The sequence below is a fragment of the Denticeps clupeoides genome, unplaced genomic scaffold (assembly GCF_900700375.1).
Source record: "Denticeps clupeoides unplaced genomic scaffold, fDenClu1.1, whole genome shotgun sequence".
Lineage (NCBI taxonomy): Eukaryota > Metazoa > Chordata > Actinopteri > Clupeiformes > Denticipitidae > Denticeps > Denticeps clupeoides.
In genome coordinates this window covers 211,274-283,194 of record NW_021630095.1, presented here as the reverse complement: position 1 = coordinate 283,194, position 71,921 = coordinate 211,274, and the positions used below count along the sequence as shown (strand labels likewise).

General features: G+C 41.0%; 5 protein-coding genes across 5 annotated transcripts; all 5 read right to left on the bottom strand.

Moving 5' to 3' along the window:
• Positions 1 to 129: 129 nt before the first annotated feature.
• LOC114783395 (putative zinc finger protein 833) lies at positions 130 to 2,928 on the bottom strand (the record flags this gene model as incomplete). Its single annotated transcript, XM_028968868.1, has 3 exons — positions 130 to 634; positions 891 to 1,487; positions 2,880 to 2,928. Coding segments are annotated over 3 exons (726 nt in total), but the record flags the coding sequence as incomplete, so codon positions are not given.
• A 9-nt stretch (positions 2,929 to 2,937) lies between these two features.
• On the bottom strand, positions 2,938 to 10,256 carry LOC114783401 (zinc finger protein 135-like; the record flags this gene model as incomplete). Its single annotated transcript, XM_028968873.1, has 3 exons — positions 10,061 to 10,256; positions 7,917 to 7,973; positions 2,938 to 3,548 (listed from the first exon to the last, which is right to left on the bottom strand). Coding segments are annotated over exons 1-3 (864 nt in total), but the record flags the coding sequence as incomplete, so codon positions are not given.
• Positions 10,257 to 13,111: 2,855 nt separating this feature from the next.
• On the bottom strand, positions 13,112 to 33,311 carry LOC114783399 (zinc finger protein 91-like). Its single transcript, XM_028968872.1, has 5 exons — positions 31,201 to 33,311; positions 25,630 to 26,624; positions 19,618 to 19,792; positions 15,860 to 16,930; positions 13,112 to 14,643 (listed from the first exon to the last, which is right to left on the bottom strand). The coding sequence occupies exons 1-5, from the start codon at positions 32,525 to 32,527 to the stop codon at positions 13,871 to 13,873; spliced, it is 4,341 nt and encodes a 1,446-aa protein (XP_028824705.1). The 5' UTR covers positions 32,528 to 33,311; the 3' UTR covers positions 13,112 to 13,870.
• A 10,870-nt stretch (positions 33,312 to 44,181) lies between these two features.
• Positions 44,182 to 62,552, bottom strand: LOC114783398 (zinc finger protein 883-like). The gene is made up of 5 exons (XM_028968871.1): positions 62,527 to 62,552; positions 60,718 to 61,488; positions 51,627 to 53,060; positions 48,324 to 48,559; positions 44,182 to 44,343 (listed from the first exon to the last, which is right to left on the bottom strand). The coding sequence occupies exons 2-5, from the start codon at positions 60,866 to 60,868 to the stop codon at positions 44,182 to 44,184; spliced, it is 1,983 nt and encodes a 660-aa protein (XP_028824704.1). The 5' UTR covers positions 60,869 to 61,488; positions 62,527 to 62,552.
• Positions 62,553 to 66,854: 4,302 nt separating this feature from the next.
• Positions 66,855 to 71,587, bottom strand: LOC114783397 (zinc finger protein 501-like). Its single transcript, XM_028968870.1, has 4 exons — positions 71,580 to 71,587; positions 71,380 to 71,426; positions 70,598 to 71,020; positions 66,855 to 69,196 (listed from the first exon to the last, which is right to left on the bottom strand). Exons 1-4 carry the CDS (start codon positions 71,585 to 71,587, stop codon positions 68,310 to 68,312), a joined length of 1,365 nt encoding a protein of 454 aa, XP_028824703.1. The 3' UTR covers positions 66,855 to 68,309.
• Between the last annotated feature and the right edge of the window lie 334 nt (positions 71,588 to 71,921).

The window sequence follows — 71,921 nt, the reverse complement described above, 5'->3', positions numbered from 1 at the left end:
GGGACAGAGACACAACAAAATGGAGAGGAGCCACGCCAAAGACGAAGAGTGTTTTAAAGATTTTATTATATATTAAACAATAAAAAAACACAGTCCCTGAAAAAAGGAAACAAGTGTCCACTCTGGATTCAAGACACTAAAATGCAGCGGTTCCTGCTATGCGCCAACTTATACGGCTACGGCACACTGGCCGACAAAGAATCAAGCAAATCGGCATCAAATATGAGTAAAACCGGCTGGCATATGCTTCTCCCAGATGAAGTTCCACTTTACTTCAACCCCAGAGCTGTCATAAAATATGTAAATGAGCTCTGTTGGGAAACTGCACTCCATTGGTTTTTTCAAGGACCCAGATTGTGCATCTCAATAAACCGAAATTGAATCATAGAAGCAAATTTTTAGGAAAGTAAAATTCATTTAATTGTCATTGTGATATACAGCAAGCACCACACACGGTGTACACAACCCTTCACCTTGGTGAGCGGTGGGTATCCATGGAAGGCGCCCAGGGAGCAGTCTGTGTGGATGATGCTTTGTGGCTGCTACCTTGCCCGCTAGGTCACCACTGCCCCATTTGTGTCGCTGAGGCTTGTGAGCCTTGAATTCTTGGGGACATTCAGGATGGTGAGAAGCACTTTGGAGTCAGACAATTGGTGCACAGTCACAGTCTAGTTGTGGTTATTCAACAACTAAAAAGTTGTGGTTATTCAACAAAAGTGAGAACGCATCATAAATTCCTGGAGGGACTGAGAATTTTTTTTTTGAGAACAGTAGAATGTGTGACGTTATGATAAATATGCTGTTATCTCCTACAGAATATGTTCACCTCTACAATTCCGACTGATATCCATATCACAACAAGCCCCTACAATCGTTTGTACTCAACTCACCTGAATACATTTCATCCAACTCTTTCTTCACAACAATTCTTGTTGGTTCCAGTATGTTACCACAATGTATAGGTGTGGTTATATCTAATTTCTTCAGTTCAACGACTGCTATACACGTATAGATCTTATCATCAGTGTGTAAACTTTGATTACATTTGAATGACGCTAGTGTAAATCTCTTCCCATGTTGTACAAACGTATTGGAATTTCCTACAGTATGCATCCTCTTGTGTCTGTTAAAGGTTGATGCAAATGGATATCTCTTCCCACATTGTACACACTGGTAGGGCTTCTCTCCAGTATGTGTTCTCTTATGTCTTTTAAGGGTTGATGCACATGAAAACCTTTTCCCACATTGTTCACACTGGTAAGGCCTCTCTCCAGTATGTGTCCTCTTGTGTCTTTTAAGGTTTGATGCATGTGTAAAACGTTTCCCACATTCTTCACACTGGTAAGGCTTCTCTTTTGAATAGTTTCTCTGTTGTGTTTCAAGGACCTTCACTTGTCTTAAACTGTTGTTATAATTGTTGAACTGGTGCAGCTTTTCTTCAGTTTTCTCTTGACACCGAAGTTGCTCAGCGAATTTCCTTTCCTGATCTGTAAAAACAAACAACCATAAGCCACTATAGACATGTTCAAGCCTGAAAGTGAAACATTTGTTCACGGTGAGTGTGCTGTGCTTACTGTGTGTCACAAAGACAAACAAAATGTGTCCTCTGCCCTTAGTAATCAGTGGGCAGCCATGACAGACACTCGTGGGGGAGAGTCTGGGGACAGTCCCTTGTAAAAGGGGATGTCATAGGTACCTTGGCGGTTAGGGATTTAAATTCACAACTAGGACTGTTCATAATCATATTGCAATATAAATTTAATCAAAGACTGCAGACTGTATATATTGCGGTATATAATTTTTGAAAGGGTAACATGTCCAAACGCAAAAAAGCACTGCTGCAGGAAGTTGTACAATAAACCTTTTACAGATACATCAACATATAGCATAACTTTATACTGACAGATTAAAGGCTTGTTTTGTTTTATTTATTGGGTCTACAAGTAAGACATTTAAACTCTAGATTCAAGAATTACTAATAATTTTTATGATATATATATTTTTGTACATTTGAATTTAAAACCTGCGTTCTCGCACAAAACTAATGATTTGAACTTGATGTGTACATATGATTTCTCAGTTTTTATTTTTAATGATTTACCCAAAACCACAAGTAAACCTTTTGTCATGTTAACATTATGGGGTGTTGTGAGTAGAATTCTGAGGGAAAAAAATGTAATCCATTTTGGAATAAGGCTGTTACATAAAGTGTACAAAACAAGGATGCGCCATGAATACTTTCCCGATGCAATGTAACATACTGGTAGCAACAATATAAAGACAAACACAGCTGATCATTTTCATATGAAACTCAAAGTGAAACATTTAGAGGTCAGTCAAATATATTAATTATTAAAATCTTATTATATTAAAGCTGCAGATAATAAAAGATTATAAGGCCTCATCCACTCAGATGTTCAAAATGAATGCCTTCTGAACACCATCCGCCTATCTGCAGTGTTTTGTTGCCGCCTTCGATTGGCATTTCACTGGTGTTTGATTGATGCTGTTTAACACTTGATGTATGCAGTGTTTATTTGACGCCATCCAAACGTGCAGCTAACTGAACGCTGGTGCTGAACACCCATGTGGATGAATATATTTGTTTCAACGAGCAGACAAATGGTCCCATTACAGTCACCTAACGCCACAAACACTGGAAAAATGTCTGGTTCAGACGTTCGTGTGAACAAGGCCTTAATAAAAACCAAAACTTAGACTGGGGAACACGAGGGCTGCATATACAGGACATTTCCTGAATAATATTTCTAAATGTATAAAATGCTCCATCACACTATTACAGTCTGGGAAAATACGTTTGTGTGTATGAAATACATATTCACCCTCTACTTGAAATACAAAAATGTTATTTCACTCACCTGAATGAATCACACCATCCAAGTCCTGCTTCTCATCCTTCACTGTTACTTCCACTGTTTCAACCAAATTCACAGGTGTGATGATATCTGATTTCTTCTCTGTACGCTTGTTGGCCTTTTCTTCAGTATGAAAACGTTGATGATGTTTGAGTTGAGCTAATGATCTAAAGCATTTAGAGCAAAGAGCGCACTGGTAGATATTTGCAAGATGTATCCTGTTATGTCTTTTAAAGTATGATGCATCTGAAAAACTCCTCCCACATTCTTCACACTTGTAGGGCTTTTCTCCAGTATGTGTCCTCTTGTGTCTTTTAAGGTGTGATGTTTTTGCAAAACTCTTCCCACAATGAACACACTGGTAGGGCTTCTCTCCAGTATGCGTCCTCTTGTGTGACTGAAGGTATGATGATCGTGTAAAACTCTTCACACATTGTGGACACTGGTACAGCTTCTTTCCAGTATGTGTCGTCTTGTGTTTTTTAAGGACTCCTGCTTTTGCGAAAATCTTCCCACATTCTTCACACTGGTAAGGCTTCTCTTTAGAATATTTTTTTTTCCCTGTTTCAAGGATGTTAACTTGTCTTAAACTGTCGTCATACTGGTTGAACTGGTGTCCATTTTCTTCAGTTTCCTCTTTACACCTCTGTACAGCAAATTTACTTTCCTGACCTGTAAAAACGACACGGCATAAAATTCATATCGATATAAATTTAACCATAAATGATAAACGATATATATATATTGCAGCATCTAATTTGATAAGTAAATTTAAATGTAATTGTTTTTGAAAAGGTGACGTGTCCGTAGCAAAGGCACAGCAGCAGGAAGTTGTATAATAAACTCTTTACAAATTGTTACGTCCTGGTATTTTGGGTGTGTTTCTGTTCTATGTTTGTGTTGTTTGCAGGTGCCCGGTGATTGTAAATTGAGCCCACCTGTTCCGGCTGTGGGACAGACGGAATAAAAGGAGCCTCAGTCTCCTTTTTCGGGGCTGCGCTTGCCGTGCCATCCACCCTTCCCGCCTTCCTACCATTTCCCTTTGACATCACTTCCGGTTTCCCCTGCGCTTCCCCTAGGTGGCGACGCAACTTGTTGCCATAAGGGCCATTCAGTCTCTGTACCAGAGGAGCGTGAGCTTGGTCTGATAAATGCTGTAAATGTAAATGTCTGGAAAACAAAGAGCATCCTGAAGTACCCCAGCCATCCTGCACTGTTTACTTTCCTGCCATCAGGCAAGAGACTCAGGACAATTCACACACGCACATCACAATTCAGAAACAGTTTCTTCCCAAGTGCCATCAGGCTATACACACATAGTATGCACTGCACTGTCACTTAAATTATGCACAATCACTTTCTTATGCAACTTAGATATATTCACCCTTCTGTGACTTATTATTTATTGCTGCTGCACTTTGTCTTCTATGTATCATGTTCTATGTTCTGTCTACGTGGGAGAGGTTTTCAAGTAGGGCTGCACGATTTGGGGAAAAAGACATATTGCGATTATTGAGATCAATATTGCGATATGCGATTGCGATATGATAAACATACAAACTACTTATAACAACTTGAAATGCCCAGTGCTTTCAAAATACAATATTCTACAAAATTAAATAATCACAAATAACTCTTTACATTACTGTCGAACGACAAACCCTGGTAAGGCTAAACAACTGTTTTGATTATATTTGGCCATTATAAAATCCCATATTATAGTTCTTACGTTTAACCAAAACGTTGTTTGGAGGCTGACTTGAATACAGGAATGCATAGCTTCGCTAGCTTAGCCTATCTTAGCTAAGGTTAAGACTTATAAAACGGGATTTTATAATGGCCAAATATGTTAAAAACAATTGTCCAGCCTTACCTATGAAATGTAATCCCTGGTTTGGAGCGTACAGCGGTTTGTACAGCCCCAAGCAGCACAAGAGTGAGGCATTTTTATGCACTTCTCTCCATAGACATGTATATGCTTCACGCCACAGCAGAGCCTATCGCAATATGGCGGCGACGTTGACGTACGATGCAGCGCGTCATGCGGCGTCTAACCATATGTCTCTGAATCGAAAGTTATGTGACCAAATACGTCACATCCGACTGAAGTGAGACTCGCAAACTTTGAGAGAATGAGAGAATGGATCGGATATGTTGCCGATCCGATGCTACGGCTAGCGGCTCCAACAGCTGCAGACGGGAGGACACTGCCAGCACCGAGAACGCGTTCGTCATCACCGAGCATGATGTGAGGAGAGCCTTCAAGAGAGTGAACACCAGGAAGGCAGCAGGACCAGACGGCATCTCGGGAAGAATCCTCAGAGCCTGCGCGGACCAGCTAGCACCTGTGTTTACAGAGATATTCAACCTCTCTCTATCTCAGTCGGTGATCCCCACATGCTTCAAGGAGTCCATCATTGTTCCGGTCCCCAAGAAAACCCATCCTGCCTCCCTCAACGACTACCGCCCTGTAGCCCTCACCTCAGTAGTGATGAAGATCTTTGAACGGCTGATCAGAGACTTCATCATTTCTTCACTACCAGATACACTCGACCCACTACAGTTTGCATACCGTCCCAACGGTCCACGGATGACGCCATATCACATCTCCTCCATACTGCACTCACCCACCTGGACACTCGGAAGGGAAATTATGTTAAAATGCTCTTCATTGACTACAGTTCAGCATTTAACACAATAATCCCTTCCACACTCACCACCAAGCTGGAGCACCTGGGACTCAGCTCATCTCTCTGTCAGTGGATCTCCAACTTCTTAACCGGGAGACCACAGGCAGTAAGGATGGGTGGACATGTCTCAGCCTCCATCACTCTCAGCACTGGAGCCCCCCAGGGCTGTGTTTTGAGCCCCCTGCTGTACTCCCTGTACACCCATGACTGTACAGCCACTACTAACTCCACCACCATCATCAAGTTTGCTGACGACACTGTCGTGGTGGGCCTGATCTCTGACAACGACGAGACGGCCTACCTGGAGGAGGTTGGAAATCTGGCGAACTGGTGCCAGAGGAACAATCTCCACCTGAACGTCAGCAAGACAAAGGAGTTAATAGTGGACTTCAGTACAAAGCAGGAGAGGACCTACCAGACCCCTGTCATCAACAGGAGCCCAGTGGAGAGAGTGGACAGCTTCCGTTACCTCGGTGTTAACATCACGCAGGACCTGTCATGGTCCTGTCACATCAACACCGTGGTGAAAAAGGCCCGGCAGCGTCTCTACCACCTCAGACGCCTGAGAGACTTCAGACTGCCCTCCAAGGTGCTCAGGAAGTTCTACTCCTGCACCATAGAGAGCATCCTGACGGGAAATATCTCAACCTGGTTCGGGAACAGCACCATGAAGGACAGGCGAGCCCTACAGAGGGTGGTTCGATCAGCCGAACGAATCATCCGTACCAAGCTCCCTGACCTTCAATCTATCTACAGCAAACGGTGCTGCACCAGGGCCAGGAAGATAGTGAAGGACCTCAGCCACCCCAACAATGGACTCTTCTCTCTGCTGCGATCAGGGAAGCGCTTTCGCTCCCTGAAGTCCAACACAGAGAGAATGAGGAGGAGCTTCTTCCCGCAGGCTGTCCAAGCTCTCAACATCAAGAGTACATAGAACTCCAGCACTTTCACCTCCAATCACTCCGGACTCTTTTGCACAAAACCACTTTGCACATAATCACTTTGCCCTTACTGCTCTTTCTTTTATGGCTTTTATGGCTCTTTCTTCTTTCTTAAACATTGTAAAAACTGTAACTCATTTGCACACCTTCACCCTACCAGTTACACATATTTTATGTTAAAGACGTAAAAGTGTAATACTTGGTTATGTTTGCAATATTTGCATATTGGTTCACTGTTTACTTTCAACATTTGCAATACTGTGGTCTGTAGCAGTTGCAGAAAGCATTTCACTGCACATCATACCGTGTATGACTGTGTATGTGACAAATAAAATTTGAATTTGAATTTGATCCAATCCATGTACTAATCATTTAAATCGCAGCTTTTTGCGTTCATGTAATCGCACAGACTGACATCGTGATTACGATTGCGATTAGATTAATCATGCAGCACTATTTTCAAGTAAGAATTTCATTGTGCTCTGTACGCTGTACTTTGTACATATGACAAACTTCAACCTCATTCTAGTAGTTTAAACACCCACTCACTTTTTTAAACAGTAATAATAATGGGCAGAACTGGGATACATAATACAAGAGGATCATTTTTGTTTTTTTAAAGTGCTTTTACAAAAAATTGAAAACAAGGAAGAAAGGTAGGTGCAAAAAGACCTGGAAAGTCATGACACCGGCTGAAATATATCAGTAACTAGTAACAGTAATCAGAAGGTTGCCGGTTCGATCCGCCAAGGTGCCACTGAGCAAAGCACACTGCTCCCCGGGCGCTTGTCATGGCTGCCCACTGCTCACTCAGGGTGATGGGTTAAATGCAGAGGACAAATTTCACTGTGTGCACCGTGTGCTGTGCTGTTGTTTATCACATGTGACAATCACTTCACTTTTATGTTAAAGACGTAAAAGTGTAATATTTGGTTATGTTTGAAATATTTGCATATTGGTCTTCATTGTATACTTGCAACATTTGCAATACTGTGGTCTGTAGTAGTCGCAAAAAGCATTTCACTGCATATCATACCGTGTATGACTATGTATGTGACAAATAAAATTTGAATTAATATTCAGTCACAACTGATGCCAATTAAAAGACGTCTCATTACCAAGGTGACACACAATAAACATCTCGGGATGGGTTAAAAAAAAAAAAAAAGAAAAAGAAAAAAAAAAAAAAACTCTCAAGACCTTACAGATACTAGTGAATGTCCCGGTGAGCATTGGTGGGACCACAATCTGGAAGTGGAATAACCATCATTTCACCATAAACCAGCAACAGCCAGACACTGCCCACAAAATTACAGACAGAAAAGTGAAAAGAATTATCAGAGAGACACTAAATTGCTATTGATATACAGATCACTAAAAGCCCCTCCAATCTTTTTAACTCCCCTCACCTGAATATTCTTCATCATCCGACTCTTTCTTCACAACAATTCCTGTTGGTTCCAGTGTTTTACCGCAGTTCAGAGATGTGATGGTATCTGCTGATATTTCTGGTTTAACATGTGTGCTGCTGTGGTCTACACTCCTCAGATCAACAGGTAACAAAGACAGACTGGGATCCATCTTGGGACCTTGGAATGAAGCAGAAGGTTCTTTCAACAATGATCTTATCACCAATAATCATTCTAGAATTATTTTCTGCAGAACACCCAACATTCATGGTATTCCTAACAGTATTCCTATAAAATACAAATAAATAGACAAAGCAGATTTCTGATATTACATAAAGACACACAGTCACCTTTATAAATGATTCCCAGGAGATTCCTCAGTTACAGCTAATTTTACAGCGAGCACAACCAACTCCAGCTTCTCTCTATTCACATAAAAAGGCTTGTAGCTCATGTGAGCTGCTGCAGTCTCTTACATCAGCTCACAGCTCACATTATTTAAATATGATTGGTGATGTTGGAAATGTGTTGGATATTAAAGATTAAAAGTGTGAATGATCCCAGACATCACTCTAAAAGAGCATTTAGCTGCTAACGTGAAAATACTTTAGCATAACTGTATCTGTTGCTGGTTAACCTGTTCACCAGCCCGCTGGACACAAACTACTTACATTTAAGGTTTTTAAAAAACAATACAAATGTCAGAAGAACATTTTGAAGTCTGACCCGAGTCTGTGTGGAGAGCGAGTTTAAATCAGCCCGCTCCTCCCTCACCAGACCGCCACTTTAAACAGTCCAAATAACACGCGTTTCTACATTTTATTATATTTTATGTGGAATAAAATTACTTACCAAATCATACAAATCATAAAAACTCCAAAAAACGGATCATTTACGTCAGCAGGGTGACTCGCGCGTGCACTTGTTTGTGTTTTACTTGGTTTTCCTGCAGATGTAAACAGAAGCAGATTCGTCAAACGGCAGCAGATTCGTCAATTTCAGAAAGCGACTCCAAGTGAGACAGGAATCATCAAATAAAACGAAACATTAGTGTTAATTGTATCATCACTATTTGTACCTTGCTTGTTTCGACAGCTACTAGTTATGCTTTTCTTCTGTATTAGTTGTAGTTTTATTAGAATAATGAATGGGCCAGTGGTGGCCTAGTGGTTATGGAAGCGCCCCTTAACCACTGAGGTGTCACTGAGCAAAGCACCGTCCCCACACACTGCTCCTCGGGCACCTTTCAAGTAGGTGCCCGGGGAGTAGTTACAGGGACAGCCCCCCTGGAGCAACTTAGGGTTAAGTGTCTTGCTCAGGGTCACAATGGTAGTAAGTGGGATTTGAACCTGGGTCTTCTGGTTCATAGGTGAGTGTGTTACCAACTATGCTACTACCACCTATTTCATTGTGTGCACTGTGTCACTTTAACTTTAATTTTAAATACTTACAAATTATAATTATTTTCATAAATATTCACTTGATTAATCTGAGCCATGTTCTCAAATTTCTTTTAAATAATACAAAAAAGCTTTAAATGGTTTAACTATAGGGTGGTAGTGACCTAGTAGGTAACTCACTTGCCTATGAACCAGAAGACCCAGGTTCAAGTCCTGCTTACTACTGCTTAATCCTTCTCCAGGGGGACTGTCCCAGTAACTACTCATTGTAAGTCACACTGGAGGGGGTGTGCCGTAAATGTAAATGTAATGTAAAAAAAATAAAGTAGTCTAGTCACAAATGTTTTAGTTTAGTTGTGAGGTCAGGAAGACCTTCTATTCTCCACTTCTACCTTTGTCATGTACCCTTGTGTTCACAACTTTGATTTTGAATGTTTTTTTCTCTTTGTTTGGTGTTTGTCTGTCTAAAGCTGAAATGTTGCTCTACAGACTATCAGTTCACCGTCACCCAGCTCCATATCCATTCCCATCTGGGCTATTATTGTGATGTCACACACACAACTTATAAAATGTGTGGGGATGCTTTAAAGTTCCCCTATTACCAAGCATGGTTTGGTCATTCTGCTTCACCGTTCACAGAGTGGCAGCTCACATGGACGGATCTGGAATTTGTCCCCTTATGATGTCATAAGGTTACCTCTCATTTCTCATGCTTTTTCCTGAGAGGAAGTCTGACCTCTCTACCTCTTGATGTCACCTGCACCACCCTAGGCTGTGTTTTCCTTTGGTGAGGCACCTTTATTTGGTTAAACTGGCTGTCTCTAATCCTGTGGCATGTCTTTGGGAGTAGAGCCTGCTGCTGGTTGATCTTCAAACTGCTGTTGTGGTTTTGACTCTGGAACAGCTTGGGGAGTGATCTAGGGGTCTCCCTGTAGCACATCAGAGCGAGATGCGGGTCTGTACCGCACACTCAGCTGCACCATTCGCTTGAGGATAATGTGGACTGGTAGAAATGTATATGAAATGTAAATCAATACTTTTGACAGAAACCCTTGAATTCTGCAGATGTGAGGTATTCCCATCTGCGCACAGTGAAATTTGTCCTCTGCATTTAACCCAGTGAGCAGTGGGCAGCCATGACAGGCGCCCGGGGAGCAGTGTGTGGGGACGGTGCTTTGCTCAGTGGCACCTCAGTGGCACCTTGGCAGATCGGGATTCGAACCGGCAACCTTCTGATTACGAGGCCGCTTCCTTAACCACTAGGCCACCACTGCCCATTCTGAGTTGACCAGCTGACCAGTTGAGTTATGTCCTTACAGATACGTGGCCACGACGTGGACATCTTAGCTAGTGCGTGGCCCCTTGTCAAACCTTGGTGTCCTTCATGCAACTGTGTCAGCACCTTGGACTGTTGGGTGACAGGAATGACCAGCATATCCTGAAACAATACTAGCCCATCAGTTTCTGAGAGGTGTGCTCTAGCAGAGTAATACAGTTGTAAAGACAGTTTCACTTTTGACTTTAGTGGCCATCCTTTCCTGATGTGTCGTTTCGTGTGGCTACTCAGATCTCGTTGAGTCGCTGTGACGAGACCGGTGCATGAGAAGCCTTCGACACCTTGGGGGAGTTTTGTCCAGGTCATATATATTTATGAGTGGTACTAAAGGTTTGTGGTCTGTCTGCACTCGAGCACAGTCTAAACCTTGTACATACCGTGCAAATCTTTCACAGGCCCACACTCACACACGCTAAGCACGCTTTCTCTATCTGTGAGTTGATGATTTTTCCAGGGTGGTAGTAGCCTAATGGGTAACACACTCGCCAATGAACCAGAAGACCCGGGTTCGAATCCCGCTTACTACCATTGGGTCCCTGAGCAAGACACTTAAACCCGAGTTGCTCCAGGGAGACTGTCCCTGTAAATACTGATTGTAAGTCGCTCTGGATAAGTGCGTCTGATAAATGCTGTAAATGTAAAATGATATCCTTCCATGATATTCTGTTTGTCTTTGTTCACTTTCATGACCATTTACGTTGGTAGATTCTCACTGAAGGCAAAATGAACACATGTGGAGTTATGTACTTAACAAAAAGTGGAGATCTGGCCAGACCTGAACCCAATCCAGATGGTTTGGGGTGAGCTGGACCCCAACAAGTGCTAAACACCTCCTTCAAGACTGTTGGAAAAGCATTTCAGGTGACGACCTCTGAGGCTCATCAATAGAATGCCAAGAGTGTGCAAAGCAGTAATCAGAGCAAAGGGGGCTATTTTGAAGAAACTACAATATAAAACATTCAGTGAGAATCTACCAATGTAAATGGTCATGAAAATAAAGAAAAGACATTGAATGAGAAGGCGTGTCCAAACTTTTGGCCTGTACTGTATGTTGCTCTGTGTTTGGATAATTATTTGTCCCATGGTCTAGAGACAGAGACACAACAAAATGCCAAAGACAAAAAGTGTTTTAAAGATTCTATTATACATTAAACATAACCTAATAAAAAATGGTTTGGAAGGTACAAATTCTTTGCTGGCTGTAGGTGTAGACACTCTCCTGATCGCCCTCCTGAAAACTCTCATGAAAATGCAGTTTCAATTTCTTCAGAACTTTCATTAAAATCAATACATTCAGATTCAGCAGTTAAGGAAGCGGCCCCATAATTTGAAGGTTGCCGGTTCGAAACCAGATCCGCCAAGGTGCTACTAAGGTGCCACTGAGCAAAGCACCGTCCCCACACACTGCTCCCCGGGCACCTGTCATGGCTGCCCACTCCTCACTCAGGGTGATAGGTTAAATGCAGAGGACAAATTTCACTGTGTGCACTATGTGCTGTGCATCACAAGTGACAATCAGATATTGCTGTTACAACAATTTATTGTTACTTATTTATTAAGAAAATAAATGTATTTAAACTAGAGGTGGGCATAGATTAATATTCTTAATCTAGATTAATCTCACTGCAATCTTGGAATTAATCTAGATTAAAATGGCTCATTTGAATTCTGCCGAAGGCATTCAGAATATGTGTGCTACCCAAATAATAACTTAAAGTAAGTCTTTGAGAACGGGTTTCTCAAGCCAGGTGGCGCATTAGACCAGGGGCTCATCTCCTGTTCCCAAAATGCATCACAAACTGCTTGAGAAAGCTGTTCTACTATGATAATTGGTGATGAAAATAAATTATGTTCAATAAGATGTACTTGTGTTTACCAACTGTTTATTCAGTTAAATAGCTGCATCCATGTTACCACGTCACATTTGATGTGGTAATTTCACAGTTCAAAGACTCGTTCTCGCCCCTTACAGTGCAATTCGGCTAGGTATACATCCGTGCTAAAATATCAAGGTGAAAGTCATCATAGTGTAGCGGTTCTTCTTCTGCGTTGTGTAACTTTTTGATTTCGTTTCTTGAACCACAAATGATGAGCTGACACCCAAGAGATTTTCTGTGCAAAGTGTATTCTGTACTAAAAGCAAGGTCGCGTCACACATCGCGTCTTTCTGCACCTCTCTCTACAATATACAGTATTAAAAGAACATAAAAACGGGTGCAAAATTACACACATGCAAAAAATTCCTTATATGTACAGAAATTAAAATGAAAGAAATAACTTTTTGCACACAAACCCCACGCACCTCTCACAACTCACGCCATGAACCGGGTCTCAAAAACAAAAGTCTTTAGGAAATAAGAAAATAAAAGACACAAGAAAGAAGAAATATACTTATAAATCTAGTGTAACCATTTAACTCCGGCACAATAGCTTGCGTAGTATAGACCCAGCTCCCAACAAAACTTTGTGAATAGATTAATGCCGATATTTTTTTATCGCCCGATAAGAGTCTCACGTTAACGCAGATAACGGCCCACCACTAATTTAAACATGTTTGTGTGTGCGTGTATTTAACAAAAACTAAAGGAAAGCTTTAACTGCAGTCTATATTATATATATATATACACACACACACACACACACACACACATTTATATATATATATAAACTAAATACGACCTTACGTTGTATACATTTGCAGCCTTTGTAACATCCGTGAGTCATAAAAATTCATTTGGATGGTTTGATTTTCTGCATTGTTCGTATGCGCAGCAAATATTTTGAGGGTTTTTGACAATTGAGAGCCACCAAATGACGAATGTGAAAAAAAACGAATACGACAGCTTCGGTCAGGGTGCAAGGACCTTAACCTTTTGAGGTTTGCGCAGCTTCTCGAGGAGAAATCAAACGAATGAGCGCAGCACACACTAATGAACTAAATTGACATTCTGCAGTTAAATTTCAAAACGTGGTGTTTTTATATTTATAACAATTGAATACAGTTCAGCAACATTCATCACACGACCTGATGACCAAGAGAGCTGACAATTGACAATCACTTAATTTACCATCACCTCATGACTGAAAATGTGACACTGATTTCATATCACAGTTCAACAAACATGTTAACAATATTAAGTCACTTACATTTTTGATTAAATAATGACTGTTTTGGTCTATTTTAGCAGCGAAAATAAATCCGATGAATCCAAACAAAATCACAAATTTCCATCAATTCTTGTTGGTTCCAGTATGGTACCACAATGTATAGGTGTGGTTATATCTAATTTCTTCAGTTTAACGACTGCTATAAACTTATAGAGCTTATCATCGGTATGTAAACTTTGATTAAATTTGAGTGATGCTTGTGTAAATCTCTTCCCACATTGTACAACCTGATTTGGCTTTTCTCCAGTATGTATCCTCTTGTGTTTGTTAAGATTTGAGGCACATAGATATCTCTTCCCACATTGTACACACTGGTAGGGCTTCTCTCCAGTATGTGTCCTCTTGTGGGTTATAAGCTGTGATGCTCGTGTAAAACTCTTCCCACATTGTACACACTGGTAGGGCTTCTCTCCAGTATGTGTCCTTTTATGTATTTTAAGGGATCCTGCTTCTGCAAAACTCTTCCCACATTGTACACACTGGTAGGGCTTCTCTCCAGTATGTGTCTTTTCATGTCTTTTAAGGTTTCCTGCTTCTGCAAAACTTTTCCCACATTGTACACACTGGTAGGGCTTCTCTCCAGTATGTGTCCTTTTATGTATTTTAAGGGATCCTGCTTCTGCAAAACGATTCCCACATTGTACACAATGGTAGGGCTTCTCTCCAGTATGTGTCCTTTTGTGTCTTTTAAGTTGTGATATATATGAAAAACTATTCCCACATTCTTCACACTGGTAGGGCTTCTCTTTCGAATAGTTTCTCTGCAGCTTTTCTTCAGTTTTCTCTTTACACCGAAGTTGCTCAGCGAATTTCCTTTCATGATCTGTAAAAACAAACAACCATAAGCCACTATAGACATGTTCAAGCCTGAAAGTGAAACATTTGTTCACGGTAAGTGTCCTGTGCTTGCTATGCATCACAATGACAAACAAAATGTCACAACAAAATGTGTCCTCTGCCCTTAGTAAGCAGAGGGCAGCCATGAAAGTCACCCGAAGGGGGAGAGTCAGGGGACAGTCCCTTGTAAAAGGGGATGTCATAGGTACCTTGGTGGTTAGGGATTTGAACTAGCAACTAGGACTGTTCATATTTATATTGCAATAATTTCAAGTTAACATTATTGTCTTGGTAGGTTTACAGTTATGCCATATTCCTTCCATTTCTGAATGATCCCTTGAACAGGGCTCTGTGGGATTTTCAAAGCTTGGGAAATCTTTCTGTAGTATAAGCCTGCTTTAAATTTCTCAATAACTTTATCCCTGACCTGTCTGGTGTGTTCTTTGGACTTCATGGTGTTGTTGCACCCAATTGTTTAATCTCTTAAACAACCTCTGAGGCAATCACAGAGCAAAATGTGGAAACGTTCAAGGAGGCCAAATACTTTTGCAACCCACTGCACTTTCCGGATGCAATGTAAAATACAGGTATACAATATAAAGACAAACACTGCTACAAAACAATCATTTTCATATGAACTCATAAGTGAAACATTTGGGTTTTTTAGAGGTCCGTCAAATATATTAATTAATAAAATGAAAAATCTTATTATAATAAAGCTGCAGACAATAAAAGATTAAAAGGCCTCATCCACACAGATGTTCAAAATAAAGTCCCTCTATACACCATCCGCATCTGCTGTTTTGTAGCCGCCTTCAATTGGCGTTTCACTGGTGTTTGTTTGATGCTGTTTAATGTCAGTCAAGATTTAATCAGAAATAGACTAATAAAACATGGCATGCAGTGTTTATTTAACGCCAGCCGAACACACAGCTAACTGAACGCTGGTGCTGAATGCCCATGTGGATGAATTTATTTGATTCAATGAGCAGACAAACGATCAGATCACAGTCACCTAATGCGACGAACACCAGAAAAATGCCTGGTTCAGATGTTTGTGTGAACAAGGCCTTAATAAAATCCAAAACCTGAACTGGGGAACCAGAGGGCTGCATATACAGAACCTTTCCTGAATAATATTTCTAAATATATATAATGCTCCATTACACTGTTACAGTCTAATGGAGCAAATTTGATCCTACCTGAATGAATCACATCATCCAAGTCCTTTTCTTCAGTATGTAAATGTTGATGATGTTTCAGTTGATCTAATGTTCTAAAGCATTTAGAGCAAAAAGTGCATTGGTAAATTTTTGCAAGATGTGTCCTCTTATGTCTTTTAAGTTGTGATGCTCCTGTAAAACTCTTCCCACATTCTACACACTGGTAGGACTTTTCTACAGCATGTGTCCTCTCGTGTCTTTTAAGGTACAATGCACATGAAAAACTCTTCCCACATTGAACACACTGGTAAGGCTTCTCTCCAGTATGTATACTATTGTGTATTTTAAGGTTTCCTGCTTCTGCAAAACTCCTCCCACATTGTACACACTGGTAGGGCTTCTCTCCGGTATGTGTCCTCTTGTGTACTATAAGGTGTGATGATCGTGCAAAACTCCTCCCACATTGTACACACTGGTAGGGCTTCTCTCCAGTATGCATCCTCTTGTGTATTATAAGGTATGATGCTTGTGCAAAACTCCTCCCACAATGTACACACTGGTAAGGCTTCTCTCCGGTATGTGTCCTCTTGTGTATTACAAGGTGTGATGCTATTGCAAAACTCCTCCCACATTGTACACACTGGTAGGGCTTCTCTCCAGTATGTATCCTCTTGTGTCGTTTAAGGGTTCCTGCTTTAGCAAAACTCTTCCCACATTCTTCACACTGGTAGGGCTTCTCTCCAGTATGTATCCTCTTGTGTCGTTTAAGGGTTCCTGCTTTAGCAAAACTCTTCCCACATTCTTCACACTGGTAGGGCTTCTCTCCAGTATGCATCCTCTTGTGCATTATAAGGTGTGATGCTTGTGCAAAACTCCTCCCACAATGTACACACTGGTAAGGCTTCTCTCCGGTATGAGTCCTCTTGTGTATTACAAGGTCTGATGCTTTTGCAAAACTCTTTCCACATTCTTCACACTGGTATGTTTTCTTTTTGTGAAGATCCTCAGGGATCTTCACTTGTCTTAAACTGTCGTCATACTTGTTGAACTGGTGTAAATTTTCTTCAGTTTCCTCTTTATACCTCTGTACAACGAATTTGCTTTCCTGATCTGTAAAAATGATATGGCAAAAAAATTATATAGATATAAATATAACCATAAATGATAAACAATACATATTGCGGTATCTAATTTGATAAGTAAATTTAATTGTAACTATTTTTGAAAAGGTGACGTGTCTGTAGCAAAGGCATGGCAGCAGAAAGTTGTGTAATAAACTTTTTAACAATACATCAAAAAAATAGCATTACCGTATACTCGATAAAACATATCTGGGAAATTGTACTGAAAGCGGACTTTCTGTCACATCCATATAGCCAGTGAAATACCAGGTATTTGTTTGATGCACGTGATTATATAAAAATTTGTTCATATTTAAGAAACACTATGCAGGTTTCCAAGATTTAAAAATCATGATAATCATATTTTTTTTGCACCAAACACGCTAGAACCACCTCAGGTCATTTCCATGGGTGCTTTACTTTACTTGGCAGATGCTTTTATCCAAAGCGACTTACAAGAGGAAGACACCAGCAATTCTCATTTTCTAGAGATTTTGAGTTACAAAACTAAGAGCCCTGACAAAGCATAACTTGTCAAGAATAGAACATGCTAGGGAATTGTTAAGTGCTAGACATTTTTTGTGAGTGTGAGTGTGTGTATGTGTGTTTGACTCGTTTGAAATACTTTTTAAACAATTTGATTGGGAATGGAGACCCTGTGAAAAGGGAATTTTTAGTCTCATTTCATTTGCAGATCTGAGAGGGCATGCAGGAGTGTAGCTAGCCAGTAGCGTGTTGATATAAGACGGTGCACTTCCATTTAAAGCCCTATAGGCAAGGATTTGAACTCAAACTGATGTGCACTCTGTGCTCTTGCCAAAAACGAATGCCTTGTGCTGCATGTAGGCATGGTTTCTAGCAGGTGCAACTTTGTCATTTTCATGAGAAGCAGATATTTCTATAGTAGGACGGAATAATCAAAACCTCTCCTGTTGGCCAAATTTATATCGCATATCCTTTGTGCCTTCAATTTCGAGTCCTCTTCCTTACCTGCTATGCCACCACGTCTGGAAGCATAACACAGTACACTAGAGGTGTGAAACTTCACTGGTTTCACAATTCGATTATCAATGCCTTGATATTGATGAATCACGATGCAGCCCATTAATTTTACTTAGTCACATAATGTTTTCTAATACAACAGTTAAGTCCGCACTGCCCTGACGACACAAACGGCAGAAAAATATGGAATCAGATTTGTGCAAAAAATTTTGAAACAAATATTCAAACAAAAGGGGCAGCAACAACTATCAGCAATCACATATGGATCACACCATAATCAGCATATTTACAATTGGTGGCCCCGTAATCAGAAGGTTGCTGGTTCGAATCCCGATCCGCCAAGGTGCCACTGAGCAAAGCACCGTCCCCACACACTGCTCCCCGGGCGCCTGTCATGGCTGCCCACTGCTCACTCAGGGCGATGGGATAAATGCAGAGGGCAAATTTCACTGTGTGCACCATGTGCTGTGCTGCTGTATATCACATGTGACAATAACTTCACTTTAACTTTTAAATTAATCAAATGCCACTAGAGATTTTTTTTAATGACCTTTCCAAGGGCATTTGTGCAAAACAGGAATTTTCTGGGTGAGAAGAAAACTTCCGGTCCTACTCTTCCTTTCTTAGGCCCTGTCCACACGGAAACTTTCTCTCTAAAACGGTAAAATTTTGATCTGATCTGGCCTTATTGTGACAGTGGTGGCCTAGAGGTTAAGGAAGCGGCCCTGTAATCATAAGGTTGCTGGTTCAAATCCTGATCCGCCAAGGTGCTACTGAGCAAAGAACCGTCCCCACACACTTCTCCCCAGGTGCCTGTCATGGCTGCCCACTGCTCACTATTAGAAATGTCCCAGATGCTAAGTGAGCGCTAGGTGAAAGTGTTTTATTTGCCTTATTATCAGATTTCTGGGTCTTGAGCCTCCGAGGGTTAGTTTGGACCATGGGGACAGCCGCTGAAGAGCTGGACAGACGGGACGGTAGCTGGATCGAGGTACTGACCCACATAACCAGGTCCTGTGTGAGTTTCATTCAAATTTTATTTTTCACATACATAGTCATACACGGTATGATATGCTGTGAAATGCTTTGGCGACTGCTACAGACCACAGTATTATATAATATTGCAAGTGGGGCAGTGGTGGCCTTGCGGTTAAGGAAGCGGCCCCGTAATCAGAAGGTTGCCGGTTCGAATCCCGATCCGCCAAGGTACCACTGAGGTGCCACTGAGCAAAGCACCGACCCCACACACTGCTCCCCGGGCGCCTGTCATGGCTGCCCACTGCTCACTCAGGGTGATGGGTTAAATGCAGAGGACAAATTTCACTGTGTGCACCGTGTGCTGTGCTGCTGTGTATCACGTGTGACAATCACTTCACTTTTGAAGTATACAATGATTACCAATATGCAAATATTGCTAACATAACCAAATACTTTTATGTCTTTAAAATATTTGTTGCATATGTGTTGTTATATATATATATATATATTATTTTTGAGCACTGGTGGGGCCTTAATCTGGAGTATGAATGAAAATCATTTCACCATAAACCAGCAACAGCCAGATGCTGCCCACAATATTACAGAGAAGTAAAAAAGAATGATCAGAAGAGACCTGAAATTCCTACTGATATCCAGATCACTAAAAGCCCCTCCAATCTTTTTAACTCCACTCACCTGAATATTCTTCATCATCCGACTCTTTCTTCACAAGAATTCCCATTGGTTCCAGTGTTTTACCGCAGTTCAGAGATGTGATGGTATCTGCTGATAGTTCTGGTTTAACATGTGTGCTGCTCTGGTCTACACTCTTCAGATCAGAAGGTAACAGAGACAGACTGCGATCCATCTTGGGACCTTGGAATGAAGCAGGAGGTTCTTTCAACAATGATCTTATACAAAATAATAATTCTAGAATTAGTTTCTGCAGAACACCCATCATTCATAACATTCCTAACAGTATTCCTATAAAATACACATAAATAGACAAAGCAGATATCTGATATAACATAAAGACACACAGTCACCTTTATAAATGATTCCCAGGAGATTCCTCAGTTGCAGCTAATTTTACAGCGAGCACAACCAACTCCAGCTTCTCTCTGTTCACATAAAAAGGCTTGTAGCTCATGTGAGCTGCTGCAGTCTTTTACAGACAATCACAGCAGAGTGTTTTCGTATTTAAATGTGATTGGTGATGTTGGAAATGTGTTGGATAAAGAACAGTGAAGAAAAAGTCTCCACATTAAAAGTGTGAATGATCCCAGACATCAGTCTGAATGAGCATTTAGCTGCTAACGTGAAACTACTTTAGCATAACTGTATCTGTTGCTGTTAAACCTGTTCACCAGCCCGCTGGACACAAACTACTTACATTTAAGCTTTTTAAAAACCAATAAAAAGTGTCAGAAGAACATTTTGAAGTCTGACCCGAGTCTGTGTGTAGAGCGAGTTTAAATCAGCCCGCTCCTCCCTCACCAGACCGCCGCTTTAAACAGTCCAAATAACACGCGTTTTTACATTTTATGTGGAATAAAATTACTTACCAATACGCAAAATCATAAAAACTCCAAAAAGGGATCATTTACGTCAGCAGGGTGACTCGCGTGTGCACTTGTTTGTGTTTTACTTGGTTTTCCTGCAGATGTAAACAGAAGCAGATTCGTCAAACGGCAGCAGATTCGTCAATTTCAGAGAGCGACTCCAAGTGAGACAGGAAGCTCTGGATTGTCATCAAATAAAACGAAACGAAACATTAGGGTTAATTTTATCATCACTATTTGTACATTGCTTGTATTGACAGCTGCTAGTTATGCTTTTTCATTAAGTCCTGCATTACAATTATTTTCATAAAGATTCAATTCATTAATCTGAGCCTCCTTCTCAAATTTGTTTTAAATAATACAAAAAAGCTTTAGGCCTTTTTTTTATTACGTAATACTCTTCTTCATAAAATGGTTCAACTTAAAAAATAAAATCATGTAGTCTAGTCACAAATGTTGGAGAAACAGGGGTTGTAGTTTAGTTGTGAGGTCAGGTTGGAACTTTCTAATCTCCACTTACATTTACATTTAATGCATTTGGCAGACGCCCTTATCCAGAGTGACTTACAATGTGCTTTCATGTTACCATCAATGAAGTTCACTAGGACACAAACTGTCATGCATGGTTATAATCAGCAGATCGGACACGAGGACGAACGTGTACTAGACATCTTTAATAGAAGCTGTTCCAATCTATAATAACTGTATGTTTCTGGAACAGTTCAAAAGTGGTTCAACACTCTCTGAACATGTTTGGAAAGCAGCATAGCTTAAATGTCTCTATATCTGAGAGGAAGTCTGACCTCTCTACCTCTTGATGTCACCTGCACCACCCTAGGCTGTGTTTTCCTTTGGTGAGGCACCTTTATTTGGTTAAACTGGCTGTCTCTAATCCTGTGGCATGTCTTTGGGAGTAGAGCCTGCTGCTGGTTGATCTTCAAACTGCAGCTGTTGTGGTTCTGACTCTGGAACAGCTTGGGGAGTGATCTAGGGGTCGCCCTGTAGCACATCAGAGCGAGATGCGGGTCTGTACTGCACACTCAGCTGCACCATTCGCTTGGGGATAATGTGGACTGGTAGAAATGTATATCAAATGTAAATCACAGACAGAAACCCTTGAATTCTGCAGATGTGAACTGTGAGGTATTCCCCATCTTGTGAACATGCTCTTGAGTCTGTCTGTCTGTTCAACTAGCAGTTGAAGACAAATGAGCTATTTCAATGTGTCATGAATAGTAATCTGAAGTAATTCTGTTTGATTAGTTCATGCAGGTATGCTGCGATGCGTTGCCAGGGACCTCCAGGTAAAGAAGTGGTGATTAAAGGTTCTCGTCGCAGTGTGGGCTTATTCTCAATAAAGAATTGGCATGTTGACACCAGCTGAGTTATGTCCTTACGGATACGTGGCCACGACGTGGACATCTTAGCTAGTGCGTGGCCCCTTGTCAAACCTTGGTGTCCTTCATGCAACTGTGTCAGCACCTTGGACTGTTGGGTGACAGGAATGACCAGCATATCCTGAAACAATACTAGCCCATCAGTTTCTGAGAGGTGTGCTCTAGCAGTGTAATACAGTTGTAAAGACAGTTTCTTCAGTTACTTAAGGTTTGTGGTCTGTCTGCACTCGAGCACAGTCTAAACCTTGTACATACCGTGCAAATCTTTCACAGGCCCACACTCACACACGCTAAGCACTCTTTCTCTATCTGTGAGTTGATTTTTTCAGATTCACTCAGTGGGCTTGAGCTCACCTATGCTGTAGCTGCTGGCCTCATAGTATGTCAGTGCTGGTGCATACACAAGAGAAGCTTTGCAAAAGCATTTTCTTGTTCCTCGCTCCAGATCCAAGTGCTCTCTCTCTCTTAAGTGGCTCAGTGAGTGGGTGTAACATGTGGAAAGATCAAGCAAGAACCTGCCCAGATAGTTGACAAAACCCAGGGCTTGACATAGCTCCTCAACTTTAGATGGACTTTGCATCTAAGTGAGAACCTTCACTTTGTTTGAGTCAGGATTCAGACCTCATGAGCTAATTATGCGACCTAAGTATTGAGGCGGAAATGGCACTTGGCTTTGTTTAGCTTCAAGACTATGCAGACTATGCAATCTGTCCACACTACATGCAACCCTCTCCCACCTAGACGAAAAAAAAAGACACTTAGGCCAAAATGCTGTTTATTGACTTCAGCTCGGCATTCAATACTGATAAATGCCCTAAATGGAAACTGCAATGTTGCTAAGCAGAAGACCCTGTAGCGGATAGTGAAGACAGCAGAGTGCATTATTGGGGTTCCACTTCTACTCATGTCCCAGCTCTAGAGAAACATCTTATCTGTCGAGCAACATTGTGAAGGACTCTCACCACCCCTCACATGCCCTGTTCTCCCTCCTGCCATCTGACAGATGGTTTCACAGCATGTAACCGCCAGACACTGCAAGAGAAGTCAGAGCTTTCAATTCAATGCCATAACCAAAGTGTGTTAAACTCAAAAATAAGACACGTCCATCCTATGAACCTTCTTACATTCTGCTCATTTGCACAGTTTGCACACTTCTGCTACTTGTCTCGTGTGTCTTGTTCAAAATATCCCACATATACTTGAACCAGTCCACTGTACAAAATGCACAGCCACTTATAAGCATGATATCCTTGCATAATATCCTGTTTGTCTTTGTTCACTGAAAAGAATGTTTTACAGTATTTTTTTTGTCTGTTTAGGTATTTAAGTTTTATATACAGTACAGGCCAAAAGTTTGGACACACTTTCTCATTTAATGTGTTTCCTTTATTTTCATGACCATTTACGTTGGTAGATTCTCACTGAAGGCATCAAAACTATGAATGAACACATGTGGAGTTACGTACCTGTTACGTCCCTGGACGTATGCTCCCACGTGTTCTGTGTGTTTGGCTGTGTTTTTGCGTCCTGTCCCTTTTAGGTTGACTTCGTGGGAGGAGTTGAGGCCTACCAGCTCCATCTGCCATTGGTCACCTCCACCTATTTAAAGAGACTTTGGATTGTGTTCGGGAAGTCCCCAGGGTCTGCTAGGCCCTTATGCTTTTGGGAGGTCCCCAGGGTCCACGGAGATCTGCATAGAGCTCCGTTGGGGATCTCATTCGTGTTTCTTGTTGCTTTGTGTGATAGTCACTTTGTTATTAGCCTGTTTGCTGTTAGCCTGTCATGTGCCGTTTTTGGTAACTTGTACGTGTTTTAGTTATCCCTGCTGTTATCCCATCCCTTCCATTAAGCTGTTTTGATGTTAGTTAGCTGTCCTGAGTCCTCTGTCTTATTGAACCTGTTAGCACACTGTAAATAAAAGCACTGTTTGTATCGTTTGTTTGGTTGCATGTGTAACAGTGGACCTCCTCCTCTCCACACCCTTGTTGCGTTTCTGAGACCCCTTAGGAATAGGAACGTGACAGTACCAACCTGGCCTCCACAGTCATCAGACCTGAGATGGTTTGGGGTGAGCTGGACCACAGAGTGAAGGCAAAGGGACCAAACTCCTTCAAGACTGTTGGAAAAGCATTTCAGGTGATGACCTCTTGAGGCTCATCGATAGAATGCCAAGAGTGTGCAAAGCAGTAATCGGAGCAAAGGGGGCTATTTTGAAGAAACTAGAATATAAAACATTCAGTGAGAATCTACCAATGTAAATGGTCATGAAAATAAAGAAAATACATTGAATGAGAAGGTTAGGGTTAGGGTTGGCCTGTACTGTATTTTGCTCTGGGTTTGGATAATTGTTTGTCCCATGGTCTAGAGACAGAGACACAACAAAATGCAGAGGAGCCATGCCAAAGACAAACAGCGTTTTAAAGATTTTATTATACATTAAACATAACCTATACATTAAAAAAACACAGTGGTTTGGAAGGTACAAATTCTTTGCTGGCTGTAGGTGTAGACACGGTCCTCTCCTGTTCGCCCTCCTGAAAACTTTCATTCAAATCAATACATTCAGATTCAGTTTTAAGAATTCAGCAAACTATCTTTTCCAAAAACAGGTACAGTGCATCCACAAAGTATTTACAGTATATTACTTTTTGCAAATTTTTTATGTTATAGCCTTGGATTTAAAAAAAAAAAAAACAAAACGGAGAAAGTATGAGAAAGTACATGTACATAAATAATTCACAGCCTTTGCCATGAAGCACAAAACTGAGATCAGGTGCATCCTGTTTCCCCTTATCATCCTTGAGGTGTTTCTGCAACTTAATTGGAGTCCACTTGTGAAAGAACATGATTTGGAAAGTCACACACCATGCAGGAACAGCAATGTACAGAAACATCCTGGATGAACATCTGCCAGAGCCCTGTGAATGTCCTTGAGTGGCCCAGCCAGTATCGAGACTTGAATCTGATTGAACTCTGGAGAGATCTGAAAATGGCTGTGCACTGATGCTTCCCATTCAACCTGATGCAGCTTGAGCGGTGCTGCAAAGAGGAAACTTGTTGGAATCATATTCAAAAAGACTGTAATCGCTGCCTAAGGTGCATTGACAAAGTGTTGAGCAAACGCTGTGAATACTTATGAATATTTGATATATGTTTTCTTTTAAATAAATTTGCCAAAAATGAAGTATTGCCAAAGTATTTCACGTTGTTATTGAGGTGTTTGGTGTAGAATTCTGAGGAAAAAATGAATTTAAGGCTGTAACATATCAAAATGTGAAAAAAAGTGATCCACTATGTTTGTATGTAAGTTTTTATGTCAGTCCCTCACGGAACTCAGTTGAAAATATAGCCAATCAGCGGACAATATTGCCATTTTGCACTTTAATCAAAGCAGAAAATTGAGGCAAAATGAGCAGCATTCCTGTTGCACCTGTCTGCATGTTTGTTAACATGGAAATAAAACTTGTTTAGTTTGACTGACTAAAAATGTAGGAGCTGTGATAGGTCAAAACTTGCAAAAAAAAAAAAAGTTGTTGTGCTTCAACAAAAGTCCAAATAGCAAATAATTTGCACTGATTGGTTGAATTTACATCAACTGCTCACGTCATTGCAAATTCCTGAAGGGACTAATTAGTATCTGAGAATCTATAGTAGAACGTGTGCAGAATGTGTGCCTTCTAAAATTTTGACTGATTTCTATATCACAGGCCCCTACAATCGTTTGTACTCAACTTACCTAAATGGTCTTAATCTTCCAACTGTTTCTTCACAGCAATTCCTGTTGGTTCCAGTATGCGACCACAATGTAAAGGTGTGGTTATATCTAATTTCTTCAGTTTAATGACTGCTATACACGTATAGAGCTTATCATCGGTATGTAAATGTTTATTACATTTGAGTGATGCTTGTGTAAAACTCTTCCCACATTGTACAACCTGATGGGGCTTTTCTACAGTATGTGTCCTCTTGTGTCTGTTAAGGTTTGATGCACATGAATATCTCTTCCCACATTGTACACACTGGTAAGGCTTGTCTCCAGTATGTATCTTCTCATGTCTTTTAAGGTCTGGTGCTCGTGTAAAACTCTCCCCACATTGTACACACTGGTAGGGATTCACTCTAGTATGTGTCCTCTTGTGTCTGTTAAGGTTTGAGGCACATGGATATCTCTTCCCACATTGTAAGCACTGGTAGGGCTTCTCTCCAGTATGTGTCCTCTTGTGGGTTATAAGCTGTGATGTTTGTGTAAAACTCTTCCCACATTGTACACACTGGTAAGGCTTCTCTCCAGTATGTGTCCTTTTGTGTATTTTAAGGTGTGATGCTTGTACAAAGCTCTTCCCACATTGTACACACTGGTACGGCTTCTCTCCAGTATGTATCCTCTGGTGTGATTTAAGGGTTCCTGCTTCTGCAAAACTCTTCCCACATTGTACACACTGGTAGGGTTTCTCTCCAGTATGTGTCTTTTCATGTCTTTTAAGGGTTCCTGCTTCTGCAAAACTCTTCCCACATTGTACACACTGGTAGGGCTTTTCTCCAGTATGTGTCCTTTTGTGCGTTTTAAGATGTGATATATATGAAAAACTATTCCCACATTCTTCACACTGGTAAGACTTCTCTTTCGAATAGTTTCTCTGTCGTGTTTCAAGGACCTTCACTTGTATTAAACTTTTGTCATACTGTTTTAGCTTTTCTTCAGTTTCCTCTTTACACCTCTGATCAGTGAATTCCATTTCCTGATCTGTAAAAACAAACAACCATAAGCCACCATAGACATGTTCGAGACTGATTAATCAAATGACATGACATTTTTAGCAGAGGTCTTGGACACATTTAGTGAGGAATAAAGGGGATACTTAAAGTGAATCATTTATTCACGGTGAATGTGCTGTGTTTGCTGTCTATCACAATGACAAAATCAGTCTCACGACAAAATGTGTTTAGTAAGCATTTGGCAGCAATGAAAGCACCAGTGGAGCAGAATGTGGGGACAGTCCCTTGTATTTGAAACCGAAAATAGGACTATGCGATAAGGCATAAAATTTGTATAGCGAATGTAACCATAGACTGTATATATTTTGCGGTATATGAAAGTGAAGTGATTGTCATTGTGAAACACTGCAGCTCAGCACACTGCGTCACAACAAAACCCTTGGTGAGCAGTGTTACGTCCTGGTTTTGTGGTGTGTTTCTCTATTTCTCCCATTTTGTTTCTCGTTATTCGTTGTAATTCATTATGTATGTATTCTTCTTTATTTATTTGGGGGGTTTTTTTGGTAATAAAATACTTGTTAAATTTCTTAATTTCATCTTAGTAGGTTTTTGTCTTTTCTTCCGTACCCCTGGACTGGATTGCAACAAATTTGTGGGCTCGTCCGGGATTTGTTCTCTGTTTTCCCTCAGGGACATTTTGCTTCTCTCCGGGAACACTGGTAAATTATGTGTCTCCAGCCAGAGTTTCGTAATCCCTTATTTGGGTGGTGTTTTGAAGAGAAAACCCAGGGGGAGCTTTGCGGTTTGTCTTCTGACTGACCACAAATCTTCAATTGATAACCCTCTTTGAAAAAGGTTTATTTAGGGCTATTGTGATAGGCAGATTTAGGGATCAGAGTTCCCATATGTTGTTGCGGCGACAGGCGGTGGGAGAAGTGCACCTTTCACTCCGTTCGCAGCCTTATCTTTTTTGGTGCTGCATATCGTTTAGCCCATGTCTAACTGTGCGTTACTAATGCATGGTTAGTAACATGTCGTTGGCAGACAAGTTCATTCAGAGCCCATCGAATGAAGTTGTCACATTGCACCAAAGAGAACTTGTTGCAAATTGCAGATAATTATGCGATTGAGTTAATGAGAGAGGATTTTGTTTAAAGTAGTAGAACAGGGTTTATTGGGCATTAATGTCATTGTGGCACGGACTGAGGTGTCTCTGGAGTATGCAGCCGGTAGCGTGAAATTGAATTAGAGATGACCGAGTACTCTTTTCTGGAACATCAAACACCAAGTGGAGATCTGAACGTGACCGCCGTGCAGTGCAGGAGGATGAAATCGAGAAGGCGTTGCAAAATCGTAAGTTGGAGATTGGATAAAAGGTAAAACGGCTTGAGTGTGAGGAACGCGAAAGGGAGCGGAACCAGGAATATGAAAGTCATCGCGAAAGGGAAGAGTGGGACTTTGTTTTAAAGAAGTTAGAATTAGAATTGCCAGCTAAAAAAGACACCGTGGTTCCAGCGGTTGTAGGTGTTTCCCCCGTCTCTGTTCCACCTGTTACCGCCTGGCTTTGTGTCTCCTCCTCACATCCCTCCTGTTGACCAGACATCTTCTGATCCAGGAGATAATGGGTTTGATGTGTCCCGTAATATTAGTCTTGTCCCTCCGTTCTGTGTGCTGCAACACGCTATCCTGAAGCAGTCCCACTATGTTCACTCAAGGCTAAAGCTGTGTTACGTGCACTGATCGGTTTCTTTTCAAAATATGGACTGCCAAAGGTAGTATAGACAGATTAGGGCTCTAATTTTCTATCAGGCCTAATTAAGGAAGTGTTAGTCAGTTGTCCATTAAGCATGTTTTGTCTAGTGCTTATCATCCCGAGTCTCCAGAAAGATTGGAAAGATTTCATCAGACGCTGAAGACCATGTTCCGTACGGCACTCATCAGTTCTGCGCTGACTATCGTAAAGTGAATGCACTCACATGACGTGAGTTGTTTCCACTGCCTTGTATAGAGGATTGAGTCGACCGTGTGGGCTCAGCTAGCTTTGTCAGTAAGCTGGATTTATTGAAAGGCTACTGGCAGGTGGCACTAACAGCTACAGTTGCAGAATGGTTTTCTGAGGCATTCCGTAATGCATTCAGGATGCAGAATTCACCAGCAACCTTTTAGCGTCTTATGACTACGGTGTTGGCAGGAGTGCCAAATTGTGAGGCGTACCTCGATGATGTAGTCATTAATTCGTCTACCTGGTCTGAACATGTGCAGTCACTCCACACTGTGTTTGACTGGTTGTGTAAGGCTTCGCTCACCCTAAACTTGGCGAAGTGTGAGTTTGCTAAAGCAACTGTGAGTTACTAAGGTAAACAAGTTGGTCAGGGACAAGTTCGCCTCCTTGCAGCTAAAGTAGTAGCCATCTCTGACTTTCCCGTATCAACCACTCAGTGAGAGCTGTGTAGGTTCCTTGGAATGATTTGGTATCACTATAGTTTCTGTAAAATCTTCTCTGATGTTGCCACTGACTAATCTACTCTGTAAAAACTCTGCCTTTGTTTGGTCTGCAGACTGCCAGAAGGCATTTGAACATGCCAAAGCCTTGCTTGTAATTGTCCAGTTCTTGCTGCTCCAAACGTTCACCTTCCAGTCATACTACTCGCCTCGCATATTGTTTTTTCGGCGGAGGCCGGCCATGAGTTGGAACCAGCATGCCTTGTGGTTGAGATACGTGCTGACGGGACAGGTGCGCCCGGGGAGTGCAAATAGTTAACCATGTTATGGGTAAATGTGTTCTGTTGGGGTTCGGGATGTGTGTGTTATGGGGATTTAATGTAGCAAGGGGAGAAACTTTACACTGGGATGTAGTTGTGAAGGTCTAGAGGAGAAGAAGAGACGCCTCCCTGTTATGTCAAAGCCGGAGGAGTAGGTATTGGCTGTTGGTGCTTCCATTCAATAAAATCGTTATTCCGAAACCCTGATTGAGCCGATTTCTCCTTTCCTGCATCTCGTCACAATAGTGTATAGCATGCAAATTCGGACGCAGCATAAATTTCATTTATCGCAACTCTTTGCGATACTGATATTTTGTTTGTTATTATTTGTTGTAATTTTTCCGTGTATATTCCTTGGTGGATCGGGATTTAAACCAGCAACTTTCTGTTATGGGGCCACTTCCTTAACCACTAGGCCACAATTGCTTCAGTAAATAATTTTAAGTACATTTAAATCAGTTTTTGAAAGGGTAACGTGTCCATAGCAAAAATACTGTATAATAAACTTATAACATAACCTTAAACTGTATTTTCTGTATTCATCTATAGAGCTTACATCATATTTTTTTTATCAGAAAGAGCACCAAACAGGCTAGAACCGCTCCAGGTCATCGCCGAACTGATCAGGCAAGTGAACCGGATTGGAAACTGACATGCCTGCTGCACTTAGTAAAAAAGGAAGTGTGCAGCAACCGGTAGATTACTGACAGATTAAAGGCTTGGTTTACTTCATTTATAGAGATTAATCTAGACCATTAATCTCTAGATTTAAGGATTACAAGTAATTTTTTATGATATTTAAAGTCTTATTTTTGTAAATAGCTGTAAATAATAAAAGATTATATGGCTTCATCCACATGGATGCTCAAAACGAATGCCCTCTGAACACCATCTGCATTTCTGCTGTGTTTTGTAGCCACTCTCAAGTGTTGTTTCACTGGTGTTTGCTTGGTGCTGTTTAACACTTGTTATTAAAAGTCAATCGGGATTTCATAAAAAATGCACTGCAATAAAACATGGCATGCAGTGTTTATTTGATACCATCCAAACATGCAGCTAACTGAATGCTGGTGCTGAATGCATAGATTTGTTTCAATGAGTAGAGAACGGTCTGATTACATTCACCTAATGCCACGAACACCAGAAAATACATCTGGTTCAGACATCTATGTGAACAAGGCCTTAATAAAAACCAAAACCTGTACTGTGGGACATGAGGGCTGCATATACAGGACCTTCCCTGAACAATATTCCTTCATGTATAAAATGCTCCATCACACTATTACAGTCTGGGAAAATGTGTATTTGTGTGTATGTGTGACGTCCCGTGGCAGAGTATGGGTGTGTTCTGTTTGTGTGTGTGTCTCTCTCTCTGTAATGTTGTAGGGTGGCTCCTCATCAGCCCATGATTGGATTCCTCCCCCTTCCTGCCATGATTGGTGGGCTGTAATAGTGAAGAGGACTCAAAATGGCATCTTCTTTGGGACAAGAGAGGATGTGGTGTGAGCAGGAGAATGTTGTTGGTGGAAAGAGGGTGTTGTTGGTGAAGCGAAGAGAGTGTTGGTGTGAAGCAAGAAGGAGGTCCTGTGAAGTGAAGGATTGTGACCAGAAGACAAGACAAGACTAACTTAGACTGCCCAGACCTGTTTTGTGTGTGTTTTGTTGTTTCAATGTCCTTGTTTGTAATAAATGGTTAGCCATAAGTGTTGTCGCGTCGTTTTGGAGTTTCTGCTCCTATGTCCCATTTGTTATGTCCCTGACCCTAGACCAGGGATGTAACAGTATGAAATACATATTTACAAAAATTCACATTCTGAAAAGCTTAAAATTTCTTGTACTCACCTGAATGAATCACATCATCCAAGTCTGGATTCTCTTCATTCAGTGTTTCTTCCACTGTTTCAACCAAATTCACCCGTGTGATGATATCTGATTTCTTCAATTTCTTCTCTGTACGCTTGTCGGCCTTTTCTTCACTATGTAAATGTTGATGATGTTTGAGTTGATCTAATGTTCTAAAGCATTTAGAGCAAAGAGTGCACTGGTGGATATTTGCAGAATGTGTCCTCTTGTGTATTTTAAGGGTTCCTGCTTGTGTAAAACTCTTCCCACATTGTACACACTGGTAGGGCTTCTCTCCAGTATGTATCCTCTTGTGGGATAGAAGGCTTGATGCTCGTGTAAAACTCTTCCCACATTGTACACACTGGAATGGCTTCTCTCCAGTATGTGTCCTCTTGTGGGTTAGAAGGTATGATGCGTGTGTAAAACATTTCCCACATTGTATACACTGGTAGGGCTTCTCTCTGGTATGTATACCCTTGTGGGTTAGAAGGTTTGATGCTTGTGTAAAACATTTCCCACATTGTACACACTGGTAGGGCTTCTCTCCGGTATGTATCCTCTTGTGGATTCGAAGGTTTGATGCTTGTGTAAAACTCCTCCCACATTGTACGCACTGGTAGCTCTTCTCTCCAGTATGTGTCTTCTTGTGTTTATTAAGGTGTGATACTCGCACAAAACTCTTCAAACATTGTACACACTGGTAGGGCTTCTCTCCGGTATGTATCCTCTTGTGGGTTAGAAGGTGTAATGCTTGGGTAAAACTCCTCCCACACTGCACACACTGGTAGGGCTTCTCTCCGGTATGTGTCCTCTTGTGTCTTTTAAAGTTTGATGACTCTGTAAAACTCCTCCCACACTGTACACACTGGTATGGCTTCTCTCCAGTATGTATCCTCTGGTGTGTTTTAAGGGTTCTTGCACATGTAAAACGCTTCCCACATTGTTCACACTGGTACGGCTTCTCTCCAGTATGTATTCTCTGGTGTGATTTAAGGGTTCCTGCTTCTGCAAAACTCTTCCCACATTGTACACACTGGTAGGGCTTCTCTCCAGTATGTGTCCTCTTGTGTGTTTTAAGGTGTGATGCTTTTGAAAAACTCTTCCCACACTCTTCACACTGGTAAAGTATCTTTTCAGAACGATTTGTATGTTGTGTTTCAGGGATCTTCACTTGTCTTAAATTGTTGTCATACTTGTTGAACTGGTGCAGATTTTCTTCAGATTCCTCTTTACACCTTTGATCAGTGAATTTCCATTTCTGATCTGTAAAAACAACCAATTTCAAAAGACATGTTTGAACCTGATTAATCAAATGACACAGCATTTTAAACAGGGGTCTTGGTCACAATTAGTGAGGGATAAAGTGGATATTGAAAGTGAAACTGATTACTATTATCATTGTGGTACAAAGCAAGAACAGCACAAAGTGACAATGAAATGTGTCCTCTGCCCTTAGTGTGCAGTGAGCAGCCAGAAAAGCTCTGAATAAGTCGCCCTTATTCAGAGCGACTTACAACGTGCTTCCATGTTACAATCAATGACGTGATCAATTCTGGTCTGGTTACCTGCTAGGCCACCACTGTGTGGAAGCATGACACACAGTTGTTGCACAAGTGCAAATAAATATTTTTAAAAATGGAATTTGGTACATTTGGAATACCTTTTGACTAGTGTTGGCCTATAATTTCCAAGATACAGAAAACATGGACAGAATTCTGGAATCTAACTAATATCTAAAGAAAAGGGAATCTGTTCCCGTTTGTGGCTGCTGCAGCACACTACACATTTTTCCGGTTGAGGCGAGACATTGCACAGACCAATGCAATGTAAATACACGGTCAGCTGTTGTGAAGAGGCCGTCAGATCCGAATGCAAACAAATCAGATGATTTAAAACACGATTTTATATTATGGTTTATTATACAAATGGGCAAAAACAAATTATTCCAGGTCTAACCAATGTTTACTTATTCGAAATGTTTTTTTATGGGTTACCGGAAGTTCCTGGAGCTGCTGAGGGTGGTGTTCGATCGGCCAGAGCCCGAGCCATCGATCGGACCCTGCCCCACCACCACATCCAGAACCAGCCACCATCCATTGCAGGAAGATCCCACGATGTTGGATGCAGCACTGGCGGGTGGCCAGAGGGTCACGACTCCCACTACGAGGGACGTGCAGTGGAAGGGTCTGCACTTGCCCAGAAGGCACCACCCAGGGGTGCAGCAAGCGGTCATTACCAAGGTGACGCACAATAAACCTCTCAGGTAGTAATGTTACGGAACGTACCAAGGCTTCAGAGAGTGCATCGAGCAGTGGGGAGGGAGAATAGAGTAGTGGAGTTTCTGTGAAGCATGTATCGGGGCTTGCTTCATTTAGGGGAGGAGCCTAAAATGATGACATCTGAAGCCTCGCTGCCGGCTGTACCACGCGACTGCTTCTGCAAGTGGTTTAGATTTTGCCGTGAGGTTTGAGGCAAAAAAAAACCTCAGACTCCATTCAAAATGTGTTTTTTGATGGAAAGTTGCAGTCAGTTCAGAGTTTGGATAGATAGTTTGGATGCTAGCATTTGGATAGCATTTATATAATTTGGAGATACTTTGGAGAGAGTTTAGAGAGAGAGAGTTTGAAGATTTACAAGAGTGAGGAGCGAAGATGAGGTAAGCCAGCTCGGAATAGGAGGATTTCCCCTGTGTGGGAATATTTTGAGCAGATATCTCATAATAAGGGAAGCTGTTTTGTTGTACGGCTCACAATTCAGCACTATAGATTTGTTTCCTTTAGGCTCTGAAGGCCATGGTGGAGGCCGAGTATGAGTTAACCAGGGAGAAGGCTAAGGCTAAAGTGGAAAAGATGGCTGCTGTTAGCCTTATGTCTGATGTGGACATCCATTAACATGGATGCCTACCTGAATGTAACATGCAGTTTTGTGGGTAAGACAGCAGAGATTTAATGGCCTATTCATCTGTATCTTTACAGGAGAACTTTACACAAGTGCTGCTTGTAATGCAAGAAGTGGAAACCAAATGCAACAGCACATATTCGATGCTGGGTGGTGGTAGTAGCCTAGTGGGTAACACACTGGACTATAAACCAGAATCCTGCTTACTACCATTGTGTCCCTGAGCAACACACTTAACCTTAAGCTGCTCCCTGTAACTACTGTCCAGTCGCTCTGGATAAGGGCGCCTGATGAATGCCAAAAATGTAAATGTAAATGCTGCAACATGCTGCCTTTCTTTGCTGTCTCCCTTCTACGATGCCACTGTAGAACTGTCAGCAGCGGAAAATGTGTCTGCCTCCAAAGTTGGCTCCCTGATGAAAATGTTTGAGCAAATCCTTCAGGAGGAAGTAACAAAGCCAGCACCTGCAGCTGCATTAGAAATGGGAGACCAGCTAATCAGGCAACTCTGGGAGAAGCTGCACATGTTGTAGTCCATGAGCATCATGTCCCTGGCTACACTCCTGGACCCACGGTTTAAAGTAATAGGATTTTTCAAGCAATCAAAAGCCACTGAGGCAATAAAGCGACTGACTTCCAAGGGTGCCACTGTTATATGGTCCAAGCAAAGCAGAGAGGAAATCCCCCAGGCTTCCACCTCTCATGATGTCACTGGTAATATATTTTTTAAAATTTTAATTCAAATTTTATTTGTCACGTACACAGTCATACACGGTATGATATGCAGTGAAATGCTTTTGCAACTGCTATAGTCCTCAATATTGCAAGTATTCAAGTGGAACCAATATGCAAATAGTGCAAACATAACCAAATATTACAATTTTATATGTTTTTAAATAAAATATATGTAACAGGTAGGGTGAAGGTGAGCAAATGTGTAAAGTGAAAGTAAAGTGAAAATTTGTGCAGAATTCTGGAGGGGATAGAGTCCAGAAAAGATTGAAAGTGCTGGAGTGTATCAGAGTTCTGTCCTATGTAGTTTTGTGGTTGAGAGCTCATATAGGCTCACTAATGTTAACACCCATAGCGTCTGCAAAAAGCATGGGAGTTTGGATTGACGACAAACTGAGTCTGAACTATCACGTTGCTGTGATCTCCAGATCCTGCAGGTTCACTCTTTACAACATTGGCAAGATTCAGCCTTTTCTCTCACAACAGGCTACGCAGTTCCTCGTCCAGGCAATGGTCATCTCGAAACTCGACTATTGTAACTCTCTCCTGGCTGGAGCCTCTGCAGTCACCATAAAACCACTCCAGATGTTCCAAAATATGGCAGCCCGCCTCATCTTCAATCAGCCGAAATACACCCATGTCACGCCTCTTCTCACCTCTCTCCACTGGCTCCCGGGAGCTGCTCACATTGAGTTCAAATCCTTGATGCTTGCTTACAGGGCTGTAAATGGAACTGCACCCTTCTATATCAATACACTACTAGCTAGCTACACTCCTGCACGCCCTCTCAGATCGGCAAATGAAACGAGACTGAAAATTCCCTCTTCACGGGGTCTCCGATTCCAATCAATTCTGTTCTCCGTTGTTGTCCCTGGCTGGTGGAACAACTTGCCCTCCTCCATTCGACTAGACGAGACTACCACCACCTTTAAGAAGCAGTTGAAAACCCACTTATTCAAAAAGTATTTCAGACAAATTAACACTTACACACACATATGCGTACACACTGCACAAAATAATATAGTATATATATATATTCTTTGTATATAGAACCCTATTAGAACCCTCTGGATAAGGGCGTCTGATAAATGCTGTAAATGTAAATGTTATCCAGAGCGACTTACAATCAGTAGTTACAGGGACAGTCCCCCCCGGAACAACTTAGGGTTAAGTGTCTTGCTCAGGGACACAATGGTAGTAAGTGGGGTTTGAACCTGGGTCTTCTGGTTCATAGGCGAGTGTGTTACCCGCTAGGCTACTTCCACCCATTCGAACTAACGCTCCAAACCCGAGTCAGTGAATCGGCTGGTTAATTCCTCCACAGCCGAAAACATGCAGGTGAATATGAATCGCCCGGAGCAGTTTAGTGAGTCCCTCAGAGGGGGATATTTTAAACAGTATTCTTTACAGAATTCCAGTTTTTTTTTTCTTCAAATTCAACTGAATTAAACTAAACATCCCATTTCACACGACTATTATTTACGACTTTTGAGACTGTGTGTACAGTTAAAGCACGGCGCGGTCAGCACGAAAAATCTGTGTGTTTTCCTAAATGTCGTGTCGTAGATCTCTGGACACTCAGAGGAGGGTCCGTTTCTCCTCCGTTCCCGCTTTGTGTGTGTGTGTTTGTTTCAAAGTGGCAGAAAGAAAAAGTGGCCGCTGGGATTCTGTTTGTCGCGCGAGAATCTGTCACGGCCGCCAGGTGCCGCGCAGCGTTAACATTCCCACCCGGAGAAATCCCCAAACAACGTCATTATGATGGGATCAATTATGTTCTGCACTGCATCGATGCACTGCGATGCACACATTGCATCGATTATACGATTAATTTCAACACCCCTAGTCTGCACAGGCTCTGAGGATTCTACCGGAAATGCAGTCTTGTCCTGCTGCTTTCCTGGTGTTCACTCTCCTCACGTCAGAGGATCACGTCATGATTGTCATTGTGATACACAGCAGCACAGCGCACACAGTGAAATGTGTCCGCCGCTTTTAACCCATCACTTTACTCTACTTTATTTTGCAGACGCTTTTATCCAAAGCGACTTACAGGAGGAAGACACCAGCAATTCTCGTTCGATTTCTATAGATTTTGAGTTAACAAAACCCCGATAAGGCCTAATTTGTTCGAAAATGAACGTGCTCGGAAATTGTTAAGTGCTAGACAAAGAAATTTTTATTTATTTATTTTGTGCAGTGTGTGTGTGTGTGTGTGTGTGTGTAAGTGTTAGATTTCTCTGAAATACTTTTTGAATAAGTGGGTTTTCAACTGCTTCTTATCAACCTGAGTAAATCATAAGTAAAGCATAAGCCTGGATATTTAATGCAGTGTAAATCATATTTGTTTGTGATCGGACTATTGCTCCTTTTTGTTGATGTTTTAATATCTAAAGTGCGAGTTAATAGAACACTCTTAAAGGTTTAGCTCACTTTCAGTTTGTTTATCACTGGATAATTGTAAATCACATCATTATAATTACATGAACAATGTCAGTAGTAAAAAGTAAATCCACTGATGAGAGAGACTTATCTGAAGAACCTCCAACAGAAGAAAATTTAGTCCTCACGTAAGAAATAGTCGCTGGTTCTCGTGAGAGGCGATTCACTGAACGAGGCAAGCAGATGCGTGAAGAAGCTAAAAGACACGTAAAAGCATTCTTGAAATCTTATGAATCTTGGACGCAAATTGCAAAGGGATGTAGGAAAAGTCTCAAGAAATTCTGTTTGAAAGAGGATCTGGATAAAATAATTCAACACATTCAACATGGACAATTATTTGGTCATACATGGTTTGTAATTATAAACAGGTGGTATGTGCACAAAAAGCTTCAAGAAATTAACCCTTTCTCGAATCATTTGCCTAAAGTGGTGCAATGCCTCACGAGGCTTCATCTCACAATCACTAATCTCAGGATCTCAATCTCAAAAAAAAAAAAAAAAAAAAAACTCAAAACCTTATAGAGACTACTGAAGGTCCCAGTGAGCACTGGTGGGGCCGTAATCTGGAAGTGGAATAAATGTCATTTCACCATAAACCAGCGACAGCCAGATGCTCCCCACAATATTACAGACAGAGTTAAAAGAATTTTCAGAAGACACATGAATGACACATTAGTATAAAATTCATACTAATATCCAGATCACTAAAATCCCCTCCAATCTTTTTAACTCCACTCACCTGAATATTCATCATAATCCGACTCTTTCTTCACAACAATTCCTGTTGGTTCCAGTATTTTACCGCAGTTCAGAGATGTGATGGTATCTGGTGATACTTCTAGTTTAACGTGTGTGCTGCTCTGGTCTACACTCTTCAGATCAGCAAGTAACAGAGACAGACTGGGATCCATCTTGGGACCTTGGAATGAAGCAGAAGGTTATTTCCACAATCATCTTATCACCAATAATCATTCTAGAATTATTTTCTGCAGGACACACAACATTCATAGTATTCCTAACAGTATTCCTATAAAACACACATAAATAGACAAAGCAGTTTTCTGATATTACATAAAGACACACAGTCACCTTTATAAATGATTCCCAGGAGATTCCTCAGTTGCAGCTATTTTTACAGCGAGTAAAACCAACTCCAGCTTCTCTCTATTCACATAAAAAGGCTTGTAGCTCATGTGAGCTGCTGCAGTTTTTTACAGACAATCACAGCAGAGTGTTTTCTTATTTAAATGTGATTGGTGATGTTAGAAATGTGTTGGATAAAGAACAGTGAAGAAAAAGTCTCCACATTAAAAGTGTGAATGATCCCAGACATCAGTCTGAATGAGCATTTAGCTGCTAACGTGAAACTACTTTAGCATAACTGTATCTGTTGCTGTTAAACCTGTTCACCAGCCCGCTGGACACAAACTACTTACATTTAAGCTTTTTAAAAAACAATACAAATGTCAGAAGAACATTTTGAAGTCTGACCCGAGTCTGTGTGTAGAGCGAGTTTAAATCAGCCCGCTCCTCCCTCACCAGACCGCCACTTTAAACAGTCCAAATAACACGCGTTTTTACATTTTATGTGGAATAAAATTACTTACCAAAACCCCAAATCATAAAAACTCAAATAAAAAAAACGGATCATTTACGTCAGCAGGGTGACTCGCGCGTGCACTTGTTTGTGTTTTACTTGGTTTTCCTGCAGATGTAAACAGAAGCAGATTCGTCAAACGGCAGCAGATTCGTCAATTTCAGAAAGCGACTCCAAGTGAGACAGGAAGCTCTGGATAATCATCAAATAAAACGAAACATTAGTGTTCATTTTATCATCACTATTTGTACATTGCTTGTATCGACAGCTGCTAGTTATTCTTTTCTGCTTTATTAGTTGTAGTTTTATTAGAATAATTAATGGTCCACTGGTGTCCTAGTGGTTAAGGAAGTGGCCCATAACCACTGAGGTGCCACTGAGCAAAGCACCGTCCCCACACACTGCTCCTCGGGCACCTTTCACGTCTGCCTACTGCTCACTAAGGGGGATGGTTAAAAGCAGAGGACACATTTTGTTGTGTGCACTGTCACTTTCACTTTAATTTAAAATACTTACAAATTATAACGATTTTCATAAATATTCACTTGATTAGTCTGATCCTCCTTCTCAAATATGAATCTAAATTTTCAAACATGCTCAATACAAAAGAGCTTTAAATGGTTCAACTTAAAAAACAAACAAATATAGTCTAGTCACAAATTTTAGTTTAGAGGAAGCAAATTTTAGAAGCAAATTTTTAGGAAAGTAAAAATGCAGCTTCAATCTCTTCGAAATTCAGATTCAAATTTAAAGAATTTAAATTGTTTGCCTTCTCATCCAAATGTATTACACGCTGCCTTTGTCCTTGGCAGTTGCAGCAGTGCACCAGATGGTAATGGAGAAGCTGAGGAGGAACTCAGTGATGGAGGAATAAAGTGCATCATCATGGACTTCAACAGATTAATTGTGAAGCTGCAGCTGTTGGGTTTCAGGGAGAAGAGCGGATGAGAAAGAATATGAAATGAATATGGAAGTGATTGTCATTGTCATACACAGCAAGCACCACACATGGTGCACACAACAAAATGTGTCTTCTGCATTTAACCCTTCACCTTGGTGAGCGGTGGGTATCCATGAAAGGCAGCCAGGGAACAGTGTGTGTGGGTGATGCTTTGTGGCTGCTTCCTTGCCCGCTAGGCCACCACTGGCCCATTTGTGTCACTGAGGTTTGTGACCCTTGAGTTCTTAGGGACATTCAGGATGGTGGGAAGCAAACTGGTACATGACATCACCAGTGAGTAGATGGTGACACACACAGTCTGTATTTTCATTTTTTGTGGTGTTTAACTATTATTCCTGTTCAGTAATTGTTTGGTTCTTATTTCTTGTGGAATTTATTAGGTCTAGTAAAACCTATTCAATTCCAAAACAGACAGAAAATTTTCAGATTTTTACATATCAGTAATTACATATCATCTACAGTAATATGTATCACAATTCTTCTAAATTCTTCTGATGGTGCAGACAGACTACCTTTCATTTACATTTACATTTACTGCATTTGGCAGACGCCAAATGCAGTAAATGTAAATGTAAATTAAAGGTATATCTTTCTGCATATCACTGTAAGTGCAGCAAAACATGTTTTTTTAACAGAACAAAAAATTGAAAAAAAAAAAAAAAAAAAAAGAAACTATCTGTTCTCCTCCATCACAGCACTGAGTGGTGCACCACATCCAACTACAACCGGAACAGCCTGTAGGAAAACTGTCCCATCTGTGGTCAAATCCTAGTCCCTTGTCTTGGTTTCTCCAGTTATTAAGGAAATGTGGGATGAATGAAAAAACGATGTATGAGTTTCAGATACATTTTTTAGAGGTGTTTAATAATTTTAATTTATAAATGAATTGCTGGGTTATTTGTGATTTTCAAGGGTGTGGATAAAATGTATTGTACCAGCCCTATCATTTTAACTTCTGGATAATTTTAGGAGGGCAGGAGGGGTAAATCCCATCTCCACTTACATGAGTCCAGCTGATCATGGTTCCATCTCCCAGATACCTACATTCAGCGCCCTTACAGTAAGACACTTGTTGTAAATCCAGTGTCAAGACAGTAGTATAATTTATACTAAATAATTGAAATGTTTTTTTATCAACAGACATATAAATAAAATAAAAATAAAATGTATATAATTCCTTCAGGAATCTGTTGTCTTAAAATATACCTGATGCCTCTTATTATCAGGTGAAGCCACCACATGAGGTAATGCCAGAGGGGCTCCGTGCATCCTCCCGTTCGAGTACAAGGACAAGTTGTACTTCATGCACCAGCATTGATCATTCCATGGTGCGCCACCACAGCCAACTATGACGTGGACAATATATGTGGAGAGTGTACCGTCCAAAGTCAGTTTAGTACATGTACTGAATGTGAGACCTCTTTCCTCCATATCTGTGATACTCCCTGTGACCATTTTTAAGAATCAGATGTGATATTAATGGACCAAAAATAAAATAATCCCTCTTGTAAAATTTAGAAAATATTTAAGAATGTTTGTACTCTAATATATTAAAAATCAATCAATAATATAAAAAAATCAATCACCACTAAACACTGATAGACCTTAAAATTAGTGGTGATAGTAATGACATAAATGAGTTTGGCACTTGTCTAATCACCGCAACCTTTTTTGCAGTTTTGACCTATTACAGCTGTTACGTCCTGGTATATTGGGGTGTGTTTCTGTTCTGTGTTTTGTGTTGTTTGCAGGTGCCTGGTGATTGTAAATTGAGCCCACCTGTACCTGCTGTGGGACAGACAGAATAAAAGGAGCCTCAGTCTCCTTTTTCGGGGCTGCGCTTGCCGTGCCATCCACCCACCCGCCTTCCTACCCTTTCCCTTTGACATCACTTCCGGTTTCCCCTGCGCTTCCCCTAGGAGGCGACGCAACTTGTGTCGGCCTGCTTCGGTGTTTGTTTGTTTTTCTCTGTTTTCCTGTTTTGTTTGCCGTTATTCGTTTTGTATGTATTTCTTCTTTATTTATATATTTAGTAGTTAATAAAATACTTGTTAAAATTATCCGTTTCGTCTTAGTAGGTTTACGTTTGTGTCCTTTCTTTTGTTACGGGCCGGAGCCCCTAGACCGGTTCGTAACAAAATTGGTGGCTTTGTCCGGGATTTGTTCTGTTTTTTTTTTCTCTCAAGACAAATTTTATTTACCTTCGGGACATCTGTATTTTTGGGGAAGACTCGCGTTCGACGTTCGTTTGGAACTCTGGTAAGTTTTCGTAATCCCTCCATCGGAGCGCATTTGTTGTTTTGTTGGTTTGTGTTTGGGGAACCTTCAATTGGTAACGCTCTTTGAAGAAGCGAAGGTTTATTTAGTGGGAGAGTTAGGCAGGTTTAGGGATCAGAGTTCCCACACGAATACGTTGTTGCGGTGGAGAAATCGCACGTTTCGCTCCGTTCGCAGTCGGATTTTTTGTGGTGCTGCATCTCGTGCCTCTTGGCAACATGTCGTTGGCAGACGAGTTTATTCAGAGCCCTTCGTACGAACTCCTGTCGCGTTGCACTAAAGACAATTTGTTGTACATTGCAGAAAACTACGCGATCGAATTAACAAGCGAAGATAAAAAGTTGAAGGAATCTCTTTTTAAAGCCGTAGAACGCGCTTTATTGAGCAGTAATGTACTTGCGGCGCGGACCGAGGGTCCGGCGTCCCCGCAATCTGCAGCCGGTAGCGTCTCTGAAACGGAATTAAAGATGCGCGAATATTCTTTTCGGGAGCGGCAGATGCAATACGAAGCAGCGAAGTGGAGATCTGAACGTGACAGCCGTGCTGTGCGGGAGAAGGAAATTGAGAAGGAGTTGCAGATTCGTAAAATGGAAATCGAATTAGAAGTAAAACGACTCGAGTGTGAGGAACGCGAGAGAGAGCGGAACCGGGAATATGAAAGTCAGCGCGAAAGGGAAGAGCGGGACTTTGTTTTAAAGAAATTAGAATTAGAATTGTCCGCTAGAAAAGACGCCGTAGTTCCGGTGGTGGCCTCTGTTCCTCCCGTGTCGCTGTTACCTCCTGGCTCTGTGTCTCCTCCTCACGTCCCTCCTGTGGACCAGACTTCTTCTGATCCAGGTGATTATGGGTTTGATGTGTCCCGTAATATTCGTCTCGTCCCTCTGTTCAACGAACGAGAGGTCGAGAAGTATTTTAGTCATTTTGAGAGAGTTGCCATTACATTAAAATGGCCAACTTCTGTCTGGAGTCTTTTATTACAGTGTGTTGTCTGGTAAAGCTCAGGAAGTTTACTCTGCCCTCACAGTTGAGCAGAGTTCAGACTACAGTACTGTTAAAACTGCGATTTTAAACGCATATGAACTAGTACCTGAAGCATACCGACAAAAATTCCGTCGACTGAGTAAAACTGACCGAATTACATATGTTGAATTTGCACGTGAGAAGGAGAACCTGTTCGACCGCTGGTGTACATCAGAGCACGTTACATCCCGCGAACAGTTGAGAGAGTTAGTACCGTTGGAGGAGTTTAAAAACTGTGTTCCTGATGCTGTCGCTACCTATCTGCATGATAGACAGGTTACCACCTTGGCTCAAGCTGCTGTTTGTGCTGATCAGTATGCTCTGACACATAAAAGTGTCTTCGTCCCGTTCTCTTCGTCTCCCTCACGATGCATTCGTTCGCCACCTTCCAGCCCGAAACAGAGCTGGAGGAATTCCAGAAAATCTTCACCCCCCAAAGACCCTCGTGGGTGTTTTTATTGTCATGAGCCGGGTTTAATTGCTTCATGTCCTCGGTTGCAGAAAAAGAATCTAGCATTGTCCAAATCACTCCCAAAGAAAGTTGGGCTGGTGCACACGTTCACTTCGGAGAACATTATCGATGAGGTTGATCCTGGCTATGAGCCATTTGTATTAAATGGAACGGTGTCTCTTACTGGTCGTGTGGAAGATGATGTTGCTATTAAAATTCTGCGTGATACTGGTGCTGCACAATCGTTCATTTTAGATTCGGTTCTCCCATTCTCTATGGAGAGTTGTTGTGATTCCGATGTGCTGGTGCAGGGAATTGAAATGGGGTTCACGAGAGTCCCATTGCACACTCTGCACTTAAAAAGTGAATTGGTCTCGGGTGTTTTTAGGATTGCGGTTTGTTCTCAGCTTCCAGTGAAAGGGGTTTCCTTTCTTTTGGGAAATGATGTCGCTGGAGGAAAAGTCCTTCCAGTTCCGGAGGTTGTAGACGTACCGATGTTGGTTATGGATGTGGACTCAAGTCTGGCTTCAGTCTACCCTGCGTGTGTTGTTACGCGAGCGCAAGCTCGTAGGTATCAAGATGAAGTTGGGTTATCTGATACTTTTATGTCGTTCGACCCTTCGCCTGTGATTTCTGCGCATGTATCTGAGGAGATGTCCACATGTGGTGATGCTGCAGCTGCTGATGACGTGTGGCTGAGCGTAGATAAAGTGTTGATTGCTGGTGAACAGAAGACTGATCCTTCTCTGGCACGGTGCCGTACTGCTGCCAGAGAAGGAGGTGTAGTTAACACATCAGCGTCATTTTAAGGGAAGATGGATTTTTAATGCGGAAGTGGATTCCACCACACAGTGAAGATTTGGGGTGGAATGCGGTTATTCAGCTTGTGGTTCCTGCTAAATTTAGAGGTCAGGTACTGGCCGTCGGGCATGACCATGACTTTGCTGGTCATTTGGGGGTAAATAAGACATACCACCGTATTTTACGTCACTTCTTTTGGCCAGGTTTAAAATCTGATGTGGTTAAATACTGCCGGTCATGCCATCGCTGTCAAATAGCAGGAAAACCAAATCAGGTGATTCCCCCTGCTCCGCTCCGTCCCATCCCAGTAATTTCTGAGCCATTTGAGAGAATTATTTTAGATTGTGTAGGACCATTGCCTAAGACAAAGTCTGGGCATCGATATTTGCTGACTATTATGTGTGCTGCAACACGCTATCCTGAAGCCGTCCCATTACGTTCACTCAAAGCTAAACCTGTTTTACGCGCACTGATCCGGTTCTTTTCTATGTTTGGACTGCCAAAGGTAGTACAGACAGATCAGGGCTCTAACTTTCTATCATGCCTGTTTAAGGAAGTGTTGAGTGAGTTGTCCATTAAGCATGTGGTGTCTAGTGCTTATCATCCAGAGTCTCAAGGAGCCTTGGAAAGATTTCATCAGACGCTGAAGACCATGTTTCGTACGTACAGTGATGACACTAAAGAGTGGGATGATGGGTTGCCACTCTTATTGTTCGCTGTTCGTGAAACACCCCAAGAGTCACTTGGTTTTAGTCCTGCGGATTTGATCTTTGGCCACACCATCCGGGGCCCATTGAAACTTTTGCGTGAGAAGTGGGGATCTCAGGGCAAAGAGAATTCACGGAACATTCTTGATTTTGTGAGTTCATTTCGTGAGCGTTTGCATCGAGCATGTGAGTGTGCACGCAACGCTTTAGTAAAATCTCAGTTAAAGATGAAGGGGTGTTATGACCGTAAGGCTGTGAGTCGGGAGTTCCAGCCTGGTGAAAAAGTGCTTGTGCTCTTGCCTGTTGTAGGATCTGCGTTACAAGCAAGGTTTTCTGGCCCTTATGAAGTTGTGTCTAAACTGAGTGAAACAGATTATGTCATTCGTATGCCTGATAGACGGCGTAAAACTAGAGTGTGTCACATTAATATGCTCAAGTCTTATGTTACCAGGGATGTGGAGAAAGTAGCCGCTGGAGCCGTTCCAGTCGCAGCCATATCCACTGCGGTGATTCCCTGCTACAGTCCTGAGTAGGACGGCCTTACTCTGCGAGACGTTCCTGTGACTTGTGCCCGTCTCCAGAATTCTGAAATCATGTCTGAACTGGACTCGTTTCTGTCACATCTCTCTCATCAGCCTGCTTGTGAGATTAAAACTTTAATAGGCCTCTTTCCTTCTTTGTTTTCAGATGTGCCATCTTGTTGTAATGTCCTGTGCCATGACATTGACGTGGGTGACCATGCTCCCATAAAGCAGCATGCATACCGCCTCAATCCCACAAGGAGGGCTGCGATGGCAGCTGAGGTGGCCTATCTTGCTGATCATGGATTAGCAGTGCCCAGTTCTAGTGCCTGGAGTTCTCCGTGCATTCTGGTTCCTAAACCAGATGGAACTCATCGGTTCTGCACTGACTATCGTAAAGTGAATGCAGTCACACGACCTGACTCGTTTCCTCTGCCACGTATGGAGGATTGCGTCGACCGTGTGGGCTCAGCTAGCTTTGTCAGTAAGCTGGACTTATTGAAAGGCTACTGGCAGGTGCCACTGACACCTAGAGCTGCTGAGGTCTCAGCATTCGTGACGCCAGATAGTTTTATGCAGTATTCTGTAATGGCATTCGGGTTGCGGAATGCACCAGCCACCTTTCAGCGTTTTATGACTACAGTGTTGGCAGGAGTGCCAAATTGTGAGGCGTACCTCGATGATGTAGTCATTTATTCGTCTACCTGGTCTGACCATGTGCAGATATGTGCGACACCCTAAACTTGGCGAAGTGTGAGTTTGCGAAAGCAACTGTGAGTTATTTGGGTAAACAAGTTGGTCAGGGACAAGTTCGTCCCCTTGCAGCTAAAGTAGTAGCCATCTTTGACTTTCCCGTACCAACCACTCAGCGAGAGCTGCGTAGGTTCCTTGGGATGATTGGGTACTACCGTAGTTTTTGTAAAAACTTCTCTGATGTTGTGTTGCCACTGACGAATCTGCTCCGTAAAAACACTGTCTTTGTTTGGTCTGCAGATTGCCAGAAGGCATTTGAACATGCCAAAGCATTGCTTTGTAGTTCTCCAGTTCTTGCTGCTCCAAACTTTAATGTTCCATTCATACTAGAGGTGGATGCAAGTGCTACTGGAGCAGGTGCTGTACTTTTACAAGAAGATGCAAATGGTTTTGATCACCCCGTTTGTTATTTTTCTAAGAAATTCTTGAAACATCAACTGAACTACAGTACCATCGAGAAGGAATCCTTGGCGTTGTTGCTGTCACTGCAACATTTCGAAGTTTATGTGGGATCAACTTCCATTCCAGTTAAAGTATTTACTGATCATAACCCTCTTGTCTTCCTCACCAGGATGAAAAACGCCAATCAGCGTCTTATGCGCTGGTCTTTATATCTACAAGGGTTTAATTTGGAGATCAGGTACAAAAGGGGCTCTGATAATGTTTTGGCGGACGCCTTGTCACGCTCCTACCAATAAATGTTTTTGATCAACAGTAAACGTTGATTTTTAGTGGTGGGGGTGTTACGTCCTGGTATATTGGGGTGTGTTTCTGTTCTGTGTTTTGTGTTGTTTGCAGGTGCCTGGTGATTGTAAATTGAGCCCACCTGTACCTGCTGTGGGACAGACAGAATAAAAGGAGCCTCAGTCTCCTTTTTCGGGGCTGCGCTTGCCGTGCCATCCACCCACCCGCCTTCCTACCCTTTCCCTTTGACATCACTTCCGGTTTCCCCTGCGCTTCCCCTAGGAGGCGACGCAACTTGTGTCGGCCTGCTTCGGTGTTTGTTTGTTTTTCTCTGTTTTCCTGTTTTGTTTGCTGTTATTCGTTGTAATTCGTTTTGTATGTATTTCTTCTTTATTTATATATTTAGTAGTTAATAAAATACTTGTTAAAATTATCCGTTTCATCTTAGTAGGTTTACGTTTGTGTCCTTTCTTTTGTTACGGGCTGGAGCCCCTAGACCGGTTCGTAACAACAGCACTTCCTACATTTTGCGTCTCTCAAACATAATCAGTATTAAAAGTGAAGTGATTGTCATTGTAAAAAACTGCAGCATAGCACACGATGCACACAACAAAATGTGTCCTCTGTATTTTACCATCACCCTTGCCGAGCAGTGGGCAGCCATGACAGGCCCCTGGGGAGTAGTGTGTGGGGAGCAGTGTGTCGCACATATCTGCATTTTTGGTAACGCTGAAGTAAAACTGATAATCCTTGAGATACGCAAAATGTAGAAATTGCTGTGATATATCAAAACATGCAAAAAAAAAAAAAAAAAAAAAAAGTGCCAAATGCATCGTAAATTCCTGGGAAAATCTGAGAATATTTTTTTTTTGAGAAGAGTAGAATGTGTGCCTTTCTGATAAATATGCTGTTACCTCCTACAGAATATGTTCGCCTCTACAATTCTGACTGATATCCATATCACAACAAGCCCCGACAATCAATATTTTCTCAATTCACCTGAATAAATTTAATCATCCAACTCTTTCTTCACATCAAGCCTTGTTGGTTCCAGTTTGTCACCACAATGTATAGGTGTGGTTATATCTAATTTCTTCAGTTTAACGACTGCTATACACTTATAGAGCTTTTCATCAGTATGTAAACGTTCATTACATTTGATTGATGCTTTTGTAAATCTCTTCCCACATTGTACAATCTGATTGGGCTTTTCTCCAGTATGTATCCTCTTGTGTCTTTTAAGATTTGAGGCACATGAAAAATTCTTCCCACATTGTACACACTGGTAGGGCCTCTCTCCAATATGTGTCCTCTTGTGTCTTTTAAGGTTTGATGCATGTGTAAAACTTTTCCCACATTCTTCACACTGGTAAGGCTTCTCTTTCGAATAGTTTCTCTGTTGTGTTTCAAGGACCTTCACTTGTCTTAAGCTGTTGTTAGAATTGTTGAACTGGTGCAGCTTTTCTTCAGTTTCCTCTTTACACCGAAGTTGCTCAGTGAATTTCCTTTCTTGATCTGTAAAAACAAACAACCATAAGCCACTATAGACATGTTCAAGCCTGAAAGTGAAACATTTATTCACGGTGAGTGTCCTGTGCTTGCTGTGTATCACAAAGACAAACAAAATGTAAACAACAAAATGTGTCCTCTGCCCTTAGTAAAGCAGAGGGTAGCCATGAAAGTCACCCGCGGGGGAGAGTCTGGGGACAGTCCCTTGTAAAAGGGGATGTCATAGGTACCTTAGTGGTTAGGGATTTGAACTCACAACTAGGACTGTTCGTATTTATATTGCAATATAAATTTAACCAAAGACTGTAGACAGTATATATTGCAGTATATAAAGTAAATTTAAATGAAACTGTTTTTGAAAGGGTAACATGTCCAACGCAAAAGCACTGCTGCACAAAGTTGTATAATCAACATATAGCATAACTTTATACTGACAGATTAAACTCTAGATTTAAGGATTACTAAATTTTCATGATATATATTTTTTGTAAATTTGAATTTAAGGGTCTGCATAAACGCTGCTGTGCGACCTGCGTTCTCGCACAAAGCTAATGATGTGAACATGTGTAAATGTGATTTCTCAGTTTTTATTTTTATATGATTTACCCAAAACCACAAGTAAACCTTTTTTCATATAAACATTATGGGGTATTGTGTGAAAAATGTTTCTATTTTTCCAAGGTTGTAACATAAAAATCTACAAAACAAGGATGCACCGTGAATACTTTCCGGATGCACTGTAAAATACTGGTAGCGACAATATAAAAACAAACACTGCTGATCATTTTCATATGAACTCGGTGGAAATCTTTCCAGCACCGAACATCTGAGAAGCCACAATGTCAACTGAGTTTAACCAAGTTCATTTAACATGTGCATAGAGAGCTCGCTATAAGAACTTCTAAACTCTGAATAAAGTGATGATCATATATAGTCTCCTTGGCACGCAAGTGATTTTGCAACAATAACACAGTGTCTTCTCGTGCCTGCTCGTGCCTAGCACAGAAGATAAACTCACAAATTCCACAAAGATAAGGGTGAAGGATACCTCCATATATGGTAACCCTAGTTTTACTGGCCCTGCATTTTTCACATGCAAGAACAGGGGCTCACTCAGAACTAGTGCTGCACGATTAATCTAATCGCAATCGTAATCGCGATGTCAGTCTGTGCGATTACATGAATGCAAAAAGCTGCGATTTAAATGATTAGTACATGGATTGGATCGGCAACATATCCGATCCATTCCCTCATTCTCTCAAAGTTTGCGAGCTGACTGAAGTCTCACTTCAGACGGATGTGACGTGTTTGGTCACATGACTTTCGATTCGGAGACATATGGTTAGACGCCGCATGACGCGCTGCATCATACGTCAACGTCGCCGCCATATTACGATAGGCTCTGCTGTGGCGTGAAGCATATACATGTCTATGGAGAGAAGTGCATAAAAAAAAACTCTTGTGCTGCTCGGGGCTGTACAAACCGCTGTACGCTCCAAACCAGATCCCGGGGGATTATATTTCATAGGTAAGGCTGGACAATTGTTTTGAATATATTTGGCCTTTATAAAATCCTGTTTTATAAGTCTTAACCTTGCTAGCGAAGTTATGCAGTCCTGTGTTCAAGTCAGCCTCCAAACAACGTTTTGGCTAAACGTAGGCATTAACTATTTAGACTGTTCTTAGCTGTTTAGTTAACTTTTCTCAAACTTTGAAGGTTTCCTAAAGAAATTCACCTCAGTTTACAAATCTTAACCTTAGCTAAGCTAGCAGAGCTATGCAGCCCTGTGTTCAAGTCAGCCTCCAAACAACGTTTTGGTTAAACGTAAGAACTATAATACAGGATTTTATAATGGCCAAATATAATCAAAACAGTTGTTTAGTCTTACCAGGGTTTGTCGTTCGACAGTAATGTTTTTTAAAGTAAACAATTTTTTGTGATTATTTAATTTAGTAGAATATTGTATTTTGAAAGCACTGGGCATTTCAAGTTGTTATAAGTAGTTTGTATGTTTCACTTTGAAATTAAACATTTCACTATTAGTATGTGACTTTTCATTGATGTACAAGCAAGTGTCCTTCAACCTTCTTCATCCTTCCCAAATTCTCCTTCACCACCACTCTGCTACGCTCCCTCCACTGGCTCCCAGTACCTGCACGCATCAGGTTCAAAATACTGATGCTGGCCTAAAAGGCAAACATGAAGTAGCACCATCCTACCTCACAGCCCTTATTACACCTCGCACTGCACCTCGTATACTCCGAGCCTCCAGTACTGCTCGCCTGGTCCCTCCATCTCTGAAGGTAAAAGGAAAACATTCATCTAGACTCTTCTCCGTCTTGGCCCCTCGGTGGTGGAATGAACTTCCCCTTGAGGTCAGAACAGCTCAGTCACTGAGCACCTTCAAACGACAGCTGAAGACCTTCCTCTTTAGAGAATATTTAGATTAAATTGTAACTTTCTTGCTGTCGAACTTGTGTACAGAATCTACAACAGAGTGAATAAAAAGATTGTATTCATAGTTGGGGTCCTAGTGAACCGGAATTGATCTCTTCATCAAAGGTAACTTGAAAGCATGTTGTAAGTCGCTCTGGATAAGGGCGTCTGCCAAATGCCGTAAATGTAAATGTAAGTGTCCTTTATCATATCGCAATCGCAATATTGATCTCAATAATCGCAATATGTCTTTTTCCCCAAATCGTGCAGCCCTACTCAGAACAATACTTGAAATATACATTTTCCTTCACAAACTCCTAAGTGAAACATTTAGAGGTTTTCAGAGGCCAGTCAAATATAGTAATTAATTAAATAAAAAATCTTGTTAATCTTAAAGCTGCAGATAATAAAAGCTTGCATGAAAAATATCTGGTTCAGACGTCCATGTGAAATAGGACTTAATAAAAACCAAAACCTGGACTGGGGAACATGAGAGCTACATATACAGAATATTTCTAAATGTATAAAATGTTCCATTACACTATTACAGTCTGGAAAAATATATGTGTCTATGAAATACATATTTACAAAACAATTCAACCTCTATCTGAAATGCTTACATTTTATTCTACTCACCTGAATGAATCACATCATCCAAGTCCGGCTTCTCATCCTTCACTGTTACTTCCACTGTTTCAGCTGAATTCACAGGTTTGATGATATCTGATTTCTTCGATTTCTTCTCTGTACGCATATCGGCCTTTTCTTCAGAATGTAAATGCTGATGATGTTTGAGTTGATCTAATGTTCGAAAGCATTTAGAGCAAAGAGTGCACTGGTAGGTATTTGCAATATGTGTCCTCTTGTGTCTTTTAAGGTTTGATGGGTCTGTAAAACTCTTCCCACATTGTACACACTGGTAGGGCTTCTCTCCAGTATGTGTTCTCTTGTGTTTATTAAGGTTTGATGCTAGTGCAAAACTCTTCCCACATTGTGTACACTGGTAAGGCTTCTCTCCAGTATGTATTCTCTTGTGTCTATTAAGGTTTGATGCTAGTGTAAATCTCTTTCCACATTGTACACACTGGTAGGGTTTCTCTCCAGTATGTGTTCCCTTGTGTCTTAGCTGCTGTGATGCTCGTGCAAATCTCTTCCCACATTGTACACACTGGTAGGGTTTCTCTCCAGTATGTGTCCTCTTGTGTATTTTAAGGTGTGATGCTAGTGCAAAACTTTTCCTACATTGTGTACACTGGTAGAGTTTCTCTCCAGTATGTATTCTCTTGTGTCTATTAAGGTTTGATGCTAGTGCAAAACTCTTCCCACATTGTATACACTGGTAAAGCTTATCTCCAGTATGTATCCTCTTGTGTCTGTTAAGGTGTGATGCTAGTGCAAAACTCCTCCCACATTGTACACACTGGTAGGGCTTCTCTCCAGTATGTATCCTCTTGTGTGTCATAAGGTGTGATGCTAGTGTAAAACTCTTCTTGCATTGTACACACTGGTAGGGCTTCTCTCCAGTATGTATCCTCTTGTGTGTCATAAGGTGTGATGACCGCGCAAAACTCCTCCCACATTGTACACACTGGTAGGGCTTCTCTCCAGTATGCGTCATCTTGTGTCTTTTAAGCATTGATGCTCGTGTAAAACTCCTCCCACATTGTACACACTGGTAGGGCTTCTCTCCAGTATGTGTCCTTCTGTGTTTTTTAAGGTTTGCTGCCTCTGTATAACTTTTACCACATTGTACACACTGGTAGGGCTTCTCTCCAGTATGTGTCTTCTTGTGTCTTAAAAGATGTGATGCTTGTGCATAACTCTTCCCACATTGTACACACTGATAGGGCCTCTCTCCCGTATGTGTCCTCTTGTGTCTTTTAAGGGTTCCTGCTTCTGCAAAACTATTCCCACATTCTTCACACTGGTAAGGCTTCTTCTTAGAATAGTTTTTCTTTTGTGTATCAAGGATCTTCACTTGTCTTAAACTATCGTCATACTTGTTGAACTGGTGTAATTTTTCTTCAGTTTCCTCTTTACACCTTTGTACAGAGAATTTGCTTTCTTGATCTGTAAAAACAATATGACATGAGTTTATATCTATATGAATTTTAACCATAGATGATAGATACCACATCATCTATTTTGATAAATAATTTAAAATGTAACTGTTTTTGAAAAAGTAATGTGTCTATAGCAAAGGCACGGCAGCAGAAAGTTGCATAATAAACCTTTTACAAATACATCAACATATAGCATAACCACATACTAGATAAAACAATATCTGGGAAACTGCATTGAAAGTGGACTTTGTCACAGCTATAAAGCCAGTGAAATACCAAATGTATGATGCCCATGATTACAATAAAAAATTTGCACAGGGCACCAAACAGGCTAGAACCGCCTCAGGTCATTTCCATGCATGCTGTCAGAACCCAGTCACACACGCCGAACTCATGTGTGCTCTGTGCTCTCGCCGAAAATGAATGCCTTGTGCTGCATGTTGGCATTGTTTCTGGCATGTGATGCAACTTTGTCATTTTCGTGAGAAGCTGATATTTTTAATCAAAACCTCTCCTGTTGGCCAAATTTATATCGCATATTGTTTAAGCCTTCAGTTTCGAGTCCTCTTATTTACCCTCTAAACCACCACGTCCAGAAGCATAATTTGAGAAACATGGTCTCAGATTTAAAACTCAATTTGAGATTCAACTACCGACCGGACCCTCCTCTCCAGTATCTTTGAGTTAGGGCTGCACGATATATATAAAAAAAATATTGTTAGCGCGATATTTAGGGCTGCACGATTTGAGGAAAAAGACATATTGCAATTATTGAGATCAATATTGCGATATGCGATTGCGATATGATAAAGGACACTTGCTTGTATATCAATGAAAAGTCGCATACTAATAGTGAAATGTTTAATTTCAAAGTGAAACATACAAACTACTTATAACAACTTGAAATGCCCAGTGCTTTCAAAATACAATATTCTACAAAATAAAATAATCACAAATAACTCTTTACATTACTGTCGAACGACAAGCCCTGGTAAGGCTAAACAACTGTTTTGATTATATTTGGCCATTATAAGATCCCGTATTATAGTTCTTACGTTTAACCAAAATGTTGTTTGGAGGCTGACTTGAACACAGGAATGCATAGCTTCACTAGCTTAGCTAAGGTTAAGACTTATATAACGGGATTTTATAATGGCCAAATATATTCAAAACAATTGTCCAGCCTTACCTATGAAATGTAATCCCCCGGGATCTGGTTTGGAGCGTACAGCGGTTTGTACAGCCCCAAGCAGCACAAGAGTGAGGCATTTTTATGCACTTCTCTCCATAGACATGTATATGCTTCACGCCACAGCAGAGCCTATCGCAATATGGCGGAGACGTTGACGTACGATGCAGCTCGTCATGCGACGTCTACCCAGTCACGAATCTGAGGTCTCGATTGAACCGAATCGAAAGTAATGTGACCAAACACGTCACATCCGACTGAAGTGAGACTTGTCAGCTCGCAAACTTTGAGATAATGAGAGAATGGATTGGATATGTTGCTGATCCAATCCATGTACTAATCATTTAAATCGCAGCTTTTTGCGTTCATGTAATCGCACAGACTGACATCGCGATTACGATTGCAATTAGATTAACCATGCAGCACTAGTGATTAGGGCTGCAACAACGAATCGATTAAATCGATTACTAAAAGAGTTGGCAATGAATTTCCAAATTGATTCGTTATGTCGCGCGACGCGGAGACGTTTGATTATTTAAAAAAAAATAAAACACACTCGGTCTCTCTCGCGCACAGATGCTAGCAGAGTTAGGTGCCTCATAGACAGCACGGAGCAAAAAAAAAAAAAAAAACGAGCGGAGGTAGAGGACAGATACATGGCGGAGGCAGAGAAATCTGCGCGAAAATATGCAAGCGACATGGCACGGCACGGGAGCACCACGGCAATGATCCAGCACCTGAAACGCAAATATGTTGGAGTGTTTGAGGAGGAAGAAGGGAGTTCAACAGCAGGGGAAGTCACTACAGAATCCTACTTTTGTTCCGTTTTGAAGTGAGGAACGTAATGTCCCTGGTGCTGGTGTTTAACTCGCCGCGGAGGAGAACTAGACGGGGACATACAGCACCACCTACAGGTGTGGAGGGAGGATGAAACAGTGTTCGGACTGTTCTCTGCGTCTCCGCGTTGACGACGGAGGGTGGTAGTAGCCTTGTGGGTAACACGCTCGCCTATTGTGTCCCTGAGCAAGACACTTAACCCTAAATTGCTCCAGGGGGACTGTCCCTGTAACTACTGATTGTCACTCTGGATAAGGGCGTCTGATAAATGCTGTAAATGTAAATGTTTACCAGTCATCCAGCTTGACAAGCATGACAAGTTAGCGTTAGCGCATTAATAACAGTAGTAAAGCAGGGGTGCTATAGTTACTTTGCATTAAAAGACTAAAGACATGTTTTTATTCACAAGCCTTTTTTGGACCATTCATTTTTCAATCTGTTGTCATGTATAGCTACACTGCAAAAAAAGCTTTTCTTACCTAGTAATTTTGTCTAGTTTCCAGTCTAAATATCTAAAAAAAATCTTAAAATCAAGATTACTAGACAAGAAAAAAGGCATGAGAAAATTAAGTGATGCTTAAGTGATACTTTTGTTTGAGATTATATCTCATTAAGATTAGTTTTCTTACCCCATTGGCAGGTAATTTTGCTTATTTTATGCAAAGAATCACTTAATTTTAAGATGTTTTTTCAGAAAACAAGACAATTTCTTATGCTATTTTATGTGTCTAGTAAATGTATCTTGATTTAAGATTTTTTAGAGATTTAGACTGAATTCAGGACAAAAATACTAAGTTAGAAAAGCATTTTTTGCATTGTGTGAGTGTGTGCATCTGCAGTGTAGTGTAGAGAACATGTTCTGACATCCTGTTAAATTTTCTGATTTGTATTTTTCTTTATTTTTTTATAAATGATTTATCGTTCTGGCAGCTCAGGTGGCACTTTATTAAAAAAAAAAGAAAAAAAAAAAAAGTCTATATTTGGCAGATGTAAAGCATACATGTGTATGTTTTTGGTGTTAGTCCATTTTTATTTTATTATTATTATAATAGCTCAAGGAGCAACATGTTTGTGCACTTTCTAAAGATTTTGGTTCTGTTTTTGAATAAAGGGTTGGAAATGAATGCTTTTCTTGTTTTTTGTTTGTTATCCGATTCTACGATTAATAAAAAAATCAACAGATTAATCGATTATTAAAACAATCATTAGTTGCAGCCCTACTAGCGATATCAGTATATGCGATATTAGTATCGCAAAGAGTTGCAATAAGTGGAATTTATGCAGCGTCCGAAATCTTACACTATATACTATTGTGATGAGCCATCGCCACGAGGTCAGGAAAGAAGAAATTAGCTTTATCATAAGGGTTTCGGAATAATGCTTTTTATTGAACGGGAGGCAGTAGGTGGCGCCAACAGCCAATACCTACTATTTCGGCTTCAAAACAAAAGCGAGGCTTCACATCTTTTACTCCAGACCTACACAACTATGCCCCAGTGTAAATTTTCTCCTCTTGCACACGCTACATTAAATCCCCATAACACACACATCCCGAACTCCAACAGAACACATTTACCCATAACATGGTTAACTATTTGCAGTCCCCGGGCATGCCCGTCCCGTCGGCACATATCTCACCCGCAAGGCATCCTGGTCCCAACTCATGGCCGGCGTCTGCTGATATACGAAAAACATAATGCGAGGCGGGTAGTATGTCCGAATTCATAGTATTCTAAAAACTGTAGACGAGAAGTACCCAGATGACCTACTACTTCAAGCCGAATTCTGTAGTAGGTATTCGACGGACACTTCACAATCCCATAAGGCAGAGAGAGAGGTGGCGTCATATTCGAAACATGGCGAGAAACGGCTCTTTTCAAGTGTAAGGAGAACGTTGTTCATTGTGGTTAAATTACACTTGCGGGAAAATGCTCTCTGTGAAGGTAAATTTTGGACGCAGCATTAATTTATGTGGCAAGCTGTTGGAAAAATGTATATATGTTATCATGTAATTACTTCTTTTATTCATATCCTTTAAGCACGAATATGTATTAATTCTTGGAATATTACTGACAACTCTTAATCATTAACAAATCTCAAAGCAAAGGTTTTAAGTTTGCAGGACTGCATGACCGCGACCTGAGGACCAACAACAAGCAGACTATGATGAACCAGAGTCCAATCACCTGAAGAATCTACAGACGAAGATGAACATGTCACCATGTCACCATGACTCGACCAAAGATCAATTCATAAGACTACGTGTAATACACAATTATTAACTAATATGGTGTGATTTTATGTGAACCCTAATGAACCTACCAAATAAAAGAAGGAGATGCGATGAAGGACGCCAGAGCTTTTGGAGGCCTGTTGTAAGGCATGACTTCCATTCGCTCTCCTTGCAAGTAAAACGGACTCAAATGCTTTGTGTCTTTCTTCTCTTTGTTTAGTAAATGTTAGACTGACAGATAAACCTAACACAAGCATTTGTGTGCTTGGCACAAATTTGACCAATCAGATGGGCCCTTACTATCTTTATACCCGCCTCCCAAGTACGTAATATAATGCTATTGGCTAGACCGGACCAAAAGGTGAACCTAGCGGCTCAGAGCAGAGAATGAAATATAAATATGACAGCAGCGAAGAACTTGTGTCTATAAAGAACGTTACTTCAGAGATATGGCAATATTTTGGCTTTAAGAGACGTGTCACAAATGCAGGTACTGTGTAAGTCGTGCCAAAAAAACTGTGGTCAATCTCCACGGTCACCTGGAACACAACCATAGGAAGCTGTATTAAGACTTACAGACAATCATCAATCAAGGTTTTACAAATGCAACGGCTTATGAAAAAACGTCGAAACAGCACAAGGAATTAACAGATGCTATCACACACTTTTAGACATGATGCCTGTTAACACCATGAGCAAAGAAGGCTTTGTGGGTCTAATTAACAAATTGGACCGAAGATATCCGCTGCCATCGAGAAATTATGTATGTATGTATAATATAATATGTAGCAATTCCCCAGATGTACAACACTTGCAGGAAGACAGTGAGCTCAAATTGGTTGATCATGTGCACAAATCTTATTCCAAATCTGATTACAAATGGCTGTTATTGCTGTGCACGCATCTCGCAGTGATAGGGTTCAGAGTTGTGATGGGAAGTTCGACTTTCTCAGAGTGCCTCATATTTTAACCTTACCTGGCAAATATGATTGATCAACACCGAAAGCATTTATATTTGAAAAGTAAGGCTGAAAGATGAGGCTATAGATGGCACAAGAGCTGGCTCTCTGAAAAGAGCCAAACTTCCCATCACTAGTTCCGAGGAAGGAGCTGTGACTAAAATACCTGCTGGCTAATGAGACCAAAAATGTTTTATTTATCATTTTTATTTGCTTATTTTCACAAAATGAATCATTCTTTGACCAAAACAATATGGGGGGACATTTTGGATAATCTATATAATACATACCATTTTGGGTGTATTTGCTAATACCAGATTCATTCGTTCAGAATTGTCATTTTTAAGTGTTGATAATCTCCAAATAATTTCTGAGGGTTTCACTTCAACAGAAAACAACAAAAAAACTAAACCCATAAAGACACACAGGAATAAATCAACAATACTAATACTAAAGGATAAAAAAAAAAAGTTAACGTTGAATGCATCATGTCTCACATTTGATGAGTAAATTAATCAAATGCCACTGGACATAAGACCTTTCAGAGGGCATTTGTGCAAAACAGGAGTGGGAAGAACACTTATTAACAATTCAGGTCCTACTCTTCCTTTCTTAGGCCCTGTCCACATGGAAACGTTGTTCTCTAAAACTGTAAAATTTTGATCCGACCTGGCCTTATTGTGGAAGTGGTGGCCTAGTGGTTAAGGAAGCAGCCCTGTAATCATAAGGTTGACCGTCCCCACACACTGCTCCCCGGGCGCCTGTCATGGCTGCCCACTGCCCACCAAGGGTGATTTACATTTACATTTATTTACATTGGTTAAAAGTGATGGTTAAAAGCAGAGAACACATTTCGTTGTGTCACTGTGTGCTGTGCTGTGCAATAACAATCACTTCACTTTTACTTAAAACGCTGTCTCCGTGTGGATGTAAGGGCCCTAGAGTGGTTATTTTCTGAAACTGGTTCCAGAGTTAATTTTCTGTGTCTCTGACAATACGACAATTGCAGATAATGCGTTTGTGGTTGTGCTGCAGTGGCTGCAGAACCTCATAAAGCAACAACAAGAAATCCTCTCTACGGTGCAAATTTCTAATGAAAAGACCAGACTGGAGAACAACAATGTGTTCTGGCAGTTTAACACGCCACGGAGGAGAACTAGACATGTAATAAGACGCAAGTTCGGGGAGTTACAGCACCACTTACAGGTGTGATGGGGGTTAAAACAAAGTTCTGGCAGTTCTCTGCATCGCTGTGTGGACGACAACTTTTCAGAAACCGAAAACCCATTTTTAAGAAAAACGTTTCCGTGTGGACGGGGCCTGAGTGAAACTATGATTGTTTTTGGCACAAATCTGATTCCATAAAATTTGCAAGATTATTTCAAGCTGTATATATACTTAAAATCTGCAACAATTACTAGTACTACTATTCACACTTTTACTACTTACTTTTAGGAAGCGGCCTCGTAAAGAAAGCGGCCGGTTCAAATCCTGATCCGCCAAGGTGCCACTGAGGTGCCACTGAGCAAAGCACCGTCCCCACACACTGCTCCCCGGGCACCTTTCATGTCTGCCTACTGCTCACTCAGGGTGATGGGTTAAATGCAGAGGACAAATTTCACTGTGTGCACCGTGTGCTGTGATGCAGTCCCTTGCACAAGGGGACCTCATTGATTCCTTGCCGGTTCAAGATTTAAAACTGCAACCCTTCAGTTACGAGTCTGCTTTTTCAAATGTATCAAATAATTTGGAATACCTTCTGACTACAGTGTGGCCCAATGATTTCCACGATGCAGAAATTGTGGACAGAATTGCGCTATGTAACTAAAATGTAAATAATCGTGAAATTGCATATAATTCACGTTTCCGGAAGCTGCAGCTCACTACTATGTTTTTCCGGTTGAGGCGGGACGTTGCACGGACCAACATAATGTAAATGCACGGTCAGCTGTGGAAAAGAGGCTGTCAGTTCCGAATGTAAAAAAAATTAGCTGATTTAAAACTGGATTTAATTATTATGGATCCAGTTCCTTATTCAAGTAAGCAAAAAAAGTATACTCCAGGTCTCCCCAATGTTTATTTATTTGATATGTTTTTTATGTTGATATGTTCATAAATCCCTACTACAGGTGTCAAATCATTTGCTTATTTTCACAAAATGAATCATTATTTGACCAAAACCATATGTGGATGATCTATATAAATTATACCATTTTGGGTCTACTTGCTAAAACCAGATTCATTCGTGTTTCACGGTTGATAAGATTTCATTTATTCACCATGTGTAAAATAAGAATTCGCTGGGTGGGAAGGACAGTTCTCAGTAGTTGCATCCATTACCTCAAAGTGGGAAAAATATTGTTCAACTCTGGTTTACTGATAGTAAAATATCTGATGTGCTTATCCACAGCAACACAGTTCTTTATATGAACAGAACTCCACTCACCTGAATAGACTTCATCATCCAACTCTTTCTTCACATCAATTGCTGTTGGTTCCAGTATTTTTCCACAGATCAGAGATGTGATGGTATCTGGTGATATTTCTGGTTTAACATCTACGACAAAGATATAGCAAAAATTACAATTACGGCCCATCACCTCATAATGATTTCTTTTAAAATGTGATTGGGGGTTTTAAAAAGTGGGTTGGACAAAGCATTGAAAAGGTGGGGTGGGACAAGCATTAAAAGTGTGGGGTGGGACAATAATATGATATATATTCTGTGAACATTTTCATTGCATTGCACTTTGAAAATTTTTAAACTGTGTATACAGTAGAAGCTACAATTACTACTAATACTTCACACATTTAAAAACACTGGTTGTGACAACATAACATAAAGAGGAGACAGGCTTATTATCATATGAAATGGTAACAGTCTAACGTTTAGGGTTTAGAGGTGCTGACAACAAAATCAGACAGATTATCAATGGAAATCAAATTTTCCAGCCCATGGAGGTCTGGATTTGGAGTCTCACTCAAAATTAAAGTGGAAAAACATACTACAGGCTGATCCAACTTTGATGTAATGTCCTTAAAACAAGTCAAAATGAGGCTCAGTAGTGTGTGTGGCCTCCATGTGCCACATGCTCCTCCTTGACCTCCCTACAAGGCCTGGACATGCTCCTGATGAGGTGGTGGACGGTCTTCTGAGGGATCTTCTCCCAGACCTGGACTGAAGCATCCGCCAACTCCTGGACAGTCTGTGGTGCAACTGGCAGTTAAGGAAGGGGACCCATAATCAGAAGGTTGCTGGTTCGAATTCCAAACCACCAAGGTGCCACTGAGCAAAGCACCGTCCCCACACACTGCCCCCGGGCGCCTGTCATGGTGCCCACTGCTCACCAAGGATGGTGGTTAAATACAGAGGACACATTTCGTTGTGTCATCGTGTGCTGTTCTGAAGTGTTTCATAATGACAATCACTTCACTTTCACTTTCAAGAGTACAAGGCAAATTTGCCAATCTTTGTGTTCTCCGGCAAATGTCAAACGTGCTGCACAGTGTGAAGTATCATTCGCAGCAATGCACCATCTAGTCAAGGAATTTGGTACAAGATAGGTCTTCCTTGGCGGTGCCGGGCCATGCAGAAGCCCGCGGCCCTTGCTGACGTGGCAGACGAATGTGATCCGAAACGGCTTCAAAATTGTTGCTATTAAAGCGGGCAGCATGACTATTTTAGCAAAACATTTGAAACAACATCGAGAGGGGAGCAAAGTTGTTGTAATATGAATATTTTAAATGCCTCTGTCCAACAATATTGTTCAAGTATGTTAACGCTCGTAGATTTTTCACTGTCAAGAGTACTGGGCGAGTACAAAAGTTTTTTTTACTATTCATCAATGTAATTTTTGTTATTTCTTTATATAGTGTATGGATACTGATTTTTATCAAACTTATTCTAAATTATATATATATATATATCAGTAAATAGAATGAAAGTCTGCATTAATATTCAGTCAAAACTGATGGCAATTAAAAGACGTCTCATTACCAATAAACATCTCAGGATTGGTTTATATATTAAAAAAACAAACAAACAAACAAACAAACAAAAAAACCTTACAGAGAAAACTGGTGGGACCATAATCTGGAATTGGAATAAACATCATTTCACCATAAACCAGCGACAGCCAGACGCTGCCCACAATATTACAGACAGAGAAGTAAAAAGAATGATCAGAATAGACCTGAAATTCCTACTGATATCCAGATCACTATAAGCGCCTTAAATCTTTTTGACTCCACTCACCTGAATATTCTTCATCATCTGACTCTTTCTTCACAACAATTCCTGTTGGTTCCAGTATTTTACCGCAGTTCAGAGATGTGATGGTATCTGGTGATATTTCTGGTTTAACATGTGTGCTTCTCTGGTCTACAATCCTCAGATCAGCAGGTAACAGACTGGGATCCATCTTGGGACCTTGGAATGAAGCAGGAGGTTATTTCAACAATGATCATATCACCAATAATCATTCTAGAATTATTTTCTGCAGAACACATTCACAGTATTCCTATAAAATACACATAAATAGACAACACAGATTTCTGATATTACATAAAGACACACAGTCACCTTTATAAATGATTCCCAGGAGATTCCTCAGTTGCAGCTAATTTTACAGCGAGCACAACCAACTCCAGCTTCTCTCTATTCACATGAAAAGGCTTGTAGCTCATGTGAGCTGCTGCAGTCTTTTACAGACAATAACAGCAGAGTGTTTTCTTATTTAAATGTGATTGGTGATGTTGGAAATGTGTTGAATAAAGAACAGTGAAGAAAAAGTCTCCACATTAAAAGTGTGAATGATCCCAGACATCAGTCTGAATGAGCATTTAGCTGCTAACGTGAAATTACTTTAGCATAACTGTATCTGTTGCTGTTAAACCTGTTCACCAGCCCGCTGGACACAAACTAGTTACATTTCAGCTTTTTAAATACAAATAAAAAGTCTTTTCAAGTCTGACCCGAGTTTGTGTGTAGAGCGAGTTTAAATCAGCCCGCTCCTCCCTCACCAGACCGCCACTTTAAACAGTCCAAATAACACGCGTTTTTACATTTTATTATATTTTATGTAAAATAAAATTACTTACCAATACCCAAAATCATAAAAACTCCAAAAACGGATCATTTACGTCAGCAGGGTGACTCGCGCGTGCACTTGTTTGTGTTTTACTTGGTTTTCCTGCAGATGTAAACAGAAGCAGATTCGTCAAACGGCAGCAGATTCGTCAATTTCAGAAAAAGACAGAAAATTCTGGATAATCATCAAATAAAACGAAACGATGTTGATGTGACAGGACAATGACAGGTCCTGCGTGATGTGAACACAGAGCTGTCCACTCACTCCACTGGGCTCCTGTTGAAGACAGGGGTCTCGTCGTTGTCAGAGATCAGGCCCACCACGACGGTGTCGTCAGCCAATTTAATGATGGTGGTGGAGTTTGTAGTGGCTGCACAGTCGTGGGTATAAGGGGAGTACAGCAGGAGGCTCAAAATAAAAAGTTTCAGTGAAACACAGAGCAGCAGAGTTTGAAAAATCCCCGTTGATCCGAGTAAGCAGAAGAAGTTTGTCGGTTTTGTTGGGAAGAGAGCAGAGATTCGCCAGATGGATACTAGGCAACGGCGTTCGAAATCCACGTTGTACGAGTTTTACGAGCACACTGGCTCGCTTCCCCCGTTTGCGCGTCCTGAAGCACTTCAACAGTACCGCGGCTGCCCTAACTAGAATGTTCATCACTGAGGCTGCCATACATGGCGTCATCTTGGTTTTCATGATGTGGAGGGAACCACACATCCCGTCTCATGCTTCTCGTTCAAAACAGTTGAACTATGTGACGATCGAGACATTAGCGATGTTGAGTTCCAATCCATCTCCTGTGGTCATATATACTGATCATAATAGCGCATTGGTCATTGTTGGACATCCAAAATAAAAGTGGGTCAAAAATGTAATACCTGATGCCCTGTCCTGTATTTAAAGTGTTTTTGGGTTGTTTTTGAATAATCGTGATATGTTTGTTTTTATGGGTCAGAAGGTTACATATGGAGAAGATCTGGAAATGTTGTCACTTCCTTATTCCTGGGCTTGACTCCGCCCTCATGTGGGAAGGGGGGATACCTCTGGATATGCTTGACTGGAAAAACACCTCTCCTTCCCTCTTGTGTGCATACGATTGACAGACTCCTGGTTGTTGACCTTGGTGGTGGGTATGTGAATTATATATGGGTACCAGCCTTGGGGTTGAGGCCTGGTTTGTGGGCCTAGTGTTATTGTTTTTGCTAAAGGGCCAAATGTTAATCTTTGTCTGTGGAATTGTCTGTGAGGTTTAGCATTATTATTTTGGGGTATTTTAATTTTTTTGTGGTGTTTAACTATTATTCCTGTTCAGTAATTATTGTTTGATTCTTATTTCTTGTGGAATTTATTAGGCCTAGTAAACCCAGAGAATACTAAATACTCATCATACATTCTTTCTGTTTCATTCGTTCATGTCCCATTTTACACCTACCGTATGCAGCAAAACAAAATATAGAAAAAAAAATTGAAAAAAAAACTACTACAAACTATACTATAAACAAGGCCTCTGTTCTCCTCCATCACAGCACTGAGTGGTGCACCACAACCAACTACAACCAGAACAGCCTGTAGGGAAATTGTCCCATCTATGGTCAAACCCTAGTCCCTTGTCTTGGTTTCTCCCGTTATTAAGGAAACGTGGGATGAATGAAAAAAAGATGTATGAGTTTCAGATACAATTTTTAGAAGTGTTTTCTAATTTTAGTTTATAAATGAATTGCTGGGTTAAAATGTATTGTACCAGCCCTATCATTTTATCTTCACAACAGTTCTTAGTAGGGCTGGATCATTTTAGGAGGGCAGGAGGGGTAAATCCCATCTACACTTACCTGAGTCCAGCTGATCATGGTTCCAACTCCCAGATACCTACATTCATTCCCCCCACAGTAAGACGCTTGTTGCAGGGTATCCACGGATCCTTAAAAAGTCTTAAATTAGATTTTCCAAAATGAAGGCTTTAATTATCTTTAAAAATGACTAGCAATCTTTAAATCAAGTTCAAAGGTCTTAAAATACCACAGACGGAATTAAGAAGTTTGCTATATTGTCTTTCTGGTAATATCTAAATAATTTCTAAGTGGTGTTTTGCATTTTTGTGTATGAGATCGGAATGAGCGGAATGTGTGGGAGGGGGCATTTTTCAGGTATGCCCTTTAGCAGGTTATTGCTAGTTGGCGCGTCAGTCATGGGGAAGTGCAAGTTTAATGTTAACTGGATGGATAATCCCACATTTGCAACATGGTTAAAACCAATTCCAGGCAATAGCTATGAGGCCCGCTGTATGCTGTGCAAAAAGCTGTTCAAACTTGGTTCTATTGGAGTTAAAGCTGTAGAGTCGCATATGCACAGTGAGAAGCACAAAGCTGCTGCCAAAAGCTGCGAACAGACACCTGCCATTTCTCAGTTCTGTTCAGCTTCACAGACTTCAGCTCCATTTCCGAACCCAGCAGCGAGAACATCAGTTACAGTAACAGACCTCAGGACCACCTTTGGGTCCACCGCAACCCTTCAGGCAGAGGTAATGTTGTGCCTACAGCGCTAATGAGGGAGTCGGGGATATTTTCCGAGCTATGTTTCCCGACTCGGAAATCGCTAAAAACTTCACGTGTGGTAAAGACAAAACAGTCTATTTAGCAAAATTCGGTTTGGCTCCTCACATCATAAAACTCCTCGTGGCCGATGTCAACAGTGGCAGTTTTACATTGGTGTTTGATGAAACCCTCAACCAAACAACTAAAACCAAGCAACTGGACTTACATGTTCGTTACTGGAAAGAGGATCGAGTCCAGTCGAGATACTTGGGATCCCAATTTATGGGTAATGGAACAGCTAAGGATTTACTACGTCACTTTAATGTAAGTTACAAGCCAAAACTAATACAACACTTGTAGTGTAACTAAATTTTTTGTTTTAAAATGGAACACTAGAAATTTCTTAAGACTTGATGCGTTATTATTTCAATTGTCTTGGAATCTACAATAGAGAAAACATTTTATTTTTCAATTGGAAAATGTACAAATAGTGTAAAAACAGTAATGGATTTTTTCACAATAGTAAAGCTTTACTTAGTTTTACTTTACAGCTATTGCCTAGTCTATATATATTTGATAAATGACACTCAGTTTTTCATCAGGAATGCACTCGGAAGCTGGATCTGAAAAAGCTGCTTTCAGTCTCTGTGGATGACCAAATGTAGACTGGAGGTTTTTGGAACTGCTTCAAGACGAAGAACGTGACCAGTATGAGGGGACTCAGCTGATCGTGGTTGGGAGCTGTGGCCTCCATACCCTACACTATGCCTGCAAATGTGGTTTCTCCATATGGCAGCTAGAGAAAGTTTTGAAAGTCATTCACATTATCTTCCATAATGTACCAGCAAGGACTTCATTGCTTTTACTAAAGCTGCAAAATTTCCACTTGCTTTCTGTAGCCACAGATGGCTTGAAAACTTACCAGTAGCAGAGAGAGCACTGGAGGTGTAGCCATCTCTGACCATGTACGTGGATGCAGTCAGAATGAGGAAGCTACCAAATCCAGAACTGCATCATTTGACTCCCTTGAAGCTGCTCAGAAAGACCCCCTCATCATTGCAAAGCTACATTTCTACATAGCTGTTACCGGGACCTTCTCTCCTTTCTTGACAAGATATCAAACTGATGAACCAGTGATGCCATTATTAACCACAGACTTGGCTGAGTTGATGAAGGTAATGATATCCTAGCATTGGACAGGTTGATGGTGCATATTTATTTCAGTGTGTGTACAATTCTGTCTGTATATTTATACATAGTCTGTCCTCAAGTTAGTATATACCTTTTATCTAATAATGATTAATATGAATGATTTATGAATTATATACACCCCCACATATTATTCACAAATCAGTTGTAGCTGTTTAATATTTGACATATTTAGCATGATTTATGACATTTTGCTTTTCTTTCAGAGTATACTGAGACGTTTTGTCAAGAGAGAGATACTGAAGGATATCAGTCCACTGGAGTTGGTCAAACTGGATGTCAGCAACAAGAATAACTGGGTCCCCCTAAAAGATGTCACTGTAGGCTTGTGTGGAGAGTCAGTTCTCAAGGTAGGGTTTCACCTTTAATGTAATAGTGATGGATGAAGCAAATATAGTTTGCAGTTATAATGGGTCACTTAGCCTTATTGCGTTCAGGAACTTCAGAGACAAAAAAAGATAGGGGAGCTCTCAGTGCTGGAGTATAGGAAAGACTGCATCAAGATGATGTCCACCATCATTCAGAAAGTGCAAGACAAGAGCCCATTAAAGTATCCCCCAGTTAGGCAGGTTGCCTGTTTGAACCCCAGCAGCATGTATTCTGACCCAGACTGGTACCAGAGAAATATGACAACTCTGGTGCAGAGGTTTCTGAAAAAACAGCATTTATCAGGAGGAGTATCCGCTGGTAGGAGAGAATACAGCAGATCAGTCTATGGTGAAAACTTAGTCTATTGATAAATAAAAACAAAACAGATTTATATAAATCTGGTGTATGTATATGGTCAAAATGCATCAAAATGATTTTTCTTCCTTTTTGTGCAGGTGATGTAATTATCCAGCAGTTTAGTGAGGTCTTATCTGTTGGAGCAAGAAGTGAGACCTTTCTCTCCTACAGACCCACAGAGTAGACTGGATGCATTTCTCCTTTACGTTTTGAGCCAACGTTATCAGGAGCTATGGGAGTTTTGCAAGAAACTTCTTCTCTTGTTCCATGGACAAGCAACAGTGGAGAGAGGATTCTCTGTGAACAAGGAAGTGGAGACCTGCAATATGCAGGAAGACACAATGATTGGCCAAAGATTGGTCTGTGATTATCCCTATCTAAAAATAATTACTCGTACTAAACTCACCTGTATGGTACCACAGTGTATAGGTGTGGTTATATCAAATGTCTTCAGTTTAAGGACTGCTAAAAACTTATAGAGCTTATCAATCAGTATGTAAATGTTGATTACATTTGAGTGGTGCTTGTGTAAAACTCCTCTCACACTGTACAACTTGATTGGGCATTTCTCCAGTATGTATCCTCTTGTGGCTTTTAAGGTTTGGGGCACATGAAAATCTCATCCCACATTGTACACACTGGTAGGGCTTCTCTCCAGTATGTGTCCTCTTGTGTCTTTTAAGGGTTCCTGCTTCTGCAAAATTCTTCCCACATTGTACACACTGGTAGGGCTTCTCTCCAGTATGTGTCCTCTCGTGCATTTTAAGGGTTCCTGCTTGTGTAAAACTCTTCCCACATTGTACACACTGGTACGGCTTCTCTCCAGTATGTCTCCTCTCGTGCAGTTTAAGGGTTCCTGCTTGTGTAAAACTCTTCCCACATTGTACACACTGGTAGGGTTTCTCTCCAGTATGTGTCCTCTTGTGTGCTATAAGGTTTGATGCTTCTGCAAAACTTTTCCCACATTGTACACACTGGTACGGCTTCTCTCCAGTATGTGTCCTCTTGTGTATTTTAAGGCTCGATGCTTCTGCAAAACTCTTCCCACATTGAGCACACTGGTAGGGCTTCTCTCCAGTATGTGTCCTCATGTGCAGTTTAAGGGTTCCTGCTTGTGCAAAACTCTTCCCACATTGAGCACACTGGTAGGGCTTCTCTCCAGTATGTGTCCTCTCATGCATTTTAAGGGCTCCTACTTGTGCAAAGCTCTTCCCACATTCTTCACACTGGTAGGGCTTCTCCTTAAAATAGTTTCTCTGTCCTGTTTCAAGGATCTTCGCTTGTCTTAAACTGTTGTCATACTTGTTGAACTGGTGTACATTTTCGTCAGCTTCCTCTTCACACCTCTGTACAGCGAATTTGCTTTCCTGATCTGTACAAAAAAGACATGGCATAAAATTCATATTGATATAAATATAACCATAAATGATAAATGATATATATTGCGGTATCTGATTTGATAAGTACATTTAAATGTTACTCTTTTTGAAAAGGTGACGTGTCCGTTGCACAGCAGCAGCGACTTACAACGTGCTTTCAAGTTACCATCGATGAAGAGATCAATTCGGTTCACTAGGACCCCAACTATGAATACATCTATTTTATTCACTCTGTTGTAGATTCTGTACACAAAGTTCGACAACAAGAAAATTACAATTTAATCTAAATATTCTTTAAAGAGGAAGGTCTTGAGCTGTCGTTTGAGGGTGCTCAGTGACTGAGCTGTTCTGACCTCGAGGGGAAGTTCATTCCACCACCGAGGGGCCAAGACTGAGAAGAGTCTAGATGAGAGCCTTCCTTGTACCTTCAGAGATGGAGGGACCAGGCGAGCAGTACTGGAGGCTCGGAGTAAACGAGGTGCAGTGCGAGGTGTAATAAGGGCTGTGAGGTAGGATGGTGCTACTCCATGTTTGGCTTTGTAGGCCAGCATCAGTATTTTGAACCTGATGCGTGCAGCTACTGGGAGCCAGTGGAGGGAACGTAGCAGAAGGGTGGTGTGGGAGAATTTGGGAACATATAGCCGTATATAACATCAACATATAACCGTATACTCGATAAAACAATATCTGGGAAATTGTAATGAAAGCAGACTTTCTGTCACACCCATAAAGCCAGTGAAATACCAGGTATTTGTATGATGCACGAAATTATATAAAAAAATTGTTCATATTTAAGTACCACTATGCTAGATCATGCAGTCCCTCCAGGTTTCCAAAAAAAATTATTTAGTGATTTTTTTTTTTTTTTAAATTATAATGACTGTTTTTGCACAGGGCATCAAACAGGCTAGAACTGCCTCAGGTAATTTCCATGCGTGCTGTCAGTACACCATCAGTACTGTGCTCTTGCCGAAAACGAATGCCTTGTGCTACATGTAGGCATGGTTTCTGGCAGCTGATGCAACTTTGTCATTTTCACCATGTGTAAAAAAGTAATTCCCTGGGTGGGAAGGACACTTCTTAACAATTCTGGTCCTACTCCCCCTTTCTTAGTGAAACACCTCTGCCAGCTGGTCAGCACAGTCTCTGCTGGAATATCTGAGGCTGTGGGCAGCAAGTTCTTGGTAGTTGCATCCATTACCTCAAAGTGGGAAAAATGTTGTTCAGTTCCTCTGCTAGAGCATCATTACTCCTAATAGTTATGTCTTCCACATTTGTAGTTAGTGTGGAACTTCTGTGGGTCTCCCTAGTTATTCATGGTTTACTGATAGTAAAATATCTGATGTGCTTATCCACAACAATACAGTTCTTTATATGAACAGAACTCCACTCACCTGAATAGACTTCATCATCTGACTCTTTCTTCACATCAATTCTTGTTGGTTCCAGTATGTTACCACAATGTGTAGGTGTGGTTATATCTAATTTCTTCAGTTTAACGAATGCTATACACTTATACAGTTTATCATCGGTAGGTAAACTTTGATTACATTTGAATGATGCCGGTGTATATCTCTTACCACATTGTACACACTGATTGGGCTTCTCTCCAGTATGTGTCCTCTTGTGTCTTGATGTATCTGCAAAACTTTTCCCACATTCTTCACACTGGTAAGGCTTCTCTTTCGAATAGTTTCTCTGTTGTGTTTCAAGGATCTTCACTTGTCTTAAACTGTTGTTATAATTGTTGAACTGGTGCAACTTTTCTTCAGTTTCCTCTTTACACCAAATTTGCTCAGCGAATTTCCTTTCTTGATCTGTAAAAACAAATAACCATAAGCCACTATAGACATGTTCAAGCCTGAAAGTGAAACATTTATTCACGGTGAGTGTGCTGTGCTTGCTGTGTATCACAAAGACAAACAAAATGTCACAACAAAATGTGTCCTCTGAAAAACGCCTGATTCAGATGTCCGTGTAAACAAGGCCTGGACAAAAACCAAAACCTGGACTGTGAGGGCTGCATATACTGGAGCTTTCCTGAATAATATTCCTAAATGTATAAAATGCTCCATCATACTATTACAGTCTGGGAAAATATGTATTTGTGGGTAAGAAATAGATATTTAAAAAAATTCACCCACTATCTGAAATGCTTAAATTTTATTCTACTCACCTAAATGAATCACATCATCCAAGTCCTGCTTCTCATCCTTCACTGTTACTTCCACTGTTTCAACCAAATTCGCAGGTGTGATGATATCTGATTTCTTCAATTTCTTCTCTGTACGCTTGTCGGCCTGTTCTTCAGTATGTAAATGTTGATGATGTTTGAGTTGATCTAATGTTCTAAAGCATTTAGAGCAAAGAGTGCACTGGTACATATTTGCAGGATGTGTCCTCTTGTGTCTTTTAAAGTATGATGCATCTGAAAAACTCTTCCCACATTCTTCACACTTGTAGGGCTTTTCTCCAGTATGTGTCCTCTTGTGTTTATTAAGGGATCCTGCTTGTGTAAAACTCTTGCCACATTGTACACACTGGTAGGGTTTCTCTCCAGTATGTGTCCTCTTGTGTGTTATAAGGTTTGATGCTTCTGCAAAACTCTTCCCACATTGTACACACTGGTAGGGCTTCTCTCCAGTATGTGTCCTCTTGTGTCTTCTAAGCAGTGATGCTCGTGTAAAACTCTTCCCACACTCTTCACACTGGTAGGGC

Bases quoted from the DNA above. Each gene is read 5' to 3' on its own strand.
- LOC114783398 (XM_028968871.1), bottom strand. From the start codon at position 60,868: ATGGGCCGTAATTGTAATTTTTGCTATATCTTTGTCGTAGATGTTAAA. The intron at 53,061-60,717 runs GTGAGTGGAGTT...TTGTTTTTACAG, and splicing joins GGATGATGAAGTCTATTCAG to ATCAAGAAAGCAAATTCTCT. The intron at 48,560-51,626 runs GTGAGTAGAATA...TTGTTTTTACAG, and splicing joins GGATGATGTGATTCATTCAG to ATCAAGAAAGGAAATTCACT.
- LOC114783399 (XM_028968872.1), bottom strand. From the start codon at position 32,527: ATGCTGTGTCATTTGATTAATCAGGTTCAAACATGTCTTTTGAAATTG. The intron at 26,625-31,200 runs GTGAGTACAAGA...TTGTTTTTACAG, and splicing joins GGATGATGTGATTCATTCAG to ATCAGGAAATGGAATTCACT. The intron at 14,644-15,859 runs GTAGGATCAAAT...TTGTTTTTACAG, and splicing joins GGATGATGTGATTCATTCAG to ATCATGAAAGGAAATTCGCT.
- LOC114783397 (XM_028968870.1), bottom strand. The intron at 71,021-71,379 runs GTGAGTAGAATA...TTGTTTTTACAG, and splicing joins GGATGATGTGATTCATTTAG to ATCAAGAAAGGAAATTCGCT. The intron at 69,197-70,597 runs GTGAGTGGAGTT...TTTTTTGTACAG, and splicing joins AGATGATGAAGTCTATTCAG to ATCAGGAAAGCAAATTCGCT.